General features: G+C 38.8%; 1 protein-coding gene and 1 long non-coding RNA gene across 4 annotated transcripts; both read left to right on the top strand.

The window, feature by feature from the left end:
• Positions 1-32803: 32803 nt before the first annotated feature.
• LOC131940297 (transmembrane protein 47-like) lies at positions 32804-60609 on the top strand. Of its 3 annotated transcripts, XM_059298947.1 has the most exons (5): positions 32804-32993; positions 36021-36079; positions 56621-56962; positions 58721-58864; positions 60324-60609. In XM_059298947.1, exons 3-5 carry the CDS (start codon positions 56761-56763, stop codon positions 60512-60514), a joined length of 537 nt encoding a protein of 178 aa, XP_059154930.1. In that variant the 5' UTR covers positions 32804-32993; positions 36021-36079; positions 56621-56760; the 3' UTR covers positions 60515-60609. The 3 variants fall into 3 exon arrangements, with proteins under 3 accessions (XP_059154930.1, XP_059154929.1, XP_059154928.1); XM_059298946.1 differs by lacking the exon at positions 36021-36079; XM_059298945.1 differs by lacking the exon at positions 36021-36079 and having other exon boundaries at positions 56559-56962.
• A 5848-nt stretch (positions 60610-66457) lies between these two features.
• Positions 66458-69155, top strand: LOC131940298 (uncharacterized). Its single transcript, XR_009386541.1, has 3 exons — positions 66458-66870; positions 67751-67891; positions 68467-69155. It is a non-coding gene; the product is annotated as an uncharacterized LOC131940298 (long non-coding RNA).
• Positions 69156-72089: the final 2934 nt, after the last annotated feature.

The following is a 72089-nucleotide window of genomic DNA, read 5'->3' as shown; positions in this document are numbered from 1 at the left end:
AATAATAGTCTGAATCAACTGACCCCCAACAGTCCTCACTAGTCTTCACATAACTGAATGCACATGTCTATCGTCCTTCTTAACACAATACGGCTAACCCGTTCAATAACCAACTTGATACTGCCTCACTGACTGACTGATCGAGAGAGAGAGCCGCCCCCGAGCTCAGCCGTCGCCTTCCTATATATCCCCTTCGTATTCGTAATCGTATTCGGTTCTATCATAATCGTAATCGTAATCGATTCTAATCGTTGCATCAGAATGTTAATTACGCCGCTTCTGTCGTACAGTCCGATTTAATAAGCCATCTGCATCCTGTCACATCAAAGTTGACAGACCGTATTGCGTTCTTATCGTATCGCTTCCCAAGATACTACGCCTTGGCTTTCTGATCGTTATCAGCCAACACCTGTGTTATTGCATCAGTCGTGTCAAAGTTGACAGCGCTGTACTGCGTTATGTCTCTGGTAACTTCCCCTAGTTACATCCACCCCTGCCATTTTTTGTGTGTTATCAACCACAAACAACGCTTGGCAGGTGCAGTCCTTCAAAGTCAATCGCACCACCGTAAAAAAAAATGTATTGTTCCACTCACTGTCAATGTCGTCACATTCGTATAAGATTGACAGTTATCCCTATTTCACATATCAAATGTGTCTACATCATCTTCCTCAGACACAAAACAGTTCTAGAATTCACATCCACCCTTTTTCGTTTGGTGCCTTCACCAGTTCACTTTTATGACTTTTTGAACAGTCTGTTCTCATACCAGCGCGACCATGAAAGAATTGATGGTTGCTGACAAAAAATTTCGTATTCTTTCTGTTTCTCAAACTTCTCCGCGGACCACTTATCTGATGGTCTACTGTCTCTCTGCTTCTGGGAGGAACGGGATCCTCTTCGTTGCCGTTATCCTCCACTTGTGTATCGCTGTTGTTCCGTTGATGGTGACATGGTTCCGGGATGGGTATGTGAATTTCCGTTATAGTTTCCGGTTCCCTAATTGTCTTGGGTTTCCTTGTGTGTAACTGTTCTTCTTGACTATGACAATATTTCTTTAATTGAGCAATATTCGCCCACCGATCCGGTTTGGCGTGATCGATGGGTCTTATCTTAAAGGGGCCACCTGCTACTTTAGGCATCTCCACGACTTGCCATATCTCCTGTCCCCAGAGGTCGTGGATTTTGTTTCTGCCTAACGGGTGGCTACGCAGTAATACTCTGTCGTTCAGTTTGAGTGGCGGGTCCTTTGTCTGTACCGGCGGTTCCCTTCGCCGTGCTTCATGTTCTAGTCTTTCCTGTACTACCCTGTACATTTCTCTAATTCGTCTCATATGTTCATTCACATATTCCAGTGCAGTGTATGAGCCAGTCATACTCTCCTTTTTTCCTAGGAACAAGTCAAGAGGGAGTCGAGCCTCCCGTCCGAACAGCAACATGTGTGGCGAAAAGCCGGTTGTGGCATGGGGGGTGCAGTTGTATAGATATACCAACTCTGGGAGAAAATCAGGCCAACGTTTTTTCTGTTCAGGTTCTAGAGTACGCAGCAAATCATGCATGCTGCGGTTGAACCGCTCGCACTGTCCGTTTCCTTTCGGATTAAATGTGGTTGTTCTAGATTTGTTGATCCCGTAGTGGCTGCACAGTTGGTTAATTACTTCTGACTCAAAGGCCCTTCCTTGGTCAGAGTGTAATTGTCTTGGTATGCCATATTTGATGAACCAATGTTCTATTAAGACCTTTGCCACTGTTTTGGCAGTCTGATCTCGTGTGGGCACCGCCACAGTCCATTTGGTGAATACATCAGTCATTACCAACACATGCTCCGTCCCATCCGATGATTGCTCCAACGACGTAAAGTCCATAGCCACAATCTCTAGTGGTTTTGTCGCTAGTAGGTGTCCTGATGGCTGTCTCATTTTGACAACTGGCATTTTCGCATGCTGACACCTCACACAAGCCTCACAATGGCGTTTGACCTCCATTTCCATATTGGGCCAGTAACACCTCCGTCGTAATATTTTGTGCGTCCTGTCCTGATCCTGGTGTCCTGCCCTGTCATGTGCCAACCTTAGCACTTCTTCTCGTAATTGTCCAGGCACCACCACCTGGTGTATTGTCCCATCAATTTGGTCATGAATTCTCCGCATGAGAACACCATCCTTTATACTGAGACGGTCCCACTGACTCAGTATTTTCTTTGTTTCTCGACCAAATTGTTCTCTTTCCCTTCTTCCTGGGAATTTTTGTTCCTGGACGTGTTTCAACAGCGGCTGTAAGCCACTATCCGTTCTCTGGGCATCTCTTATCTCTTTGTGATTAAGGCAATTAAAATCACTAATGTCCATATGTCCGGGCTCTGTGGATATGTGCTCCACCCCGGTCTGCCCGTTTTGCATCACTTGCACCCCGTGAGGGATATCTGTTGACGCTCTGACCTCACATATTCCTGTCAGCGTTTCTTCCTCATCGCCCGGTCTCTCGTACGGATTCCTTGATAAAGCGTCCGCATTGCCATTGGACCGCCCCGGGCGATATTTTATCTCCAGGTCAAAGAGTGCCAATTCTGCTGCCCATCGCTGTTCGATGGATCCCAACTTTGCTGTCTTTAGGTGACTCAAGGGGTTATTGTCAGTGTATACCACACACTTAGCACCTAATAGATAGTCCCTGAATTTTTCAGTCACAGCCCATTTTAATGTCAAAAGTTCTAGTTTCATGGCGCTGTAATTTGTCATGTTCTTCTCTGATTCCTTCAGAGCTCGACTGGCATACGCAATAACCCTGAAACCTTGCTTTTGTTGTTGTGATAGCACAGCTCCCAGACCTTTAGAGCTGGCGTCAATTTCTAGCCGAAATGGTTTGTCAAAGTCCGCGTATCCTAATATCGGCGTCTCTGTCAAAGCCTTTTTCAAGAGCTTAAACGAGTTCAGGCATTCATCAGTCCATAATTCACCTATCAGTTGTGTTTTACCTTTCTTTTTCTCCTTACTGTGTTTCTTTGTCATTTTGTTTACCAAGTCATGCAACGGTGCGGCAATTTTTGCAAAACCAGGTACAAATTTTCTATAATAGGAAGCAAAGCCCAAGAATGATCTGACCTCTACTGTAGTTGTTGGCTGTTTCCATTCTTTAACAGCTGCAATTTTATCTGGGTCAGTGGCGATGCCATCCGACGAAATCACATAACCCAAAAAACGTACCGATTTCAGACCGAAGCCGCATTTGTCTGGGTTCAGCTTTACTCCTATCTCCCTAAGACGGAGAAACACTTGTTCTAATCTTTTTAGATGGTCCTCCCAAGTTTTTGAGTAAACCAGTATATCATCCAAGTACACCAACATTATTTGAAATAGAAAGTCACTCATAGCACTCTGCATTACTCGCTGGAATGTAGCAGGCGCATTAGTTAGACCAAACGGCATACGGGTCCACTCGTACAGTCCCAGTGGAGAAATAAATGCAGTCTTATGTTGATCGTTGGGGTGCATGGCCACTTGGTGGTAGCCGCTAGCCAAATCCAAGGTAGAAAAAAATCTTGCTCCCCCCAACGCATCAAGACATTCATCAATACGAGGCAAGGGGAATGCATCCCTTCTTGTGATATTGTTCAATTTCCGGTAATCACAACACAGTCTTATCTCCCCCCGACTTCTTTTTTACCACTACTATCGGTGCCGCATACGGGCTAGTGCTGGTTGTAATAATTCCCTTTTTTAGTAGATCGTTCAGGTGTGCTTTCACCGCCGAGTAGTGACTTGGTGGTAATCTTCGATAAGGTTGCGCCACCGGCTTGTCTTGTAGTAAGGGTATCTGGTGTTTTATTACTTCCGTGTAACCCAAATCACCCTCGTACGAGGCAAATATATCACTGTATTTATTCAGCAATTCATTTAGTTTTGGGTCCTCAGTTTCCGGGAATGTATATGATCGGCCATCCTCTTTCTTCACCTCGGCCGTCACATTGACCGACCTAATTGTTACTTCATTACTGCTGGTATTGCTCAGTTCGATGCACTGTGCCGACCTTAGAACCTCGACGTTCTGTGGTACTCCTACCAGAGTATTAGGCGGTATAAAAATTTCCTCATCCAAAACATTTGCCACTAATCCTTGAACTAGTCCCTTCTCCGCTGATGTGTATGTCCGCAGTAACACGACGCCTGCCCTCAGTGCGGCGCCACATGGTTCTATCATCACATCACCATTCACGCTTCTATCACCAATTTGTAATGTGATTGCCTTGACCGTGTTTGCCGGGACTGATATCCTTCCTCTGGTCTTGGCAAACCTGGCCAACTTGGATCCCCGACCTGGTGTGGTCGATCCGACAATATTTGTAAGAAATTCTGGCAACTGGCCAAGAATATTCATGCCCAACAGGCAAGGTATATTTGACACATTTGTCTCTAGGTTGTGTTTCGTAACGAACACCCCAACCTGCTTCAACCTATGTCCCGCCACCACGACATCCGCCAGAAAATAACCACAGTATGGAATGGTTAGTCCATTAGCTGCCGTCAGGCGCATGCATGTGTCAGACCTCAACCTATGGTCTTTTCCTTTCATCCATTTGGTGTAAAAATTTTCCGTAATTGTCGTCACCTGGGAGCCTGTATCCACAATTGCCTTCACCGCGATGTCCCCAATCGTAATCACCATTTCGGGACAGACTCCCATCATTTTGTTTCTTGGGCCATAACCTCGCCCCTCTGTAGCCTGGCCCTGCCTTACATAAGGCGATCGTTTCCCCTGACAGTCCCGTGCCATATGTCCGGGTTGTGAACAGGACAAGCAAATTGGTCGACCGTCAGCCGTCCACCGGAGCGATGGACCGGCGGGTCGCGGCCGTCCAACCTGTCTCTGTTTTGTCCCGTTCTTTTCCTGATTCTCAGCTGTTGACCTGCTTTCTAACCTCTCCAATCGTTGGTCAACCTTATCCAGGTGGGCCAACAGTTGAGCCATCATGGTTTCCACCGTGCCGGTCCCTGTGGGTGGGAATTGTTTCTGTTCCGGCACAGAGACTTTGTCCACCGAACAGTTCGATTGGTCCTCATCCTCGGACCTGCGGATCGCTGAGTTCCTGACCTGAAGGAAGGTCAACTGCGGGTCTTTGTGGACCTCCTCTTTCAACTCTCTCCTTAAGATCGGGGTTGCTAGCCCCTCGATGAAATGGTCCCTCAGTAGGCGTACATCAATGTCAGGTATTTTGCCCTTTACCGAATCAAAGGCCCTGTTCATTCGGTGTGAATACTCCATCACACTCTCCGCCATTCTCTGCTTTAAGCCTACGAACCCCGATAGCAGTTGCGATCCCGACCGTCTCTCCCCAAAGGTCTCCATAATTAGATCCAGCACCTTATCTGGATCTGATTGGATGGTTTTATCGTGGCATTTGACCTCTGCCCTAACCGTCTCTCCTATACTGCCCATCAGCAGTCTTAATCTTTCCTCTGGTGACATGTGTCTCGAGGCCCAGGCCGCTTTGACCTCTTCACTGAACCTGTTGGTTAAAGCTGGATCACCGTCCCCGTAAAATTTGTTAATGTGGGACTCTCTGGGCAGGACCACAATATGGGTCTGCTTCTCGTCCAGAGTAGACATTTTATTCCTTGAGTAAAAAAAAAGAGTTCTTTCTTACCGTGTGTGTATGAAAAATTTTCCTCGTTCCTCAATTTTCACTGTTCCTGAATGTTCGAATTCACACACACACGAAACACAGTTATGAACAAGGTTGACTATGGGTGCCTAAAGCGGCAAGTCTAGTTGGATTCATCCTGTCCGCAGCGCCAAATGTAACGAGACTATTTGCCTGTAGTGCCAAATGTTAACGAGTTCTGCTCGACAACGCCAAATGTTACCGAGTCTAACCACTCATTCTACACAACATCGACCACAGTATAGATACTCGAAGATGCAGGTTCGCTATTGATCCTTTTATTACATGAATCAAAGAAATGCTTCACAATAATATAATGAATCAAAAGGAATGCTTCACAATAATAGTCTGAATCAACTGACCCCCAACAGTCCTCACTAGTCTTCACATAACTGAATGCACATGTCTATCGTCCTTCTTAACACAATACGGCTAACCCGTTCAATAACCAACTTGATACTGCCTCACTGACTGACTGATCGAGAGAGAGAGCCGCCCCCGAGCTCAGCCGTCGCCTTCCTATATATCCCCTTCGTATTCGTAATCGTATTCGGTTCTATCATAATCGTAATCGTAATCGATTCTAATCGTTGCATCAGAATGTTAATTACGCCGCTTCTGTCGTACAGTCCGATTTAATAAGCCATCTGCATCCTGTCACATCAAAGTTGACAGACCGTATTGCGTTCTTATCGTATCGCTTCCCAAGATACTACGCCTTGGCTTTCTGATCGTTATCAGCCAACACCTGTGTTATTGCATCAGTCGTGTCAAAGTTGACAGCGCTGTACTGCGTTATGTCTCTGGTAACTTCCCCTAGTTACATATACTTATATATATATATACTTATATATACGTATATATATATAAGGGCCTATATATATATATATATATATATATATGTTTTTGTATATATATATATATATATATATATATATATATATATATATATATATATATATATATATATATATATATAGGGAGAAACCACAGTTTACAACATTATTCTGTTTAAATTTCCAAAACCGACGAAAACCGAGGCATTTTTAAAAATTTGAACCCATTTTTCTTAATTAACGTAATCTATAGGATAGGTTAGACCTGGTAAGCTAACACAAGTCGTCATTCAGCAGAGTGACTTCTTCGACTTGCTTTAGAATTTTAGCTAGAAAATTGATATTTTCTTCAAAACAAACATTTTTCTTTTTGTAAAAAAAAACATTTAGAATTTGATACCCTCGGGCAGATGAGGCTCGTTTTAGGAGAGACAACTCCAAAATCAAAATCTGCTACCTTGTAGTTTGTTTTTGGTTGGACAAAGGCTATGGAAGCAAATCCAAAAAGAAAAGCAGGCTGAAATCGGAGTCAATGGCCTCAATGGCGCATAACCAGTTGACACGTAATCCTTAATTGTGATGGAGGCGTGGTCGAGTCGGCAAAAGCCCATGGTTGATAAATTAAAAAAAAAAGTCTGGCAGATAATTCTCGATCCCTTCCAACACTAAAAACTAAAAACGAAGAAGAAGATACCTAAACTAAAATTATTTTTATAGATTTATTTTTTCGAAACCTCGTATTCAAAATAAACGTATATACTTGTTTTTCTTTCAAAACCTTGTCCTCATAACAAACAGTTAAAAAAATGATATATTACACATTGAGACCAAAACTAAATTTCGCTGTAATAAATGTTAAAACTGTAGAAAATCTAACTGAAATATTTTTTTTAATAAGTAAGAAAAAAAACACATTCCTCTTTAACACGCCTTCTTAATCTCCTTAATCTGTAAGATAATCCACCAATCTAATAAACGACGACAATAGAAAAATGTATTTTTAACCTCACAGATGACGCATTGTTGGATTTAAATTCAAACTTACATCTGAAAATAACCCCCTGAGATTAGCATGTCCCACACATTTCACACATCCCGCACGTTCAAGTTGTGTGTGAGATCAATATACCTACATGAAGGCTCTCACGTAAGCTTTGTGGAAAAGTGAAAACATAGGCTGGTTTAGATGTACTGATGTTGTGTGGTGTAGTTGTACTGATGTTGTGTGGTGTAGTTGTACTGATGTTGTGTGGTGTAGTTGTACTGGTGTTGTGTGGTGTAGTTGTACTGGTGTTGTGTGGTGTAGTTGTACTGATTTTGTGTGGTGTAGTTGTACTGATGTTGTGTGGTGTAGTTGTACTGATGTTGTGTGGTGTAGTTGTACTGATGTTGTGTGGTGTAGTTGTACTGTTGTTGTCTGGTGTAGTTGTACTGATGTTGTCTGGTGTAGTTGTACTGATGTTGTTTGGTGAAGCTGTACTGTTGTTGTCTGGTGTAGTTGTACTGTTGTTGTTTGGTTTAGTTGTACTGATCATTTGTGGTTAAGTTTTACTGATGTACCAATGTAGTCTAGTATATTTGTGTACTGATATAGTCTTTCAATATGAAAGTTAAAACTTAAGCGAAAGCTGTGTAGCAATGAAGGATGGATACCTAATATTGACTCTAAAATTGACTATCTCTTTTTGTGACGAAATCTTGACATTGTGTCTACCTTATCGACACCTTAACTCACCCGAACGACCTTGAGTTCACTGCTTTCTTGACACTCACTCACAATTTATAATCACCTATTAAAACATATGTTACAGGTTGGCCAAGAGAGTTAAGGCCCTTATATCGACCACATTTAACACATTTTAAACATTGTAGGTTCACTTATGTCAACGATGAAAGCAGTGTCACATAGGCCTATAATCAACAAGGTCAAAGTTCACCCTGTCAGAGCATGCACTGAGCGTTCAGGTGTTAATTGACACTTTATAGTTAATTAGTAATCTTAATTGTCTACGTGATAGTTTGCAACTACTTTAAAAAAATATCCACAACCAACGATTTCTCAAAGGGGAAAAAGCTAACGTGCAACGCGCATCTTATGTGCACAGTACTCTTAAAGTATCATAGACTGATACATACGACCAAGCGTCTTTCGGGAAAACACCCGGTACCTGGATATATATATATATATATATATATATATATATATATATATATATATATATATATATATATATATAAATATATATATAAATATATTGCAAAAAGTTTGCGCGTCAAGTTAAAAATTATTATTATCTAGTGTTGCAAAGACGTATTAAAGTTATATTATCAGTAACGTGAGTATATGCTGAATTGTGATTTAAAAACTTCCAAAGAGTCCATACTGTGAATTGTACGTAAGAAATATTAAACTTCTGGCATTATACATTTTTAAAGACATATCCACATTAAAACAATGTTAAGTGAGGCTCTATTGTTCTTAACTCGGTAATTTTTTGTTATTCCTGGTCCAAAGGCGCATTTATTAATTCATTGATACACCAAAAATCTCACGAACACTACATCAAATACCACAAAAAACACAAAGCTCTACGCCAAACATTCCTCCAAACACACCACCAATCCAGAGGCGTACGACCCTTCCCGGCGCCCGGGGACAAACTTTCGATTTGCACCCCCCCCCCCTTCAAACTTTCAATTTGCACCCCCACCCACTCAAAATTTCGATTTACACCCCCCTCAAACTTTCAATTTGTTTTTCCAACCAATTTTGGCGCCCCTAAAGGTCGGCGCCCTGGGACATATGTCCCCCCCGCCCCCCTCTCTACGCCTCTGCACCAATCACTCCAAAAACACTCTCCAACACTCCACCAAACACTCCACCAGATTTGGTAACACTAACCCTTTTCTTTCAGTAGGTCACAACAGAGGCGTAGCGACCCTTCCCGGCGCCCGGGGACAAACTCTCGATTTGCACCCCCCCCTCGAACTTTCCATTTGCACCCCACCTCGAACTTTTCATTTGCACCCCCCTCAAACTTTTCATTTGCACCCCCCCCCCCTCGAACTTTTCATTTGCACCCCCCCCCTCGAACTTTTTATTTGCACCCCCCCTCAAACTTTTAATTTGCGCCCGGGGACATATGTCCCCCCCGCCCCCCCCTCGCTACGCCTCTGGGTCACACATCATCTCGGAATTTCAACCCCCCCCCCTTCACCCACTTTCTTGACCCTGAAGAGTTATAGAATTTATGTGCGTCCTTTATGTAAGTTTTAATGTAATATTATTGTTTACTATGTAGGTTTGTCTTTATAGAAAACTGATGTTATTTATGGTAGACTATTATGTAAAGTTTAAAAATAAACGAGTCGACTGTCATAACGTCTCCAATTCGTCTTCTCCGGTCCTTTGGAAAACAAAATATTGTTTAGCAGCTGTAACATTAAAAAGTACGTAGCTAAAAAGAAACAAATATTCCCTTAACAGCCGGAAATATTATTGTGACGTAAATAGACGTCAGAAGGGTGTCTCCATTTTTCTAGAAACTTCATTGGTTTAGAAGTGAATGTAGGTCAGGGCTGAGTTATACAAGTGTTAATACGTCATTGCTTTTGTTGCTTTGATAACCGAGAGAAAAGTCGGTGAATCTCTGTCTATTTTTAGAATCTCAACATCCGGAATTCCCACTGCAGGAAAACAAGCTGATGAAAAATATCTTGTCTACATCTTTTTAAAAACAACGGGCAGCATCGGGAAAGGACTCGAAGGTTCCAATAAATATTTTAAAAATCATTTGCTTTTATTAAAAAAAAAAGAAAATGGTAGAAATGTGATTGTTTGGTCTTTGTCGGACTATAATACAAATTGAAAGTATTTTATGTGTTTTTAGTATTTTCGGTAAATAAACAAATTAAAATAAAGCAGGATTAAGCTACCTATATTTATGGTATATTGATGTATAAAATTAAGTGTTGGGATGTAACTTCAAGTAGAATCGGGCTATAGAAATGGTAGGTTAATTTGTGACGAAACTGTTCGTTTCCGAGGAAAAAAAATCCTTTGATATTCTGTTTCATGACTTTTTAAAATAAAAAATTGTCAAATTCTAAAGGTTTTTAAGAAGTCGGAAATAAAGTATGGTTTCCGCTTACCAGAAAGTGAACGAGAGTTTATAACATTTACGTATAGTAAGGATCCAATACTTATATATGAAAGTTTGTCCTTCTAACTAAAACAATGAAACGATGATTAATTTATTATGTTCAGCGGAATAAGAGTAAAATAACTTCTCCGTTAGCAAAAATCGCTAAAAAGTTAACATGAGCCTAAGTATGTTTTTAATACATATCGATCTATATAAAATTGTACCACTAAACTGAAATGGTATTCATGTTATCGATATTTTAAAATACAGAAATAAAGTATCGCTTCCTAATTAAAAAAAATAAAAACAAACCTTAATACAGGCTCCTCTACTTAAATTTCGAGTTTCGTCTTCCTGACTGAAACGGTACTCAAGTTATCGTATTCACACGGAAAAAAGTAAACCCCACTTTCTTTTACCGGAAATTACTTGAAATATGACAGAAACCTGTCAAAGAGATTTATGACAGAAACCTGTCAAAGTGATTTAATAATAACAGAAAAAAAGTTCGGTTTTGAGAAAGGGGGAAAGGTAGAAATACCACATAGCCGGAAGTTGATATAAACAAATGAATTGGATGCAATATTTATAAAACAGAAACAGTACTCAAGCTATGCAAAACAGACATACATACAGACAATATTTCATAAGTACGTTTTTCCCACTCAGCAATGTGTAAAACGTCAAGGTTTGCAAAAATCGTTTTTTGCTGAATTACAATATTTCTTCTGTTGGGTATACATTGAGGCGAAGACACTTTTTCTTTTCACTTTTTTTAAAATTGAAAATCGAAATCAACATACCCTAACTAAGTCATATGATTTTTTTAAAGTTATGATAGTAGTAAAAAGGTGTTTTCAGAAAAAAACGATGCCCATTTTATTATCCCAAGTTTGAAGATAATTATAATTATATATATCTATGAAAAAAAACCTCTTTAAAAGTTAGATAGACAGACGTCAATTTGTCTACAACAAAGTACTAGCCGGAAGGGTGGGGGATTAAAAGTGCATAGTGTTGATTGATCTATGCGCTTAACGACTAGCACATGTGCGTTATGCAGGTTCAAATCCTGCCCGGGAAACAGCTGTAATAACATGACATTTGAAAAACGTCAGTTTCACGTTTTTCAGCCAATTGTCTGGAGCCCAACGCCAGCTTTGTGTGATGGCATTCAGACATTGCAGACATTTCGCAATTACCGGTAGGAGCGAGGCAATGCGGGACGCGCGCACTGTAGACAAACACATGCCGGGTCTTTCAAGAAAAAAAAAATAGGTCGAGGAAAATATTAATAAAAATATAAATAAAACGTAAGAGTTCTTTTGTTTTCCCCTAAGACAAATGTAGCCCTAAAACACACTTTTGTATACAGTTGTAATTCTTCGAAAAAAAAAAGGTATTTCGTTTGTCTCCTGACATAAGTTAAAAAATATTAAAGCTAAGGATTGTATAAGGCGCATAGACTCTCAATATAAGTCAATATAAGGGGTTATCCATTTATGACGTCCACACGGGGGGGGGGGGGGGGTGTCCGAAAAAAAAAGACTTTTGCTGACGCGTGTGGACTTTTAAAAGGGAATTAAGTAGACTGTTGTAGACGGGGATGACCCCTAATAGGCCTGAAGGTAAAACTCTGATTTACGAACAGGTTAGAAATTAAGTGTGCCTGATATCGAACACGATATAAATAAAACTACCATGTTCCCGCGTCTTGTAATTGTTATAAAGGTAATTCGCTTCATTAGTACAATTGTGAATGAACAACAACAACAATAACAATAATAATTACCCACTCTGAGATTGACTAGAGGGAAAGCCACACCACCTCATACCTACATTTTGAGTCCGAAAAACCTACAATTTTGTGCTCACCTCTTAAAATTTCTGACGGTCCATCGGGTCTGAAAGGGAACCTCACTCTATTTACATGTTACAAGATAAGCTAATCAAGCGAAGCAGATGATTTCTTTACTAAATGGAACACGATTGCGAGTATTTTAATTTGTATTGGGACTATGTTGTGTTCAGATTGCTCCGAATGCGCACCATTTTATTGCGCATTTTTCTGTTGGCGGAACATTTAGTTGCGCAACTTATTTCCACAGCGCATTTTTTCGTGCGTCTTATTCCAGTCATCGACATGATTGTCATCCTAGTCTCCATCACTTTCCGCACAGTTTCTTCCAGACATCGCTTTGTGTGTGGGGGGGGGGGGCGTAACCCCCCCCCCCCCCCCCCCCCCTCCGAACGAAATGGACTTTATATAGAAAATATATATTTTTAATAGTGTCCGTCCCACCGGGAAAATTAAGTCTGCCGATCCCCCCCCCCCCCCCAAAAAAATATCAAGTTCACTCCCCCCCCCCCCCCCCCCCCCGGGAGAAAAAAGTCAGTTTCCGCACGCAAGAACCAGAGAATCAGCCCTTGAAACAGACGTGTGACTGGTAACTTGAAAAACATCAGACATTAAGGGGAGTGGGGGTAGGGGAGGGATCTGGAGGAGGAGGAGGTTCAGAATGTCCAATCATTGAATTTTGTCAAGCGAACAAACATGGCCGGCGGCACGTGACAAAGTCAACAGCATACACGCTTGGCTGAGCGTGATGACGTCACTACCACCCAGCTCGCGAATGTTTAAAAATAATCTTTTTAAAAAAAAAAAACAAAACAAAAAAAACTAAACTGTCGTTCATTTGCATGTCGTCTGCGGGCTTTGACCCTCTCGCCTGACGACCTGGACCGGAAATGACGCTTCCCAGAGCACTTTACCAGCACCAAAGGTCTATAAAATTGAGAAACGAAATTCAATTCAATTGAAAAAAAAAACAGTAGGTCATATTTCTGTAATGCAGCAGGGAGGTTAGAAAGTATTGGCATAGGCTAATTTGATTCAAGCAAGCAGCAGTGTTTCTTTCAGGACTTTTTTTCTCCGGGTGCGGGGGGGGGGGGGGGGGGGGGGAGAGGGAGACTTGAAACTTTCGAGGAGAGGGGGGTACTCAATTTTTCGGGTGGGGGCGGGGGGCTATCCTTGTTAAAAGTATATATTTTCTATATAAATTCTGTTTCTTTCGCCCCTTCCCTCCGAAGAGATTCCTGAAAGAAACAGTGGCAAGCAGTATTACTGTGCTTTTGTATTGTTGGCTAAGTCATAATAAGATGGATATGTACTTTAGAATACAGAAAGACAGTAAATGGGTGATCAATACAGAAAGACAGTAAATGGGTGATCAATACAGAAAGACAGTAAATGGGTGATCAATACAGAAAGACAGTAAATAGGTGATCAATACAGAAAGACAGTAAATGGGTGATCAATACAGAAAGACAGTAAATGGGTGATCAATACAGAAAGACAGTAAATGGGTGATCAATACAGAAAGACAGTAAATGGGTGATCAATACAGAAAGACAGTAAATGGTTGATCAATACAGAAAGACAGTAAATGGGTGATCAATACAGAAAGACAGTAAATGGGTGATCAATACAGAAAGACAGTAAATGGGTGATCAGTGCTTGAAGTGTTGGCTAGCTGGGTGCCAATAAGAGCTAACACGTACAGGCAGAGTTGGCCATTACATACAGAAGTGGCCATTACATACAGAAGTGGCCATGACACACAGAAGTGGCCATTTTATACAGAAGTGGCCATAAAATTCAGAAATGACAATTATCTTCAAAAGTGTTCATTACCTACAGAAATGGTCTTTACGTACACAAGTGATCATTACTCGTGTGTGGTCGATACTTTCAGAAGTCACCATTACTTAATAAATGGCAATAGCCTATAGCAAAAGTTAAAAGCCATTACCTACAGAAGTGACCATTGCTTACAGAAGTGGTCATTACATCCAGAAGTGGCTAATACTTAAGAAAGGGCCATATTCTAAAGAAGTGGTCGTACCTATAGAAGTGTCATACACCTACATCAGGGGTCTCCAAACTACGGCCCGCGGGCCGGATGCGGCCCGCGAGGTCATCTCTTCCGGCCCGCGGAGATCTTTTTGTCCATGGAAAAAAAAATGTTTGTTGGTGGTGGCTGAGGAACTTTGCCCAGAAAATTAATAACAATTTTGAAAATCTAGCTTTGGGTACAACTACCGTTGCCTACCGTGTTGCAGAGATTGGTGAAAACATAGTGACTCAAATAGCGAAAAATGCAAGCAAGTTTCGCAATTTTTTAATTGCAATTGATTAGTCGCTGGACAGCTGTTCCACCTCTCAATTGCTTGTGTTTATTAGAGGTGTGGATGAAGACATAAACATAACACAAGAGCTGGCTTTTATGACACTGTTAACGGAGAGGATACATTCAATGAGTTAAAAAAAAACATTTGCTGATTATAACTTGGACTGGACTAACCTCAGTTACCTGACTGTTGGTGGAGGAAAGTGGCATAAAGAAAGGTTTGGTTGGACAGGCAGAGCAGATGTGTAATGAGAAAGAGATGCCTGGAAAAAACTCTGGCCCCCGGACTGATTTTTGATAGTTAATGCGGCCCTCGGGCTGAAAAGTTTGGAGACCCCTGACCTACATAAATGGGCTTTACCTACAGAAAGGGTCATTATCTAAGGAAGTAGCTGCCCTCACAGAAGTGACCAGTCCATACAAAGGTAGACAGAACATACATTCAGAAAAAAAACATCTTACACGAACGCACTAAAAACACTTTCGCTTTGACGCCTCCCCCCCCCCTTTCCCCACATCCATTACATCTCAGACTGAAGAGCCAAAATTGCGCAATGGCCATTTCCTTGATCTTCGCAGGCCTGCGTGAGTACTCCAAGGATGTGAGACACCTGACTACTCACGTACACGTGCATGTTGATGCGGGAATGGTGCCATTAAAGACGTGCATGATGATGTGGGATGGTGCCATTAAAGACGTGCATGATGGTGTGGGGATGGTGCCATTAAAGACGTGCATGATGGTGTGGGGATGGTGCCATTAAAGACGTGCAAGCTTTGATGGCATCACAGAGAGAAATACAAAACAATAAGCAACAGACGGGATGGGGAATATTGAGAATATATTGAATAGACATTGAAAGACAATAGGTGCTGAATGGTACAATGGTGTTAAAACCGAAAGTAGAGACCAGATTACAACAGAATCAAACATGTTGTATACACGACTTGACCAAGCTATAGCTATAAACTAAAAAACTAGTACTAGAGCGGCAAACCACACACTAGCTGTCATCGTAGCACTAATTAACTCTAAGTTGTAACCAAAACCCGAGAACTAACCTTAACGCTAGCACAAAAAATAACATTAACCATAAACCTTCACATATTACTATTTAGCGCAACGTATAACGTAAGTCAAAACCACAATCGCTAGCCCCACCTCAATGCCTATCGCTAGCATAAACTGGAACTCTACAAGCAAGAACAGACTTTCATTCGAAGTATAGGGGGAAGTACCGTGCCAATCAGGATTTTAACACTCATAAAAACCTAGTTTTGCATTCTTGTCTGTTTGTAAGTGTGTTTGTCTGTACGTGCCGGCATGAGTTAACAAGATCACTAACATACTTCTCAGATAGATGGACGAAATTTCACACGTAACTATTATATCCCATACTTAGGTTTCTATCAACTTTTAATCGACTTCTTGTAAAATGAAGAAGTACCTTATTCATTTTTAGTTTCCCAAAAAAATCTTCAGAATTTGATAATTAATAATCTTTTTTTCTGATTTAGAGCAGCAATTTCGCCATTATGTGTTTTCTCGAAAAATGAGTGGTTTTGTCACAAACATATTTGACATGACTGTATATAGGCAGATTCCAATGACAGAGATATCCACTATCCCAAGTCTTATTGTTGTATAGGCCAATACGAGAGAGTTTACGGGAGTCCGCGCCCACATTATGTACTTAAAAATCATGTGCATTCCTCTTCAACTTAGTACATGTATTATGTCATTGGAGACACATGGTTATACTTATAGTCAGTGATACGACATAGCTATAGGAATTAATTCTTGTATAGTTCTTCCATAGTTATAAACAGAACTGCGTGGTCGAATAGTAGAGCGGTTAGCCAGAAGTTCTCGAGTTCGGATCTCGGTTTCTAACTTGTGACAGTAGGACTTCCATGAGTTCACCCAGCTCTGATTGGTACCTGACTGACTTTTGGGGAAAGTAAAGGCGCATAGAGCTGGCCACACCATCCTTTAATATTCCGAGGTCATGAAACATGAACTCTACTTCAGCTGCCTAAATGGATAGCTAGGTCTAAAGAGCAATCTTTTTTACTTTAATTTTACTAATATTAACGGTTCTAACGCCAACCTAATAGTTAGTGTTACTTAAAATAGTTTTCCCAATGTTAAACGCAATGATTTAAAAACAACTCAACGTAAGCACCTAATCGTAAGGCATACCAACAAGATACACAATTTCCGTCTTCACCAAACTATGCCTCTGTACTTTGTCTTATTATGGTCTTGAAATTACATTTATAGGTACATTTTATGGTACTTTCCAAAGTGACAAAGTATAATCAGTTAAAAAAAAAAACCTACAACTACTTTAAAAATAAGTTGACAGTCAGAAATTGTTCGCTATTTAAATACTGATAAGAAATTTAAAGTTATTAGATAATTAAAGTTACATAATTATGTAAGATGTTTGCTTAATATATGGGAGCACCAGTGCTAAAATAGTTAATTCATGTAAATAATCTAAAAGAAATCTAATTTTAAGAAATAAATAGCAATTAAAAATTTGAACTAATTACCTCCCTGTTGATCGCCTGTTTATTAGCCAAGGGAAGCAACTTTAAATACTTTAATTTGAACAAACTGTGAATAAAACTAAAGTATAAATTATGGAAAAAGGATACTGATTGTTCAGTTATAAACACACCTGCAAATGATATTCTTTATAAGTGTGTTGTTATTTATCAAATTTTCAAAGCTACGCATTAATTTCATTTATAGTTTAACATGTAAACCTTAGCTTTTTAACACACTTATTTCAGACTTTCGGGAACACTTCTTAGTCAATTCTATACTTTAAAAAGTGAATTTAATAAAAATTTTGGATCCCCTTTAATTAAGGGACACTTTCGCTAACATAACCAATATGGCTCATATGTGACTCAATTTAGTAAAACTGGTTCCAGAGTCATTAGTGAAATTATTATACCAGCCTCTTCGTAAATGCCATTATACCAAGCAAAAACCTCAAGAACAAGATTGCTGGGTTTGTTACACATCTGATGAAGAGGATCCAGAAAGGCCCAGTTTGCAACATCTCCATTAAACTTCAAGAAGAAGAAAGAGAGAGAATAGATAATTATGTCCCTGTGTATCAGCCCTGAGACTTGATATAATTTAGATTGATCCAGATACAAAGGAGATGTTGAAGGCTCTTGACTTTGCTAACCTCCCTCATGTGCAAGTGACACAGCCAACTGCTACCCCTGCTGGTAGGGCACCACTTAGAGCACCACCTAGAGCACCGCCTGCCGTAATGAAGTAAATAAATGATCGAATTCTTTAAAAAAATCAATTAAGGGATATATATATATATATATATATATATATATATATATATATATATATATATATATATATATATATATATACACACACTAAAATTATCAAGATCAGAATTATGCGACGAAGACAGTGAGTGTAATATATCGAAATTTAGGCATAATCTTGATTTCGACTTTTTGCACGATTACAATGTCTATGTAAGTGCACCTCACGTATATACGTGAACGTTCAGGGGAGTTCACTCTATTTTTATTTTTTTAAAAGTGTCAGCTTCATGAAACAACAAGAATTCCTACGCCGTTTGGCTAATTTGCATGACGTGATGATGCTATTTTTAGATGTCTACGTAGCGAATCTGACGTCGCATAATTTACACTGCCTGTCGCAGAGAATGACACGCTGTTGTAAAACATATCTCACCAGCCGACCCGCGGCGTATCATACGCCGCTATTTAGTTGTTTTATTTTCTACTTTCAGTAATTCATAATTTGTGAATTCGACGGTACCAATGCTGCCACTGAAAATATTTGCTTTAAAATACTACCCCCTTTTCCCCTAACCCCGCCCCTGCCCCCCCCCCTCCCACCGTGAAAGCAGCCTCCTCTTAGTTACCTCTTGTAAGTTTAAAATCGTTTCAAACTAAATTATCTGCCCCTAATAGCCGTCACTAAACCCGGCTCTACGATTTGTAAACATTTAGTTTGACTACAGCTCACCAGACCATGTGGTGGTGGGGTGGGGGTGGTAGTGATAGTGATATTGAGAAAAAAAAGGGGACTTAAGGCGCGCTTTGCAGCTTGTTTTCTAGCGTCTCCCAGAAGAGAATTATGTATATAGATAATGGCTTCCTTCGCCGTTTTAATCAATGCCATCACGGTAGACGTTTGATGGGCTTAGTGGCATTTGAGAAATCTAAATCGAAAGTTGGGTTGGATAGGTTAAGAACTAAAGATCCCATATATAACACTAGCACTTTACGATACGATTGTGATTAAGTGCTAAGCCAGGTGTGTAAGCTGTTATGTGTGTCGTGTGTAAGCTAAGTCAGGTGTGTAAGTTAAGCCAGGTGTGTCAGATATGTAAGGTGTATAAGCTAATTCAGGTGTGCCAGGTGTAAGCTGTCAGGTGAGTCAGATGTGCCAGGTGTAAGCTGTCAGGTGTGCCAGGTGTGTCATGTGTGTCAGGTGTGTAAGCTAAGCCAAGGGTATAAGCTAAGTCAGGTGTGCCAGGTGTGCCAGGTGTGCCAGGTGTGTAAGCTAAGCCAAGTGTATAAGCTAAGTCAGGTGTGCCAGGTGTGTCAGGTGTAAGCTAAGTCAGGTGTGCCAGGTGTGTCAGGTGTAAGCTAAGTCAGGTGTGCCAGGTGTGTCAGGTGTAAGCTAAGTCAGGTGTGCCAGGTGTGTCAGGTGTAAGCTAAGTCAGGTGTGCCAGGTGTGTCAGGTGTTCCAGGTGTGTCAGGTGTGTAAGCTAAGCCAAGTGTATAAGCTAAGTCAGGTGTGCCAGGTGTGTCAGGTGTGTAAGCTAAGCCAAGTGTATAAGCTAAGTCAGGTGTGCCAGGTGTGTCAGGTGTAAGCTAAGTCAGGTGTGCCAGGTGTGTCAGGTGTTCCAGGTGTGTCAGGTGTAAGCTAATCGGGTGTGTCAGGTGTGCCAGGTGTGTCAGGTGTGTAAGCTAAGCCAAGTGTATAAGCTAAGTCAGGTGTGTCAGGTGTGTCAGGTGTGCCAGGTGTGTAAGCTAAGCCAAGTGTATAAGCTAAGTCAGGTGTGTCAGGTGTGTCAGGTGTGTCAGGTGTGCCAGGTGTGCCAGGTGTGTAAGCTAAGCCAAGTGTATAAGCTAAGTCAGGTGTGTCAGGTGTGTCAGGTGTGCCAGGTGTGTAAGCTAAGCCAAGTGTATAAGCTAAGTCAGGTGTGTCAGGTGTGTCAGGTGTGCCAGGTGTGCCAGGTGTGTAAGCTAAGCCAAGTGTATAAGCTAAGTCAGGTGTGTCAGGTGTGTCAGGTGTGTCAGGTGTGTCAGGTGTGTCAGGTGTGTCAGGTGTGCCAGGTGTGCCAGGTGTGTAAGCTAAGCCAAGTGTATAAGCTAAGTCAGGTGTGTCAGGTGTGTCAGGTGTGTCAGGTGTGTCAGGTGTGCCAGGTGTGTCAGGTGTGCCAGGTGTGTCAGGTGTAAGCTAATCGGGTGTGTCAGGTGTGCCAGGTGTGTCAGGTGTAAGCTAAGTCAGGTGTGCCAGGTGTGTCAGGTGTTCCAGGTGTGTCAGGTGTAAGCTAATCGGGTGTGTCAGGTGTGCCAGGTGTGTAAGCTAAGCCAAGTGTATAAGCTAAGTCAGGTGTGTCAGGTGTGTCAGGTGTGTCAGGTGTGCCAGGTGTGCCAGGTGTGTAAGCTAAGCCAAGTGTATAAGCTAAGTCAGGTGTGTCAGGTGTGTCAGGTGTGCCAGGTGTGTAAGCTAAGCCAAGTGTATAAGCTAAGTCAGGTGTGTCAGGTGTGTCAGGTGTGCCAGGTGTGCCAGGTGTGTAAGCTAAGCCAAGTGTATAAGCTAAGTCAGGTGTGTCAGGTGTGTCAGGTGTGTCAGGTGTGTCAGGTGTGTCAGGTGTGTCAGGTGTGCCAGGTGTGCCAGGTGTGTAAGCTAAGCCAAGTGTATAAGCTAAGTCAGGTGTGTCAGGTGTGTCAGGTGTGTCAGGTGTGTCAGGTGTGTCAGGTGTGCCAGGTGTGCCAGGTGTGTAAGCTAAGCCAAGTGTATAAGCTAAGTCAGGTGTGTCAGGTGTGTCAGGTGTGTCAGGTGTGTCAGGTGTGCCAGGTGTGTCAGGTGTGCCAGGTGTGTCAGGTGTGCCAGGTGTGTAAGCTAAGCCAAGTGTATAAGCTAAGTCAGGTGTGTCAGGTGTGTCAGGTGTGCCAGGTGTGTAAGCTAAGCCAAGTGTATAAGCTAAGTCAGGTGTGTCAGGTGTGTCAGGTGTGTCAGGTGTGTCAGGTGTGTCAGGTGTGCCAGGTGTGCCAGGTGTGTCAGGTGTGTCAGGTGTGTCAGGTGTGCCAGGTGTGCCAGGTGTGTCAGGTGTGCCAGGTGTGTAAGCTAAGCCAAGTGTATAAGCTAAGTCAGGTGTGTCAGGTGTGTCAGGTGTGTCAGGTGTGTCAGGTGTGTCAGGTGTGCCAGGTGTGCCAGGTGTGTCAGGTGTGTCAGGTGTGTCAGGTGTGCCAGGTGTGCCAGGTGTGTCAGGTGTGCCAGGTGTGTAAGCTAAGCCAAGTGTATAAGCTAAGTCAGGTGTGTCAGGTGTGCCAGGTGTGCCAGGTGTGCCAGGTGTGCCAGGTGTGTAAGCTAAGCCAAGTGTATAAGCTAAGTCAGGTGTGTCAGGTGTGTCAGGTGTGCCAGGTGTGCCAGGTGTGTAAGCTAAGCCAAGTGTATAAGCTAAGTCAGGTGTGTCAGGTGTGTCAGGTGTGTCAGGTGTGCCAGGTGTGCGAGGTGTGTCAGGTGTAAGCTAAGCCAGGTGTATAAGCTGAGTCAGGTGTGTCATGTGTGTTAGATGTGTCAAATGTGTCAGGTTTGTCAGGTGTACCATGTGTGTCAGGTGTGCCAGGTATGTAAGCTAAGCCAAGTGTATAAGCTAAGTCAGGTGTGTCAGGTGTGTCAGGTGTACCATGTGTGTCAGGTGTGCAAAGTGTGTAAGCTAAGCCATGTGTATAAGCTTAGTCAGGTGTTCCATGTGTGTCAGGTGTGCCAGGTATGTAAGCTAAGCCAAGTCAAATGTGTCAGATCTGCCAACTTTGTCTGTTGTGTCAGGTAGCACAAGTTTGCAATGCATGTCTGATTTGCATTTTGCCACCACGAGTGTCAAAGCGATTGTTACCCCACTGACCTGTTCAGGAATGGTCACACATATCACGTGGTCTTCCCAACGACACAGCTGTCATGTAATATTCGTACCCCCCTCACCCCCCCACACACACTCCCCTCCCTCCCCACGGGCATCCGGACATACGTCCCTGTCACCTTACCCCCACGTCTGCCATTACACTGCCACATCGCGCTCATGTATTCCCCAAGGTCACGGCCAAGGTCACAATGACACAACGTGACAGGACCCACACGTTAGGCCTAACGCCCTTGGCCAAAATCTTCCCAATTTTTTTTTTTCAACGGTTTGAGCGAGAGAAAAAAAAACTTCCATTTATTTACACAAGGAAATGTAGGTCAGTTGGTCACCAGACAAGTCGAACTGTAGTAGGGCAAGATGGAGCAGACTAAAAGATACGCGTACGCACCAACGTACGCACCAGGTCGATTCGGTGCGTAGTTTTCCATTAGCTTCGTGTTGAGTTTTGCGTCCCAAAAAATAAAGAAAACCCGTAGTCTTACGGAAAGTAAACAATAGCTTGTTTGTCTTTCCTTTGTGTTGTGTTGTTTTTCTTCGTAATGTTTTTAAAAGTAAGCGGAAAAAGTTGTATATCCATATTCTTAAGCTTTTGTTATTTAACTATCATTTTGGGGATTAGATGCGTAAAATGTGGTAATTTTAACAAACACTTAAACAAAACACAAAAAATGTTTCAGTCTTACGTCTTCATTAGAGTCAGAGGCAGTGTTTCTTCCAGACTTTTTTCTCCGGGGGGGGGGGGGCACTTGAAATCTTCGGGGGGGGGGGGGGGGTGGTAAACTTTCTTCGAGGGGGCGGACACTGTTAAAAGTATATATTTTCTATATAAATTATATAAATTTCATTTCGTCGGGGGGGGGGGGGCTTCGCCCCCCCCGAAGAGATGCCTCGAAGAAACACTGGTTAGAGGCGTAGGGAGGGGGGGGGATGCGGACCGCACCGGGAGACACCATTTAGAGGGGTGACACCAAGGCAAAAAATAGCAAAATATATAGAGAAAAATGAAAATTCCACTTCATTAAGTGATTAATTCGAGTGTTAAATAGTCTTTTAAGATTTTAGGAGGTTCAGATCGGAAGTTTAAAGGGGGGGGGGGGGGGGGGGTGCGAATCGAAAATTGAAAGAGGGTCGCTACGCTACTGATTAGAGTTAACAGTTTAAGAAAAAAAAAGATAAATTAGCTTATATCATAACTTACCCATGATTCAAACTAATTTATCTTCTTTTAAATAATTAGAAAATATAGAATGAGTACGCTTGTAAGTATCAGTTTGTAAGTAAGTTTGAAGTGGTCCATATTTTGTAGAAATAACATGAAACAGGCTGGACTCTCAAATGACATGTTTAAAAATAAAATATGGTTATAAAAATCTGAGTGTTTGATCTTCGTTTGACTTTACTAAGATTGGATGAATTTGATGTATTTGTACTTTCCGTAACTAAACACAATTTAAAAAGTAAAAAAAAAACAACAAAAAACAATTTGGTTGTTTACATTTTATCCCAGAAATTTAAATAAAATGGGAACACTAGGTCATCTGATCAGAGGCGTAGCGACCCTTCCTGGCGCCCGGGGACAAACTTTCAATTTGGCGCCCCCCTCGGGAGCAAATTTTCAATTGGCACCCCTTCCACCCCTCAAACTTTCGATTTGCACCCCCCTTCAACTTTTGATTTGCACCCCCCTCCCCTTCAAACTGCAAGAATGCAGCTAAAATGACATTTTAATTTGTTTTTACAACCCATTTTGGCGCCCCCTAAGGTCGGCGCCCGGGGACAAATTTTACCATCGCCTTGAGTACAAAAACTTAAACAAGTAATTTAAAAAAGTCTAGTGACAATTTTAGCGCAATTTCCTTATGTTATCTAAAAATAGCTCTGTCGTAGCGTAAATCAAGAGCAGGGTTAGTAAAACCATTGGTTAGTTATTAAAACGTTTTTTATTAATTTTTTTTCAGTATTTTACATGTTTTATTTACAATAGAGTAACATGACTAAAAACCATTGCGCGCCTAGCTACCGAACTTGATGTCGCAGCCATTAAACGTGATGTCGCAGCCATTGAACGTGATGACGCGTGTGGTGTGGTTGGATAAAATGCCTACTAATTCGGTCCAAATTTTAATTAATTAAAAATTTTTTTTTGTGACCGAACGAAAGGATATTTTTGAAAACGTTCTTCGGCAATATTGTTCTAAATTATGGCAGGAATCGATTGGTACATGTTTCAAGTCGCTAAGTGGTCTGGTTGCCGAGATATGGGCAAAAAAACTGCATTTTTTCGAGTTTTTTTGGCTTTTCCGGGAAATCCATGAAAGAAACCCGTAATTTTTATGGCCTATGTTCATCCTGGTAACTTGCTTAACATAATTGCTTTTGGGACTAGTCATCGATATTGTTTCGTTGAGGAGGAGATACGACTTAAAGCCCGGACACACATTCCCAGAAAAGACGAGTTAATAAACGCAATTCTTCAGAATGGAAATTGCGCTAAAAAACACATTAAAAAAAAAATCCATGTCAACAATAATGACGGTAGGATTCTCGACAATTCGGTAATATCCATTGTATGGTTTTAGGTGAATAAAATTTTGGTATCTAATAAAAACTAAAACTAAAATACCCAAAGCAATGTAGTTGCCGTTGGGTTACGATAATATAAACAAAGCAAGTTGTGGGAATTACCGAAAATGTGCGCAAACGTATTGGTTCTATCTGAATTTGAATGTTAACACAGGAAAGCTCTAGAAACTTAAAACAAACTCTTTCAAAGCCACGAAAAAATTACCTGAAAAATATAACTTCAACTGGATGAGTGTCTGGATCATATAGCCATTCAAAGTGTCTATTTCAAAGAAGATGTGAGAAAATGTCAAATTGTAGTCGGATTTTCAAATGTGTATAAAAAATAAAGCCTCAAAGTACAAGTGTTATTTTCGTATATTGCGAGTTATATACATTCTCAAAATATTATAGAACTGAATTTTCAGGCTTTAATTTAATAGTTTTGATATGAATTAATTTTTCATGCTTTAATTTAATAGTTTTGATATGAATTAATTTTTCATGCTTTAATTTAATAGTTTTGATATGAATTAATTTTTCATGCTTTAATTTAATAGTTTTGATATGAATTAATTTTTCAGGCTTTAATTGAATATGTTTGATATATTAAAAAGAGCAAGGCTACTCAAATAACGAAATGTGAAACAGCAACACACACCAAAACAACAACAAAATTTAACGTGTTTTTTTTCATGTCGACAACAATGATCGGTTCCCTTTCACCAAACACAACAGATGAGGGTTAAAAACTTGAATGTTTGCGGTGAGCGCGGATTGTTCAAACTCTTGATATTTCGAACTAAAAGAAACAGATGAACTCTGCTTCCTCTTCTCTGTATGTTTCAAGTAACAACTGATGTACGTTTCTTTAGCATCTGATGATTTGATTTTTTTCTTCAAAGAGAGATAACCCAAATAAAGTTAAACATGCACGCGTTTTTATAAATTGCGTCCCTTGCATTACGACTAAATATTTCAATACAGAGTAGCGCTGGTATAAGTTTCTGATTTCGATTAGTTTAAGAAAAATAATCATTAAAAAAGTTTTAAAAAACCCACGTTTTCTGATTGAACTAAAAAGTAGAAAATAAATGCTATAGGCCCTACATCACAATAATGCAAGCGATCACTCTACTATAAGCGATGAAAAACGTGGGGCGCCGAAGTAAAAGTTATATTACTATTGATTAGATAATACTATTGACTTTTATTAGGGAGCTTGTAGAGAGTCAACAGTATTAGAAACTGTAAGAAAATCACGGCGCCCCACGTTTTTGCTCGCTTATAGTAGAGTGATCGCTTGCATTATTGTGATGTAGGGCCTATAGCATTTATTTTCTACTTTTTAGTTCAATCAGAAAACGTGGGTTTTTTAAAACTTTTTTAATGATTATTATTTTCTACTTTTTAGTCTTTGTCTGTTTGTTTGCATTAAAATCTTGCTATCGATTTTATCTTTTCACTTTTTTTGGGTAAACGAAGACAACTCGTAAAAAGACAACTCGTAAAAAGACAACTCGTAAAAAGACAACTCGTAAAAAGACAACTCGTAAAAAACACGTTGTTTGAATACGTTAATGACTAGAACACATAGATTTGAACCCGTGTCGAGTGGGATAGCAATCGTGTGCCCAACCTCTCGACCATATCGTCTCCCCCAAACTGGCCTACCTCCTGTAAGTTTAAACTCGGTTCAAGCTAAATTCTCTGCCCCTAAGCCTGTGGCGACATGTGATCGTTCGCTTCACTGCGCGCGAGGTCCGCGTCGCTGGTTTTTTTTCTAATGGCTAGCAGAGGAGAATTATATATATAGATTATATAGCGGTCTAAAATGCTCAATAAAATGTTTCCATTGATCAATTTAGTAATAATAACAATTGAATATTCAATGGTCATCCAAAAGAAAGCTTCCCTGAAAATTTCAGCGCGCTAGCTAACTGGGAAGTGCCAGAAATTTCGATCGCAAGATTTGATTGGAAAGACAAACAAATAAACACACAGAGAAAGCAAGTAGAAAACGTGGGAAAAATCAGAATTCCATACTGGTCCGTGATGGTTAAAAAAGGCAGGTGAGGTAGAGAGAACCATTCAGTCCCGGGCTTTATCCAATCAACTTCCGTTTTTTTCTGTCTCTCAACCACCTTCATTGTGACCTAAGGGGAAACAAATTAACTTTAAATAGTTTCCATAAGGGCTCTGTTTGATGTAAAATATGGAGGTAATTACATAAATTAATGATACATTATTTAGATTATCCCACAGCTTTGAAAAATAAATTCTGAACCCTGGAGTCCACAAAAAGTTTCAGAACTTTTTGGTGATAATAAGAAAAAAACAACAACCCAAAAACAACTGGATAGTTAAACAAAAATGAGAATTATAAATACCCCATAGAGTAAACAATGAGAAATATAAAATCCATATAGCAGTTAAATAATTAGATATATTCTAAAAATGGAAAGCAGTAAAATATTGAACATTATGAACACCACAAAAAAAAATATAAAAATAAAAAAATAAAATAAAAATAAAAACCCAATATAATAATTACAGAAAGGCGGGTCATTCTTTAAAAAAACAATTATTTCAAAAAGATAAAATAGCATACGAAAGAGACATTTTCTGTTGTAAAATTTTAATTAACAGAAGTGCAACACCCTTTTCAGATAAGGCTCGACAGCTCGGGACAGCAACTCATCTAGGAGAGATGTTGTTTGCAGCAGTTGTCTCTCCTAGAAGAGGGGCTGTCCCCAGCTAACGAGCCTCATCTGCCCGAGGGTTCGAACTCGAGACCTTTCGGTTTAGCAACCATGAGCTTAACCGACTCAACCACGCCGACCCGTATAACCTCTCCGATTATTTAACTCTTCTATTAACCCCCCCCCCCCCCCCCCCACTTCTCTACAACAACAAGAATTTAGAAAGAAATTGTGAATCACTTTTGAAACTGTCGTAAAGTATTATTTTTGTTAAAAATAAACATTCTCTAAACTAGTCTAAACTAATATAGAAAGAAAACATTTATTAAATACGAGCCGGCCCGCGGCATAACATACGCCGCTATTTAGTTGTTTCTAATTTTCAATAATTCATAATTTGTGAATTCGACAGTACCAACGCTGACACTGAAAATATTTCTTTAAAACACTATAAGTAGCTCGTTAAGGACCATACCCCCCCCCCCCTTCCTTCAAATCAGTGTTAAATAACCTTGTTTATAGTATATACCCCAACTATTAACCACACCCTTTAAAAAAATGAAATATGACTAAACCGTATTCCATACTAAGCAAACTTGATCCTATGAAATTTTTTCCTTTCATCTTCCATCCAGTGCTGGATCTATGCGCAACATTTTCTGTCGTGAGTTAAAAATAGATTAGCTTTTCTTAGCTCTGCCGGTTATATTTTGATGACCGATTGTTGGATCCGTATATTACGTATATTGTTTACAGCGGGGGTAGGGGGTGGGGGGTGTGTAAATGGTGGAGGTTGGTGAGTCGCAAGTGTAAAGAATGGGTAAGTAGCTTTACATTGATGGGGAGGGGGTGGGGGTTGGCATTGAATTTCGGTGATGTAAGTTATGTGATCCACATAATTATCTAGAGGAAGTGGGGAGGAGGGTATAGGTTGAGGGGGGGGGGGGGGGTGACTGGCTTCGGGTGGGGTCGGTAACATCACCCACATTGTGTAGGTTGATGGGGAGGGGGGTGTAGGTTGTGTGGGAGGGGGAAGTGGCTGTGGCTATGGCTTTGGGTGGGGTCAGTAACGTCACCCACATTGTACGTTGCCATTCCTAAGCCTTTCTAAAATTCGTATACTCTGCTAATCAGAGTTTCTTTCAGGCTTTAGCAAAAAGTAATTTAAGAGCAAAATAATCTGGATGAATTTTTTTCTAAATTATTCTAATTAAATTTGTACTAAAATAAATAAGAACAAAATGTACTTGTCGAAATTAAAAAAAAAATGGATGTTTGCGTAGGCACTAGGGGGGGGGGGGACGACTCGGTACCCCCCCCCCCCCCCTTAGTTCTTGGTACTCCAGTCTGTGTACTATGGTCTGGTTCCCTGCTTTGATTAGGGCACTTAGTCCAGACTAGCCATCGGCTCAACTTATTATAAGCCGTTGCTAGGGCAACAAGTCCCATAACCCCAGAAGACTTATCTCCACTTGGTTTCTATTTCTGCTCATTAGCGTGTAGAGACGTACCCACTTGTCCAGTTCTGTTTATGTGGAGGGGTTTACTGGGCAAACTAGGGGCTAACCAGTGGTAAACCAGGGGCTAATCATAAGCAAGCTAGGGGCTAACTAGGAACAAACTAGTGGCTAATTAAAAGGCAAACGAGGGACAAACAAGGGGCAAATCAGGGGCAAACTAGGGGCAAACTAGGGGCTAATTAATGGGCAAACTAGGGACAAACAAGGGGCAAACTAGAGACTAACCAGTTATAAACCAGGGGCTAATCATAAGCAAGCTAGGGGCAAATTAGGTGCAAACTAGGGGCTAACTAGTGGCTAATTAAAGGGCAAACTAGGGACAAACAAGGGGCAAATCAGGGGCAAACTAGGGGCAAACTAGGGGCTAATTAAAGGGTAAACTAGGGGCTAATTAAAGGGCAAACTATGGGCAAACTAGAGGCGAACCAGAGGTAGGGGAAGATCAAGCTTACGTGGAGCTTTTTGGTTTAATCCTAGCAGAGGCCCTAGGATAAAACTGAGGGGCCCTTGGCTGAAGCTAAACAGAGACCCCGTTCTTAAAAACTACCAGGGGCCCCTCGTTTGGCTATTATTTATATCACACGTGATGTGCTATCTTTTTGTTTTACTGCTATAAGAAGATTAGAAGGCAGTAGTAGACATTCGCATATGCACACATTTACACTAAAATATACAAACACATACACGCACATAAACACTTATACATTAAAACACAAACACACTCTTAAACTCTTAAGCACATATTAGCATATACATATATATGCAGAAACCCTCTTACACACGTACACACGCATTTACCCACAATCACGTACACACATATAGAAGCACACATACACACACACACTAGATACACACACACAGGGAATACACATTTTCACGAATCGCCAACACTGCATTTAAACGGGCAAACATTATTTTCTATTGAAATTTCGACCTTGAAAGATCCCAAGCCCGACGCCAGACAAAGTGCCAGACCCAGTTCCAGGCGCATGGATGTCCAGCATAGGCGCCAGTTGATGGAAAAATCGAAGGACAGTAGAGTGAGAGGGGGGGGGGGGAGGGGGGAGGATTTATGGATTAACGACGTAGATGGATATTTCCTTTTAGATTTGGTTAGTGCTGTGAATATAAAAGAGAAAGTCTTACATCTTACTTTTAAAATATGTTAAAATATGGACAGGGAATGTGGTGTATGAAGTATTTTACACGTATCGCTGTAAGTAGTATGAATAGGGTTAGGATTAGGGTTAGTTTCAGTGATAGTGTTAGAGATAAAGTTACGGTAAAGTGTATATCAAAAACTAAAAAAATAAAACTAAAAAAAAAAAATAATAATTAACCAGCATTGTATACGTCTTGCTATTGTTTAGTTACGTACAGTTGATAGTGCTGGTGTTTTTAGAGTCGAATCAACGGCTTTTTTTTAGTCAACGTGATGGTGTGGTCGACTGTTACCCCGAAGGTCTCGAGTTCAGATCTTAGTTTAGACTCGTGACTACAAAAAGTCCCCCCCCCCCTGCCTATCTGATGGGTAACTGACTTGCTTTACGGAAACAAAAGGGGCTGGGCATAGTGTCGACTATACTATCACTGTATGTACTGAGGTCGTTGAAACAGATGAACTCTGCTTCATCTGCCCCATATGTTTTGGGAAACAGGAACGGGAAAAGATTATAATGACTCAGTAAAAGTAAACTAAAGGAAGAAGAAAACATAGGTTTTTGTATGAGTGATATAAATGGTAATTGGAATAGGTGGTAATCGGTATAGGTGGTAAATAGTATAAGTATGGCAGTAAGGACTAACATAGGTTTGTATCCGGCACAAATAATGCCACCAACTATAATAAACATTACCTTAATTACTGATTTGTTATCATGAAACACCTGTTGCATCATGTTGATTAATTTCATTTTAACTAATTATTTTTGCTTAATCATAACTGACTGTTGAGATTGACAATTAAAATATTTTGACTTCCTCGGGCAAAACACGGAAATATATTTTTGATGGGTGAATCTCTTGATGTTCAATTAAAATTTAAAGAGAAGAGATCAAACGATGAAAATTTTGCTTTAGACATATGTTACATGCGGCGGGTTTTTAAAATTTTTAATTAAAAGTTCGGCAGAGATTTTTCCTTTTTGTAGCAGCAACACTGGATTAAGACAAAAGGAAAAAAAATCATTTATATTGTTTTCTAAAAGCGTTTGATTAAGATAATGGAAAATTCTCGTCTACATTTTTTCTGGTAGCATTAGATTATTGACAATGGAAATATTTCGTTTAGATTTTTAAACGGCGCTAACTAGTATTGAAAAGTTGACTTAGAACTTGACTTAAATTAATTTACTTTGTTATTATTTTATCGGAGACGCTTAGACCAATAATTTTTGTTAATTAATTGCGTCTCACTGAAGACATACCGATGCAGAAATCAGGAGATATTTCATTTTAAGATTTAACTATTTGATGGGGACGTGTAGGTGTGTTATAGTAAGTAAAACTATCTTTTATGAGCATAGACCAGGTGAAGTAGAGTTCATCTGTTTCTCTAAGCCCAAAAAATGAAATGAAGAGGTCAGGTACAGATCAGACAGTTAGACTAAGGAACGCGCACATTACTGACTCGGGGACCCATGTGTGATGGTTGCACAAAAGAACGGCAACCCTACTGACTCGAGACAACCAGAGACGTTGCTAAGGGAGAGTGGGTGGAGTGGCCGCCCCGGGCGCCGAAATAGGTCGCTACGCCTCTGGAGACTACACTTTAAGCTTGAATGGATTTCGACGCAATGTCAAATCAAACTCTATATCCGCATTGGTTAATTTTGGGTGAGTAAATAAGTACTGTACCTGGTCGCTAATTATAGTGTAGACCTTAAGCCTTCATGATACTGTCGGACTTGTTTAGTAGTTTTATAAAATGAAGATAATTAATTATCTTTTAATAAGGGGTCATCCATAAATGACGTCAATCTTTTTTTTTGACAATTTTTACCCCCCGCCCCCTCACCTCCTTCACACATCGTCACAAAAAGCTTAGAACGATGTCACACCTCAGTCCACACCCCCCCCCCCCCTCCCCTCAAAATTACAGATGCATTTTTCTTAAAACATCGATATTTTTTCCAAAATCATGTCTGAACTCTGCCAACATAGAATATTTTAATCAATTTCTATTACAATTTATTAAAACAGTTTTCTAAAACGCTAAAATTCGTTTTCTAACATAGCTCTTTTATAATGCAACAGTGTGACGTCACATCATCTGAACACCCCTCCTCCCCCTCATCACACACCGTCACAAAATTACGACCCCCCCTATGAGTGTGACGTCATTTATGGACGACCCATAATCATATTTTTTTAAAAAAGAAATAAAATTAAAAATAATATTTAAAAATCACTTATTTTTATTATAATGGCGACACCTCTCACAAACTGAAACTCCCTCGAAAAATGAGCTTCAATGTTTGAGCATCATAACGATGGAAAAAAATAAAACCTTCGACAAAGAGCTGCGATTAAAGTGTCGAGTCGTCCGCTCTAGCCTAGCGTGAACGGAGATTGGCGAAGTAAACATCCGCTTTTAACTGCCGGAGAGCTATAAATAATTTATCGGAGTTTCCCGAACCGATGCGTAAAGACAAAATTCGTTGTAGCTAGTAAATATTGAAAAAAAATTCTATTTTTATGGTGTGGGTTAAATTATATGATGTAAAAATAATTTAAAAACAGACATTTGTTTTACTGTTAGTGGTATTAGACAAAACGCCGTTCCGAATTATTGATTTTTTACTTTTAAGCAACGGGCAGTCAAATTTGGGCCATTTAGCTTTCGTGAGGGGGGAAAAAAAATCCGCCTTCCACCGATAACCAAGAATTGTCGGCCCTTGGCAAAACACAGAATCTAGGTGAGCGGTGCTGTTGGAGGCAGGGAAGGGGGGGGGGGTGGGGATGGAGTGAGTCTGCGAGCGGTATGGCGTGCTCACACGTTTGAACGTGCCTGTATTTGTGGGTAGCCTACGTTACCTCCCTTAGGTTTCCCGCGAGCGGCGTGTACCTAGCGTTGAGTACACGGCGTGTAGTCGTCCGGTGTCTTGGCGTGAGTGTGTGTGCGCGCGCTAACACTGCAGCGGCCCGCGTGCTATTTTTAGATTGTGTTGTGATTTCTTCAAACCCTTGGATAAAATCTAAAGTTAGTATTGTGTTATAATGTTATAGGTAGTGGTATTGTATATTTTGAATATGTGGTGTTGGAGTTGTTTCAAATTTCGCCAACTGACAAGTTCGCTAATTCAGCTAAAAATAAATTTAAACCACATCGGAGTTATCTGCCCGTCAGTGTTGTATGATTTAAGTGAGCAGGGGTTCCCTAGTATTTAGCCACTACCACAACACTACACACCCCACTGATATTTTACCAAATTTCATCGCTATTTTTGTATGATGTTCGAGTGTTACATAAAAGTCATATATATTATTGGGGTTTTCTTTCAACCAGTCTAAAATAGACTCAAAATATGTGTGTTGGTACTTTTGTTACCTCAAGTTTAATGTTAGGGCTAGATTTAGGGTAAGAGCTACGGGGGGAACAGGTTAAATGTTGGGTTAGCATTGAGGATAACAGGTAATATTAGTTATAAATTGACTACAAATAACTAAAAATTCCATTGATTTTTAAAGCAAAGATAAATACCATCACTACCGTGTTATGGAACACATTATAATTTCTTCACATCAGAGGCGTAGCGAAGGGGGGGGGTGCGGACCGCACCTGGTGACACCATTTAGAGGGGTGACACCAAGGCAAAAAATAGCAAAATATATAGAGAAAAATGATAATTCCACTTAATTAAGTGATTAATTCGAGTGTTAAATAGTCTTTTCAGAGGTGCAAATCGAAAGTTTGAGGGAGGGGGGGGGGGGGGGGGGTTACAAATCGAAAGTTTGAGAGGGGTGCAAATCGAAAGTTTGAGGGGGGGGGGGTGCAAATCGAAAATTGAAAGTTTGTCCCCGGGAAGGGTCGCTACGCCTCTTGGGGGTGACACCATTAAGTGCTGCACCGGGTGACACCCGACCTCGCTACGCCACTGCTTCACATTGTTTACAGTATTGGTTGTAAACAAAACTGTTAAGTAGGCTCATATAACCATTCGGGCCGGTTAATGGGTGTGGGGGAGGGTGGTTAGACATTTGTAACAATATTCTTTGTGAGAGACTTTTGGGTTCAATATTTTTTTATATAACTGTAGCATTTGCATTTTTAAAAGAAAAAAAAAAACTTGACAAAAATGTGAAGATTAATTGAAGATTAAAATTATTTCATGTTGGGGTTAAGGTGAAACTGTAAGAAGACATCGTTCCATGTGTTTGTGTGCGGGTGTGTGTGTGTGTGTTGTGTGTGTGTGCGAGGGGGGGGGGAGGGGTGTTTAGCTTTTTTCAACGGGTGTTGACTGTATAGACAATTCCACCCTCCCGAGTGGTATTTCATTATTTCATCGTATTACATTTTTTTTAAAAATGGCTAACATGAAAAAAAAGGCCTCAGTGCCTACTGTTGTTAAAGTTACTGAATAAATTTCCATTAAGTTGAATATTATATCTTTGAGAACTACTGTTTACAAAAATAAAAATAAAACATTTGTGGCTAGAGTTTATTCTATTTGTGATAGCAATGATATACGTGATATGAAATCATAAACTCCGAGCAAACATGCACTGGCATGCATGGCGCAGACGCCTAAGTCTGGCGTTGTTTAGCTGACCAGAATGTTCTGGCTCTACCTGCATAAGTGTCAACACTTGGTCTGTTTCACGTCCAGTGGCGTAGCTACGGTGTTTTGTCTGGGGGGTGGGGGGTGGGGGTGGAAGGGGGGCACATGAAATCACAACAATGTTGCTTAGGGACTTTGTTGAAATATAGTAACTAGTAGGGGCCTGGTGCTAGTTTGAAGGGCTTGGTGCTATTTTGTAAGGGGCTTGGTGTTATTTTGAAAGGGGCTTGGTGTTATTTTGTAAGGGGTTTGTGCTATTTTGTAAGGGGCTTGGTGCTATTTTGTAAGGGCTTGGTGCTATTTTGTAAGGGCTTGGTGATAATTTGTAGGGGCTTAGTGCCAATTTGCTATGGAGTTGGTGCTAGCCATTGCGGCAACGGGTCGACCAGGTTGGTCCGAAACTTAGTCTACTTTCTAGATGGTGGGGTCCAAGTGAGGGATTGAGAGGTGTAGAGACGGAGAGATAGTGAGATAGAGAAAGATCGAGAGACAGAAATATAGAGAGACAGAGAGAACGAGAGATAATAGGACGGAGAGATAGAGGGACAGATAGAAAGAGAGATAGAGAGGCAGAGAGTCGGCAAGACAGAAATACATAGAGACAGAGAGATAGAGAGACGGAGAGACATACAGACGGAGAGATAGAGGGACAGAGAGATAGATAAACAGAGAGACGGAGAGACAGAGAGACAGAAACAGAGAGATAGAGAGACATATATAATGAGAGATAGATAGACGGAGAGACAGAGAGACAAAGAGATAAAGAGACACAGAGCGATAGAGAGCGAGCTATTGGTAGACAACCTAGAGAGTGAGGGAGATAAGAAGGAAAGTGAGTGCAGAAAGATCACGTTGATTTTGTAATATTGAGGATATTTGGGAGCCTGGGATAATTAGAATAATGATAGCATGTAACATGAGGATATTTGAGAGACTGTGATAATAAGGATATTTGGTGGCAATTGTAAGAAAAAGTTCTGCTAAATATGCAGAAATGCTGAGAGAGTAAATAGTTATGTTGAGAAAAAGTATTTTTTGTTTAAATGTTGAATTACCATAAGCGATATCTGCAGAAATGTTGACCAGCCATACAGCCATAGTTTTAGTTAATTTAAAATCCTGTAAGTCATGGCTGCAGAAATGTTGCATGTTTAGAAAGTTGTTATTCACTGGTTTGTGGAGTTTAGCTTGTTTCTACGTGGTGTAGAAAAATTAGCCGTTGTGAGTCGGTGTAGAAAGTTTAGTTGTTGAAAAGTGGTTGTAGAAAGTTTAGTTCTAAGTTGGTGTAGGAAATTTAGTTGTTGTAAGTTGGTGTAGGAGGTTTAGTTGTAAGTTGGTATAAAAGTTTAGTTGTTGTAAGTTGGTATAAAAAGTGTAGTTGTTCTGACTTGGTATAGAAAGTTTAGCAGTTGTAACGTGATGTAGAAAGTTTAGCTTTTGTAACGTAGCGTAGAAAGTTTAGCTGTGTTAATGTTGCATCTCGGGATCGACACGAGACAACACTACGGTGAGTAAAAAATCATTCATCTTTCGCCTATTTTAATAAATTCTTTTTTTTTACTGTTAATCAGAAACTATTTCCTCTATTTATTTGTCTCCTATACTGTAAAAAAAAAACCGACATGTCTTAACCGTCATTTCTCACAAACATCATTTGCTACCAATGTTAAATTTTTAATTTTCCACCTAATTTAAAAATGCATTTATTATTTCTTTATCCACACTTTGCCTTGTTAATAATTGCTACTTTCCACCCTTTTTATGCTAAATACCACCTCTTTTTATCTTTAATTTACCACACACATATTTTTGTCTGTAGTATGTGAACATATTATCTGTTACCAAAGTTCTATCGTTACCTCCAACCAACTCCTTAATGACTTAAGTCCCTTGACAAATGAAATGACCAAATTACAGCAAAGGGGAATAATTCAACACACTATTGTAAATAAGTTTTGGTGACCCCCTTCTCATTAACCCGGCCCACGTGACTCCATTACAGCAGGTCAACGACTCGCGCCTAATTAACCCGTTTATCATTAAGCCAGCACACAAAATGCATGGGTTGTTTATTTAATTTCCTAACACAATAGGGCAGTGTTTGATCCTTTAGAATAACAGACACACTTTTGATACATTCCTTAGCACAGAAGGGCATTGTTGTTATATTATCAGGCATAGAAAGGCATTATTTTATATGTACCATTTTTATAGAAGACATTTAATAATATATTCCTTGGTATAACAGGATATTGTTTTTTGTTTTCCTTAGTATGGAAGGGCATAGGTTAATATATTTATTAGTAAAAAGGGCATTATTTTATAAATTCCTTAGTAAAGAAGGGCATTGTTTAATACATTCCTTAGCATAAAGGGGCATTGCTTTTTTTAAATTCCTTAGTATAGAAGGCATTATTTTGAAAACATTATTATATAAAAGGGCATTCCTTAGTAAAGAAGAACATTGTTTTTAGCATTCCTTTCTATTTAGTGGGCATTGTTGATACACTGAAAGTATATAATTGCATTTTTTATATTCTCAATTATTAACACAAATTAGTGTTTAGTTGATACATTGAAATAATACCCAGTGTATAAGTAAAGTGTTGATTCAAATCAAACACTACGGCATTCAGGTCATGGAATTGTTCGGATAACATATGGGATTACACAGTGGCGTAGCCAGGATCGTCTCAAGGGGGGGGGGGGGGGGGTTCCAATTTTTACTCGGGGACAAACTTTCGATTTGCACCCCCTCAAACTTTCGATTTGCACCCCCCTCATACTTTTTATATATATACCGAGGGGTCTATGGGGGGGGGGGTTATGACCCCACCCCTAACCCCCCCCCCTGACTACGCCACTGGGATTACATATGTTGGATTTACATCTCCCAAACAGTGAAATCTGGCAATCTGAGCACATATTCATCGATATTTAGTTAACCTTGACACAGGGTTTTTTTGTTCACTATATTTGAGATGAGACTATCACTACTTTAACCATAGAGGTTTCATTAATTGTGCTTTATCACTTCTCTAACTTTGATAATCGTACCATAAATAAAGTTTAAACCTTTAGCACTTTATGATCAAAAGAGAGTATATTCACACATTTTATAATCGAACCCCACCCAACCCCATTCTTACAAGACACCAGATACCCTCCACCCCCTCTAAGGTAAATGACTTTTTAAAGTTTCTTTCCATCTTAAGATAACCCCATAACTTTAACATCAAGTAACTCACTATTCTTCTTCTTAGCCGCCTTTACTTTCTCTAACCTGAGTCAGGTACCCATGAGAGCTGAGTGGACTCAAGGACGTCTTACACACTTGAACCCATAATCCGAACTCTAGGCTATCTGGTTTATAGACGTGAATTCGTCATAATTTACAAAATAATATTTACATCATACCTAGCTTTTAATCTACCACCTTGCAAAGGAAAATGAGTTAATCTAATCCTAATTTTACTTTTAACACCATAATTATTTGTTGCAAGCCCACACATCATCCTCATCATCCCCCACCCAAATAATTGATTAACGTGATCCCAATTAACACCACCCATATTTCATTTATAACCTGCCACCCCCACAAACCAAAAATGGACTAACCTAATCGCCACCAACACTTAATTCAACCCACCAGCGATCGACGTCAATTGTTGTATAACAAATCACTCAACAATTTGTTCCCTGCACGTTCGCGCTTTGATACGACACATTTTACTGTAAACACCCAGATTACACACTCCGCACACTGAGGTGCTGGGGTGCGTGTCCTACTTCCTTCTGAGCAAACTGTTTACAGTTTACAGCGAAATAAGCTACGATAACAGTACAGCCCGGGACCGTAAAGGGCAGGGGTGTAATTTCACACACATGCTAAACATAGTAGAATACCCGAAGCGTTGAAAATTACAGTATTATATTATTTATTTTTTTGCTTTAGTTAACATTTTGATACAGACAGGAAAATTACAGCTACAGAAGTTGTTTTTATGATCGAAGTCAGAGTTTCTGAGTGATTGTCAGATGGAATTTTTGCCCAATTCGCACCAAGTCATGGAATTCTGGGTTATTTTGATTTCCCCTTTTGTATGCTAATAAAACCTGTCACACATATTTAATCGATGTTTGTATATTTCCTTATTCTAATACAAACAGCAGCTGGAATAAATAGATTTATTTACGATGGTGTAATGATCTTAGCAATAACTTGAGTGGTTTTTGTCCGGACTCCTATTTCAGTGCATCATTTACCTAAATCCTATAACAACAACAACAACAAAAATCTCCCTGAACAATATGTGTGATCGTATAACATTGAATTTTTTTTATGTTTGTCATATAGGGTATTCTTGAACATTCTATGAGAAATTATCTATTGACTTCAAACAACCATCTAATCATTCATGTTTACGCTAGGATTATATATATATATATATATATATATATATATATATATATATATATATATATATATATATATGTTTATACGAAAGCATTTAAAAGCGATAGTTTTCTTCACTTCAGCTAATAGCTCGCCATATTAAGCCAATTAATTGGCAAGCAGTCTAATTACGTTGGTTGTTTGCCAAACGTTGAGACAAAAATACACAACTTTTAAAGGAAAAAAATAGCAAACCACTGCTCGCATTGCTGTGTATAGGCAGTCTTAGCAACAATAACTTTAAAAAAAATTAGTAATAGAGTTTGACCTCACATTTTTAGGTAGGCTACTTCATTTTTTTATTAACCTTTTAGAGAAAAGAAAACTTACATCTTAGATAACTATTAAACAATTACTTAATTCAATTGTCGGGCAATAAAAACTGTTTTTTTAATTGTTTTTAACTCTTAAATTTTTTTAATTAGAATTGAATCAAGTAGAAAAAAAAGAATTGATCATCAAAACTAACGTAAACATGTGTGTATATTCTAGTGGAAAATAAGTAGTTTATACACGAAACATTAATTTAAGAAAGTTAATTAAACATCTTATTAATTCATATTTTATGTCGCAGTGCATTGTAACCGTGTCTTTTTCTACGAGAAAAGTTTGATAACAATTGGTCCAGTAGAAGTGATATATATGAGAAATCGGAAATACCGTAAAGTACTACTACTGGTAATCGGAAATTACTCAAAATTTGATAGAATCAAGAGAATAAGATCTTATACAAATGTATGAAATTTCGTTCACCTAAATGAAAGGGTACTTACTTTATTGATGTTTTAGAAACTTGAAATAGAGTAATGTACTACCTCTGAATATTAAAGGTTACTAAAATGTGTGTATCATCCACACGAAATTTCTACTACCTAACTGAAAAAGTACTCAAGTTATCGTTTCCAAGGAGATTGATTACAGTACCACTTCCGTTTATTAGAAATCGTTCAAAATTTGTCAGAAACCTTCGCATAGAGTAAAATACTTATATTTGAAATTTCGTCCACCTAACTTAAAAGGTACTCAAGATATTGGCTTTTGAGAAGCCGGAAGTGGAGTAAAAACCACTTTTAGTTACCGGAAATCGCTCAAAAGTCGATAGAAAACTACACATTTGATATAATACTTATAGAGTTGTTACATTTCGTCAACCTCAGAGGCGTCGCGACCCTTCCCGGCGCCCGGGGACATACTTTCAATTTGGGCGCCCCCCTCGGGAGCAAATTTTCGATTTGCACCCCCCCCCCGTCGAACTTTTTATTTTTACCCCCCCCCCCCCCCTCAAACTTTCGATTTGCACCCCACCCTCGAACTAACTTTTCATTAGCAACCCCCCCCCTAAAACTTTCGATTTGCACCCCCACCCTCGAACTTTTCATTGGCACCCCCCCTCAAACTTTCAATTTGGCTCCCCCCTAAGGTCAGCGCCCGGGGACATATGTCCCCCCCCCCGCCCCCCCCCCCCCCCTCGCTACGCCTCTGGTCAACTTACTGAAACAGTACTCAATGCATCGTGTTCACATACACAGAGACAGTCGGACAGGATTGATAAGCTAAGTTTTCCGACTTCGGAAGGTTTAAAAAAAAAACGTCAAAATGTATCAAAGTCTCGATTTGTATTTGCACGATTACTATGCATCCTTTATATTCCTTGCACGATAACGTAAGGAGGTGTAAAACGGTGAAAACTGACAAAAATATCTGTCTATTATTCAGCCCAGTTACAATACTTCCTCTATACTCTGTAACGAGTAAGTACAACAACAAAAAAAAACAACCCACTATTTGTTCGTAATTATCGTGCTGCAGAGGTGGTGAGGGATCGTCTGCAGTTGCTGTCCAAACTAACAGCCTCGTTTTGAATAGGGAATGTGACAATGACGTATCACATTTCTAATTCATGCACGTATTCCACTGGGTGGGTCAGTGTCTGCATTTTGAGAACGCCTGAAGTCTTATGTGACAGGGGAGATAACAGGTGATATGTGGTAAGGGAGATAACAGGTGATATTGTGGTAAGGGAGATAACAGGTGATATTGTGGTAAGGGAGATAACAGGTGATATTGTGGTAAGGGAGATAACAGGTGATATTGTGGTAAGGGGAGATAACGGTTGATGTTTTAGCAGGGGAGATAACAGGTGATGTTTTAGCAGGGGAGATAAAAAGTTGATTTTAGCAGAGGATATAATTAGCTGATTTTAGAACGGGAGATAATAAGCTGATTCTAGAAGGGGAGATAAAAGCCGATTTAAGCAGGGGATTTAAAAATCTAACTTTAGCATGTAAGATGAAAATCCGATTTTAGAAAGGGAGATGAAAATCTGATTTTAGCATAGGAGATAAAAAGCTGATGTTTTATCAGGGGGATACAAGTTGATGTTTTAGCTGTCGATGTAACAATTTAAGCAAGCGAGGCTACAGCTGATGTTATTATAAGGGAGGTAACAGTTGAATAGGGGAGTTTACAGATAGTGTTGTGTTTAGGGGGGGGGGGGAGAGATAACATTATATAAAGTATCAAAGGAGCTAACATTTCATGTATTTTCACAGTGGAGAGGTTCGATTCTAGGGCACTATTAATGTTAGAGTGATATTTATATAATAGAGTGACTTAAAAGCAACAACTAAGGGAGGCAACTTGCGATATTGATATTGTAATAGGGCAGTGAACTGGTATCACTTGCGATATAACAAGGGACTGAACTGGTGATACTAATTTTGTAATAAGTAATACAAAGTTGACGGGGTGATATTTCTGTAGCAACAAGCCGAGTTCTTTGTGTTTCCTTTTTTTTTTGACTTGGAAAAAATGGCAAAAAAAAATTATCTTCCATTTTTGTTAAGAAACTACATCAGACACAAAGCAGGGGCTGTTCGTTAATAAAATAATCAATAACAAGCAATTATATTATATATTGATACCATGTGTAACGTTTCATTGTAATATAGCCTCGTTTTGCAGACATACGTAATCGAATCCAGCACATAGCCATAATTCTACACATATTCGTAGATGGCATGGTCGCCCACCCATTCTTAGTGCCGCGCACCCCTTCAACACTCCCCCCCCCTCCCGCCCCCCCCCCCCCCACATACACACGATCCCAATAACGATTCTTATTTAAATTGATAATTTCCTCCGCTTTATTTGAATACCCCCCCCCCCCCCCCCCTCTGCCAGTATACAACCTGATGCAATTATTATTTTCCTGGCTGTGTTTGATTACCCCCCCCCCCCCCCACACACACACCACACTGAATCCACGAACAAACAAACAACCGGTCTACGCCGAATATCCACACGACCACAACGGGCGAGTTATCGTCTGGCTCTTGTAGTGCCAGCCTCACGGGTATCACGTGATTGATCTATTATGGGATGTTATTCCTGTCCAGGATGGTTCACGCTATCGATCGGGAAATTTGTTCTTCCTCAATAGAATCTGTTCACTTGAGCGTGCGCATGCGCAGCGGGGGAATTAATTTGAAACTTTATTCCTGGCTTTTCTTGCTGATTTGCAACTTTAATTTTCGGCTACCAAAGTGATCGATGAGGACAAACATTAACGGTTTGGACAAAAGGTTGTCCGTGTGATTAGACAAGGGGTGGACTAACCCGCCACTAGTAGCGTAGCGATGGTGGGGGGGGGGACCGGGGGGGGGGGGAGACACATGTCCCCGGGCGCCGACCTTAGGGGGCGCCAAAATGGGTTGGAAAATAAATTGAAATGTTGATGGGGTGCAAATCGAATGTTTGAGAGGGGGGGAGTGCAAATCAAAAGTTTGAGGGGGGGGGGGGGGGGTTGCAAATCGAAAAGTTTGTCCCCGAGCGCCGGGAAGGGTAGCTACGCCTCTGTCCGCCACCTACCCGGGGAAAATTCCGGTGGGCACCTTAAAGATAAGGCGCTATCTATCTCCAACTGCTGACCCACGCTTCAGTGGTCATCTGACCGTCTCACGTGACCTGTCATCTCCTGTAATTCTATTGGTCTACCTGACTAACTGACTACTCTGTTTCTGCTCATCTTCTACTTCTGCTTGACCTCTATGACGTATAATTTGCGTCATCGCCGCCTCCAAGAACGGTGATGTAATAGCATTATTAATGTTTTGATTTAAAAAAAATTGTTGATATGTCTCCATTGTACCATTTTCATTCATCCATATCAAGGCGTACTATCTAGGCTTTGTTGTAGAAAGAAATGCACAACGAAAACAAAATGCAATTTTCTAAAGCCTGTTGGACACAGTCTTACTATGAAGTTTGTTCAAACACATTATAATGGATTACATCCTCAAGCCACAGTCTGGAAAATCTCAATGGACTGAATTTATTAGGTAAAGCCGGATTATCGAACTTGCTGTAAATTTATGCCCATGTTTAAAAGGCAGACATGATCTTGATAAAGTAGTTATAATTAAAAAAAAACAAAAAAAAAAAAACAACAAACAACATCTAACGCTTTTGATTTCGTTGATTTGTTTTTAACATTAACGAACATTTTATAAAAAAAGAATTTTATTGTTTCTTTTCTATTTGATTTGATTACTCAATTTAATCTAAAGTAAATTAGTCTTATTAGTTTATTAACAGAGCTGTATCATGTATTAAATACTCAGCTTAATTTACAGTGAATTGCATTTACTAGTTTATTAAAACAACTGTACCTATAATTTACTGATCAATCAGATTAATTAAAAGTGAATTGATTGATTAATTTATAAAAAACTGTTTAATCATATGACTGATAAATAAGTCTAAATAAAGTAAATTATATTTATTAAGTTATTAAAACCATCGAATAATGTATTGATATGATTGCACAGTTTAACTTAAAAAAAAAGTTAACTTAAACAGCTGTATGACGCATCGATTACTCAGTTTAACTTAAAATGAATGGTATATATTAGTTTAATAGTTAACGTTTCGATTACTCAGTCTAACTTAAAATAAATGGTATATATTAGTTTAATTGTTAACGTTTCGATTACCCAGTTTAACTTAAAATAAATGGATATATTAGTTTAAAAAGTTTTATAGTATGACGTTTCGATTACTCAGTTAGCACTAGCCTCACCCTATTCAAAAGCTCACATCACCTGATATGAGTCAAACTTCATTCCCAGAAAGAATTTATTTCTCCATTCCCTCCTCCCTACCCACACAATTGTCGACCGCGGGGCCATACTAGCTGCAGCCATAAATGTCTAAACCCCCCCCCCCTCCTTGTAGGATGAGGTTATAAAGATTAGGACCCCCCCCCCCCCACACATTTTCAGAGAACTTAAACATCACAAAACATTACGTCATAAAACCAAGCTGAATAGCCAAGTCTGGTTGGCTATAAAGGGACTTAAGCCTCGCTAAGGGAGATAAGTCTTGTGGGCAAGAGAGATTTAAGTCCCGTTATTAAAAAGACATTCGGCTACTTAAAATAAACCAAATAAACCCCGCGTACAAATAAATAGAAGTTTCGAGACTTTAGGCCCAGTCAACTATTGTTAAAGTAAGGGTTTTGCATCCGTGTTTTTTGTGTGTGGCCCATTATTAAGTTATAAATAACAATTGGTTTTTGTGGAATATATAACTGATGAAATATTTTTATCACTAAGAATACTGAACTTAACTAACCATTAAAATACATTATAAATAATCTTCAAAAATGTGGACTCATTATTTCAAAACCAAGATTTCAAGGGATATAATTATACTTTAAAAAAATTGAATCTTTCGGTATGCAATTGCAATGTGTGCTTTTTATTATACGACCTGTACAACTTATTTTTAAAGCTAATTTTTAACACACCAGTACATTAGCAAATGTAACAAAAGCACCAACAAATCAATACACTACCACCACCAACAAATACATCATTACACCAACATCACTAACAACAAATGCATCAACGACAAAAATCAACAAACAAATATGCCACGTACTGAACCTTCAGGCCAAAACCGTCACCCGCAACAGCCCCCACCCCCACCCCATGTTTCCCCACCCCCACCCCACATATCATCCCCCACCCCATATATCCCCCCAAATATCCCCTCCCACACCCCACCCCCACCCCATATATCCCCCCACCCCATATACCCCCTCCCCAACTCAATATATCCCCACCCCCACCCCTTATACCAGGGGTCGGCAACCTCCGGCTCGCGAGCCGCATGCGGCTCTTTTAATATCAAGATGCGGCTCTCCAGCTCCTTGCACAAATACTTATAATCTTAATAAAAAAAAAATATTTGAAATAAAAAAATGTTAGTGGCTCTTTAAAACCAGGGAAATTTTAAAAATTGTAAATTTCGTCTCTTCCGCTTCAAAAGGTTGCCGACCCCTGCCTTATACCCCCACCTATTCAGCTGTTGACACCCCGCCAGATTAACGACAACCTTGTGGTGAAGAAAAAAATGCCAAGAACGATTACTCTGCTACGGCCTACCAAGGTGATACACAAACACAGTGCATCAAGTTGTTGCCCTTTATTTGATGTGTTCTTCATAAGCCGCCAGTCGTATTCACAACTCACGTACATGTAGTAAAAAGAAATAAAAACAGGGCATCAATAAATTAAGTCACCCAATCGTCACCAGTGTCCAAATACCACTTCCATAAAATGACGTCATAAAATTCCAGCGTCTAAAAGTAAAAGATTTTCTTCAGAAAATTATCATTCATCTTCGTTTTTATAACAATGATAGACAAAATATATGCAATGTGACAATTGTAAGGCCTCATTCTACATTTTTTTGAATAGCTGAATATCACAAAAATCTGACACACTTCATCGTTTTTCATTTCCGATGTGCGTGATGTGATTTATACAAGACATGTACACAAAACAAACGAACAAATGCCACTTCTGTTTAAAATTGTATGCTCTTAATAAAATAACGTAAGTTATACGCAAATTTTAATTGCGACTTAGAAAAATTGCAGTTTTCTGGAGCCAGTGTGTTACAGTTTATGATGTCAGGAATCTCTCAGGCACCAGGGCGTGCCTGCAGGTGAGTGCCATTTCCAGCTCACCTTAGTTTACCTGACGTAAGGAGTGAGCACGGTGCTACAGTAACGGGTTAGGTGTAACCGCGGTGCCAGAATGTATTAGCTGGCTCGGTGAGTTCAGAGAGAATAGAGGGAGAGGGGTGGAGGGGGTGAGGTGTGGACAGATTGACTGAGGATAGAGAGTGGTGATGTGGAGGAGTGGGGGAGGGGGAGAGAGGGTGTGGGCAGAATGACAGAGGACAGAGAGAGGTCGAGAGGAGGAGGGAATGAAGGGGAGAGATGGGTGGAGGAGAGGGAGGTGTTGCGGTGAGGGGAGGTGAGGGGAGGGGAGAGAAGGCTATAGGAGAGAGATAGTTAGAGGGGAGAGACGAGTGGAGGAGTGGAGTTGATAGAGGGGGGTGTAGAGAAAGGTGGATGGAAGAGAGGGGTTTTGTATGACAATGGATGTTTACTATTATTGGAGTAAATCGATGACATAATGTTCTACACACATGCGCATGTTTTGGTTGGTTTAGTGTGTATCAACATAGACTATGTAGTTGTGTTGTGATTGGAGGTTTAGGGGCATAATCTTTGGGATTTTTCTGTTAGTCGTAACGAGTACAACGTATGCATGCATGTGATGAACGGGTTTGTAGAAGAATGATGCTTACGTGTGCGCAGGTTGTTTTTTAATTGTAGTTGGATTGTGTGTGTGTGTATGTATGTGTGTGTGTGTGTGTTTGCGAGTACGTATTTCGGTGACTTTGGGGGTAGGGTAGGAGCTGAGAGGGATAGGCCTACCACGTTCATCGCTTGTTTTTGTTGTTGTTGTTGCTGATGAGATGGAATGTATATCGTTTTTGCGTGGATTGAGTCTGCATTTTTTTTTGGTGCCGTGTTAAATTAATTAAATTATTTTTTTCTCCACCAGAACCAATTATTTAAAAAAAAATCACGACAGATTAGTTTTGTTGACCTGTACCTAATATACACACAGCTATCTTAGGATATTATGAATTCAAACTTTATTGGGCTTAAAATATAATACTTTTTTAACTGTGAAAATCCTAAGAATAGGTTTTTTTTTTAAGATGGCCGCCGTTGTCATAGTTGCCAAGATTCTGCTACTAATTTTTTTAAGTAAACACACAGATTGATTTTTTTCAAAATGTGTAGAGAAATAATAGTTTTTAGTAAAGTATAAAATAATATCTTTCCCCGGAGCCTACCCTCTTACAACTACCCGAAAACTGCTGCGATTTTACAAAATATTTTTTTATCCACACATTTACTTTGAGAGCTGCATTAGCCACAAACAGGTAGACTGTCGATACAGGTAGTTCTTACACAAAGGATGCAAGCCTTGCCTCTGTTTGTGTGAATGTTTCAGCTTTCTGCATTCTTACGTTCACACAAACAAGGGAAGCAATGCGCTATCAATGGGGGATAACTAGCTGAGTAATCATACCGAGAATCTATAAACACACACATACACATACACACATACACACACACACACACATATATATATATATATATATATATATATATATATATATATATATATATATATATATATATATATATAATTGCAATTACACTTATATAAACATATATAAGGCCTACATATATATGTATATACAAATACATAATATTTATAATCATATATACACATATGTTATATATATATATATATATATATATATATATATATATATATATATATATATATATATATATATATATATATATATATATATATATATACTAGCCGTCCCGGCCAGGCCCTGCTCTGGCTTCTGTGAAAAACCTTTCTGTTAAAGACCATTACCTGTGTGTTTAGTAATCATCATAAACCCGGCATTGCCCACCCAAACTACAACCAACCAAAACCAAAACAACAAAACGCAAACATAACGCTAACACAATTACAAATACAAACGAAAACAAAAACTTAACAACAAACACAACCACACCCACAAACACCAATACAAACCCAAAGAAAAAACAAACAAAAAAGCAAACGAAAACAAAAACCTAACAACAAACCCAACCACAAACACCAATACCAACAAAAAAAAAAATCAACGAAAAAAGCAAACGAAAACAAACCAAATCCAAACGCAAAACCAACCAAAAACACAAATACAAACCCAAACAAAAAAAAAACAAACAAAAACGAAAAAAGAAAGAACAAAAACGAACCAAATTAAAACGCAACCACTAACGCAAACCCACCTAAACACAAAGAAAACACTAACGCGAACATAAACGCCCGGGGCGGAATCACCTGTTTTAGCTTAATGAACGACTATAGTACCCCAACTTATTCACAGTCTTTTGCACTCACTTAAACGAACGCGCCTGTTTCAATTTAACAAACAATTTTAATACTCCAAGCTTATCCGTAAAATACCTACAACATTTGCACTTGATCAATCCCCGCTAATTATGTAATTATTTTTTTTCCCAACACCAAAACAAAGTAATTAAAAAGTACATTATTTTCACGGAATGCAATGGTTTTATAAAGGGAAGTAATTGTGTTTTTCCTAATTTATCAAAGGGAAGTAAGTGCTATAGGACTAAATAAAGACATAATTAGAATTTTTGTAAAAGATGATATTTTTTTTAAAACTTGTGTTTAATGAACATGCCGACAATTATTACTATAATTTGAAAAATGAAAATTATTTCCCAACACTTTCAATAGTAATTTTTTAGCTCATAAATTTAGACAAATGCGCACGATAATTTTCTAACTTTTAAATTCGTACAATTTCAACGACATACAAATGCATTACATACAGAACTGAGCTTTATATATATATATATATATGACCTATAATAGATTTCCATATTACAAAAGGAAGCTAGAAATATAATTACAATATAGCATTAACAATAAAAGTAAAATGCCGTGCTGTGTTATTAATTAATAATAAAAACCGTTTTAACTAAATAGTGTAATTATAAAATCCGTATTCTAATTGCTTTTAGTTTTGCTTAATTCTGCCTCAATCGTAAAGGAAGCAGATTGACACATTTGGTCGGTGCTAGGCTGTTTCATCTAATTAGAAAAATAAAAAGGAATTACTGGGAATTAGTTAAGAGGTACGAACCTATAGTTAAAATGCTCTAGTAAGGAATGATAAAATCTATAGTTTTTTTTTAAAGTTTTACACAATCATTTTTAGCGTGTTATACATTGTTTTGATATACTAAACAACAAATGTAATTCTACTCGATATGATGTTATACAATACACAACATTCACAACATGCAGATGTCGATATAAGAAAACGATTGCTCGGGGAAAAAACAAAATAATTATAATGCTAATAATATTAGCATTAAAAACTAAAAAAAAAATCAGGTAACATTAGTGATTTTGAAATTCCCGTTTCTATAAATATCTTTGAGGTAGATGACTAAGCTCAAAATTAAATTACCGAACAACGGAAAAAAGAAACGAAAAAAACAACAACGAAAAACAACAACGCTGGCAAATAAAATAAAGTATGCTGTTTTGAAAATTCTCGTTTCTATAAATAGCCCTGTGATGGATGTTACACTTTAAACTCACAGTTTAAAAGAAATTTAATTATTGAAAAGCAGGCATACAAAACGAGTGTAAATTAGCATAAAGATAATTTTTATTATTTTTATTAAAACATTTTTGAGTTATTAGATGTATATTGACGTCCCTGAGTTTACCCAGCTCTGAAGGGTACCCAACTCACATCAGGGAAACAGGCGGCAAGGCATAGTGCTGACCACACTATCTCTTCAAATGCCGAGGTCTCTTAAGCAGTTGAATTCTACTTCATCTGCCCCATGTATATTGGGCACCAACGGGAAATGATGATGATGAGATGTATATTAAATAGAAGCTAACTTATCATAAACATAGCATTATATTGATTTTTAAAATTTGATTAGTATTGTCTTATTAAATTAATTTTGAGCTTATTTGATGAAGTTTTTACACTTTTTTTACTTTCTCGTATATACGTAGTATAGAGAAAGTATTGTAATCGTGCAAAAAAAAAAATCGAGATTTTGTCGACGTTTTACACCTCACTGATACGGAAAAACATAATTTTGCAATCTTGTCCGTATGTCTGTGTGTGTGTGTGTCTGTGTGTGTGTCTGTCCGTGTGTAAACACGATAACTTGAGTACCGTTACAGCTAGGTTGATGAAATTTCATATATAAGTATTTTATCAATACCTGGGAAGGGTCTCTATGCCTCTGGGGGGGGGGGGGGGGGTGACACCATTAAGTGCCGCACCGGGTGACACCCGACCTCGCTACGCCACTGACTACAACTACTACTATTATTTAGCCTAATTATAAATTATTATTATTATTATTATTATTATTATTATTATTAATATTATTATTATTATTATTACTATTATTATTATTATTATTATTATTATTATTATTACTACTACTATTATTATTATTATTACTACTATTATTATTATCATTATTATTATTCTTATTATTATTTTTATTAATTATTAAAACCTATCCATTAAAAAAATAATAAAGTCTAACTTATAAAGCTAAGGTTTAAACATTACTTCACTAGAAGTGCGCTAGTGAAGAGCTTGCCCTAAACGTTGTGTCGGGGTTGGGCGTGTGCAGCATATAATAAGGACACGTCCGGTTGAAGCGCGCACGTTTTTTAACAAGTCTAAGCACTGTGCTCGAGCTAGGCAAGCATACCCGTTCACGGCAAGGTTTCAAGAAGACGAATACCGTAAACATAAGGTTTACAGTAATGCTTCGAGAACACGAATACCATAAACTGAAGGTTTTGACCCCCAGGGTTCAGATAGGACGTCCCATATCTGGGCCGCTGGAATTTCACCACACTCGCCTCAACTACGTGCCTTCTGAAGTTGCGTTTATACAGTACCGTTAACACCAAAAATTCTACACGCTTGGCCGCGGCGCGATTATAAACAAGCCTACAAGACAAAACAAGTGGCCGACATATATCCGGCCAGCGACGAGGCGGAGTACTAATTGGTATATGCTCGGACCAAATGTAGTACCGATTCTATGCGCGGGACCCCATAGACGGTAGCTATCATACGGGGCACGGACGTCGGACCCTATTTGAAAGGTCCAACGATTGATGATGTTCGGCTATACATATTTATAAATCCACGCGTGCCTCAAAGAGAGCATGTGAAATTCTAGATTAGAAATGTGTATGGAAAATTTGAACACACCAGGCTCGACTGGAGAAATCCGGTTTAAATGTGTGTAAAAATAATCGAATAACCAGGATCGTAGTTGATCTTTCTTGAAGTCTGCAAATACTCAACATATTTAAAAGTTAAAAAATGGCACAACACTATAGCTTATATTTCGAGGCAATTAAGTGTAAAATATACACGTCTCAGGTTTAGCAGTATTGGTATTAACCGTAAGCTATTTATAACTTTCCCACTCATCCGTATTAAATGTATTTTGTAACGATGAAGCCAAAAGACTTTGTTTTGTGTCATTGCTACATCGTTGCGAAAATAGATCCAAAGACATTTGTGGGAATTACCGCAGAAGGCACGCAAAAGTATTCATTCCAATACATTTTAAATTCGACATTGTAAATAATTATTGCTAATCATCAAAACAAACTCAAATACTACGAATCAAAATACTTGCCTGGAGATTATAATAGCGCAACTTTAAGGTTATTCAGAATAAAGCAGGAGTAGTCTCCACTAACCTATTTTCGTATAGCAGTAAGCGGGATGGCAATTTCTTGCAATTCGGATATATATTCTAGAAATGATTTTATTTAATTTTTGCTTTCTCGTATATAGATCTACGAAGTATAGAGAAAGTATTGTAATCGTGCAAAAAAAAAAATCGAGATTTTTACAAATCTCGACGTTTTACATCTCACTGATACGGAAAAACATAATTTTGCAATCTTGTCCGTATGTCTGTGTGTCTGTCTGTGTGTCTGTCTCTCTGTGTGTGTGTGTGTAAACACGGTAACTTGAGTACCGTTACAGCTAGGTTCATGAAATTTCATATATAAGTATTTTATCAAAATCGTAGATCCGTATCAACTTTTGAGCGATTTCCGATAACCGGAAGTGGTACTTTTCCTACTTTGAATTTTTTAAAAGCCTATAACTTGAGTACTATTTCAGATAGATAAATGAAATTTCACATGTAAGTAAAAGATCTAATTCTCTACCTTCTGTTAAATTTTGAGTAATTTCCGTTGACTGGAAGTAGTAATTTACGCTACTTCCGATTTCTCAAAAAACTAATGTAAATTTTTAAAGTACTAATAATATTGCGCACTATTATGCGCTTTTTTTTATTTGCGTTCACTTGGTGTGCAATTAATTTGTCTACGAGATTTTATTCTATTTTTAAAACTTTAAGTATTTAAAATGGATTAAAAATCATGTCTATAGCCCGAGTTTCCATCCCCTGTTATTTTATATAAGAATATTCGAGAAAGTTTAGGGGAGATCACTCCCGGTTTATTCTTTATACAAAATGTGTATTGCATTCATCTCGCTGGAGTATTTCTGTATTACACTCAGCTGTCATTACGAGGTTTTTACGGTAGAGTCAGTCGGCGTCATAATTCGGAGTCAGTTCGACTCAGATTTTAAGTTATGGACACTGTGACAGAAGATGGAACACTATGGCTCTAAATAATACAGCTGTGCTGATACAAAGTGAAACAAGTCCATTCTTCGTGATTGGGACACTAGAACACTTGAGTTTTCAGCCCAAATTTAGCAGTGGTCTAAATATACACGGTAGATACAGGTTCGATATTTGCTCTCTACAATTCGGCCTAACTTAACGTCTCACCTAATTAACCAATTTCCCAATTAAACGGAATCGAGGTTGCATTGTTAACACTTGTTATGTTTGACCATACCTATACTTTGCTTAACCTAACCTATGCCCTAACCCACATAAGACATCTGACTTATCCTAATCGTAACCCATACATCAATAATTGTTAAATACCCAGCAGTTTTGTTTACAAGAACATAATAAAAAAAAAAAACAACCCTGACTATACCTTACTTTTATACTTACTATTGAAATATACCACCTTTAATAATTATATTATTATTAGGTTTCCTTATATTTTATTCATGAAACATTAATTAAAAATATATTTTTATAAATAACTATAAACGGTCGTTCAATCCCCAGAAAGGAATAATAGTAATGTTGGGCAAATTAATTAAAAATATATTTTTATAAATAACTATAAACAGTCGTTCAATCCACAAAAAGGAATAATAGAAATGTTGGCCAAATGTTTTTCATACCCGTTTGGTGTAAAATGTTCAAACGGTGTACCATACATTCCCCAAAGCATTAACAAAACCACCTATCAGTACAGTTAAAAAAAAAAAAAACTTCCTTTGCCGGGCCAAGATGAGCGATTATCGGCTACACGAGAAGGGAGGTAATCTTCACTCAGGAAATCAAGGGCGGTTACCCAGTAACTTTAGGACATTTATGTTTATTTTTAACCGCTCTTTTATGTTGGGAGTTAAGTTGTAGTACACTTCTGCCTATCGTCCAACCGGTGCTGGCACTAAATACAAATAGATGATGTGTGTGGTGGGTGTGGGGTGTGGGGGTGGGGGTAAAGGGAGGTCTAGCTAATACGTGGGGGTGGGGGGGGGGGGGGGGCATTCAAGGAAAGAAGAGTTACGAAGCACCAACAGATACCTTTACTGCCCAACCAGGGACTTTATGGTAATTAAAAAACAGACACCTCCCCCTTACTTATTTAACTAATTACTTAAAACTACTTTAATCAGTGCACGAATTTAACTGAATACACACTGACCCATTTTTTAAAAAAAAAAGGAGGAAAAAAAAATAGACCACCAACTCCTGTTAGACCAATTTTTAAATCAATATTACGTTCAATGCCAATATAAACAAAAGTTAAATAGCACCTACTTATGTTTTATGACTAACAATTTTTTTCTGTTTAATTATAATTCAAGTCAGACAACCCCCCCCCCCCCTAATCAAAGAGCGCTACATGATACAGAATACCGAACTTGAGACCTTCTGGTTTCTAATGCTAGGTTCTGCTACTCGACCACACCATCCTAAAATAGTGCTTTTTTTATAACTCCGTTTATTATTACTCTTTGTCCGCTTGTCCCCCTCTGTGGTTAGTTACTCTCTTACCTCTGTATCATTCTGCCAGTTCAGTGACTCCAATTGTGTTGGTCTTTAACGTTTCTGACTCCACATTTTATATTTCTTCGCATTTTGTGACTCCACAATTCTATATTTCTTCACATTTTGTGTCTCCAATTTTTCATCTTTCTTCACGTTTTGTGACTCCACATTTCTATATTTCTTCGCATTTTGTGACTCCACATTTCTATATTTCTTCATATTTTGTGACTCCAATTTTCCATCTTTCTTCACGTTTTGTGACTCCACATTTCTATATTTCTTCACATTTTGTGACTCCAATTTTCCATCTTTCTTCACATTTTGTGACTCCAATTTTCCATCTTTCTTCACATTTTGTGACTCCAATTTTCCATCTTTCTTCACATTTTGTGACTCCAATTTTCCATCTTTCTTCACATTTTGTGACTCCAATTTTCCATCTTTCTTCACATTTTGTGACTCCAATTTTTCATCTTTCTTCACGTTTTGTGACTCCTTATTTCTATATTTCTTCGCATTTTGTGACTCCACATTTCTATATTCCTTCGCATTTTGTGACTCCACATTTCTATATTTCTTCACATTTTGTGACACCAATTTTCCATCTTTCTCCACCTTTTGTGGCTCCAATTGACTATTTTTCTTCACGTTTTGTGACTCCACATCCACATTTCAATCTTTCTCCACCTTTTGTGACTCCATATTTCTACACTCCCCTGCATCTGTCTCCGAGCTATGTGACTCCACATTTCTATTCGTCCGACTTCGAACTCTTTGACTCACCAATTCTCTGCACACTATGTCTAGAAAATTTATTTCGCTTTCACCACCCTCCCCTCCTCCTCCGGTATGTTCATCTCATGTCACCGTGACCTGCTGGAACGAGCCCCGTAAACAAATTTAGTTTAGTCCCACCACTTTCCTCCCCCTCAACAACCACTCGACTGGTTTTAAAATCAAAGAGCAAACAACTCTGAAATGTCAAACATAATTTGTGCCATTGACGCAATACTCAACGTCAAGATAGTTGGAAACATCGGTGTTTTAATTTTTTTTAATAATACAACTATTAACTGTTTATGAAGTTATAAAGAAAAATATAACAACAGAGGTTACAAGTTCACATAGAATAAAATAGTTCTAGAGTTGACAGGATACACATGAATGTATTGTTACAATGAGAAATTCGGCGGTCTGTTGGGCGCTTAGACATGGTGGGGGGGGGGGGGGGGAGATCTAACAATCAGTGTTCTTCTCTCCCTCCAATCTCTCTCTCTCTAAATATATATATATATATATATATATATATATATATATATATTTTAAACTTCTAACCCGAAAGTCTCGAGTTCGAATCCGGGTTCAGGTCACTAGAACGTCCCCGAGTCTACCCAGTTGTGATGAGTACTTAACTCACGTTAGGAAACGTAAAAGCGGTTGAGTAAAGTGCTGACTACATGTCTTTTCTTAAACCGAGTTCATAGAAACAGGTGTACTCTACTTCACTTGCCCCACTGACCGCCAAGTTTCTAAAAGTGAACTTAAACAATTATCAAACGCCCACAAACCCCATTTTTTTCCCTCCAGCAACTCATTCAATCTACAATGAACAGATTGAAAACGCATCTCATCATTTTTTTAGTAATACTAATTTTTTTGTAGTTTTTACAGTTTCAAGACATGAAGATACAATTTTAAATAATAATTAAATGTCAGAATCAAATTGAAACAGCTTAAATAAGTGAATATGAAATATAAGAAATTAATGCATACTGGAATTTAATGGAAAATATTCAACATATTTTTATAGTGAAATGCACTTCCTCTTACTATGTTTAAAAATAGACCTTAAGAAAAACGTACATTCTATTGAAATAAATGATCAATGAACATTTTAATCTAGTAGAGGTCAATGTAAATTACAACAAGCTTGAAATATACACCACAGGTTATGGTGTTTTCTTTTCAGTAGCGTGGCTAATCCTTTTTACTTCCCCTTGTGCACGTCCTAACAATCACCTGAGACAGTTGGGTCCCCTGACGAATAGTGGCCATTTAATGATGTCTTTTCCATTTTGTTGTGGCTAAGTTACAATTGTATTGTCTGTTTATTTCTATTTTCTTCGCTTTTTTTCAGATCACGAGTGAATTTCTAAATTTGTAAAAAGTTGGAATATTTGCTTGAAAGTTTATTTCTACGAGATAAAAAAAAACAACAACAAAGGACGATATTTTTTTTAGAAAAGTGTATTTTCACGTGTTTAATGAAGTGTTTAATTTTTAAAAAATCTTTTAATGAGTATTTTTTTAATTTCTGTTAAGAAAATCAATTTAAAAAGAAACCATAGTCGTTATATGATTGTTTTTTTTAATTCTTAAAAAAGGATACTAAAACAATTTGAACCGCAATTTTTCAAAAGAGACAAACGTTCCAAAGTGTCTGACGTCACGAAACATCTCCGTACGTCATCGTTGCATCCTTCTATCCGGATTACGTACCCTCTCTAAATAACATCTGGTAACCATGACAACGTACTGCTCCGTCATCGGCCTGGTGTTTCTGGTGCTAACCAACCTGGCCATCATCATCACCTACGCCACGCCCTACTGGCTGGAGCACAGGATGGGCTGGAACCACGGCCTGTGGGCCCGTTGCCGCTCGGACTCCTGCACCTGGCTCTTCCAGGAGAACTACAAGATCATGACAAACTCCAATGTCGAATCAGGTGAGTTACTTCCCTTTTCATAGGTTGTTTCCCTTTTCAACGGTTGTTTCCCTTTGCATTGGTTGTTTCCCCTGTCATTAATTTTTTTCGTGTTTTTTTTATTTTTTATTTTTAGTTAGCTTTTCTTTACATCTGTAGTTTTCTTTTACATTTTTTTATTCCTTTTTAACTGATAATCCCCATTAATTTATTATTTCCATTTTCATTTATTTGTTTCCTTTTTTTTTCAAATGTTATCTATTTTAATCTATTGTTTGTCTTTTCATCTACTTTTTCTCTTGTAATCTATTTTTTCGTCTATTGTTTACCTTTATTTCTTAAGTTCTATTGTATTCCATTATTTGTATTATTTCCCTTGCATTGATAATTCCCTGTACATTTATTATTTCACTTGCATCTACTATTACACTTTTTATCTACTACTTCCCTTGTGATCTATTATTTTTTTCCTTTTCATTTTTTGTTTCTCTCTAAAACCATAGTTTTTTTACATTTAATTTTTCCCTTTTCGTTTTTTTCTTTCTCTCTAAAATTATTGTTCAGCTTAAATCTGCTTTTTTCTTCTTTTTTACCTTTATCATTTTCCTTTTTTATTTGATAATTTCTTGTTAGGGTTTGTGCAAGTGATATATAGTTGTGTAACAGCAGGTAAGAAGCTGGAATTTAACGCTGCCTTTATTTTGCCTTTATTTAACTTAAATCAAATTTCTGCTATTTTAAGAAGTTGAAGGAATAAGTCCACTCTCCAATACAGCTAGGACTCAAACGGGACCAGAGTTTCTTCCAGGCATCTATTCGCCCCCCCCCCCGGGGAAAGTCTACCGCCTCCCCCAAACGAAATGGAATTTACATAGACAATATTTACTTTTGACAGTGTCCGCCCCCCCCCCCCCAAAATTGTTGTCCGCCCCCCCCCCCTTCCCCCCCCCCCCCACCCCCAGAAAATTTCAAGTGCATCCCCGGAGAAAAAAGTCTGGAAGAAACACTGAACGGGACTTAACATTTGTTGTACTAAACATATGCAATTAAAGATTGTTTTAAATTATTAGTTCAAAAATATTTTCTATAAAAATTATATTGTGCAAAAGGTTAGGTGAAAATATCATTTTTTTTTATAAAAATAACTTTGCAGGATCCCTAATCTCTCGTTTTTGTACGCTACTATCGATGTTTTGTTTTTATACTATTTCCCTAGCGTCTGTTATTATTTTATCGAGTTTTTATATTTCTCTTTATTATTTTGAATACTATTTTATAAATTTCGTATTTTTTTTGCTCTTGCTATATATATATATATATATATATATATATATATATATATATATATATATATATATATATATATATATATTACTGTTTTTGAAATGTGTTAGACATGAACATCGCATCTGTTTTTACTAAGAAGAAACTGGACCTTCACGAAAGGCCATGTAATGAATTCAAGACGAATGTTAACATTTTGGGTTAAATTGTTTAAGCTCGTGAATTTCGTCGTCGTTATTTTCATGTGAAACCACGATAGCAAATGCTAGTGGTACTAGAGTCCAAGTTAAGCGATAATCGATTATGTTCTTTAAACTACTTTGCTAATCGATTAAGTTCCTTAAGCTACTTCTTAGATTCTATTCTATTCAGCAACTGACTTGGATAATCCATTCTGTCCTTTAAACGGCATGGATAATAAATAAAAAAAAAAGCAAATTTTTTTTTTTATTCAATCACCAACTAACTTTTTAAAATTCCCCCCTCCCTCCTCAGAATGGTGGATCGCCACCATAGCTCTGACGTCACTGGGCCTGATCTTCGCCCTCTTCTCCTTGCTACTGGCCACCATCGCGTTGTGCTGTGAGTGTCGCAGGTGTAACCCAAGTGTCGTCATCGGCGTCCTGCTCTTCATGGCCTGTAAGTTTTGTCAATTTGAGACGTCATGTGTGTAAGTTTTGTCAATTTGAGACGTCCTGTGTGTAAGTTTTGTCAATTTGAGACGTCCTGCTCTTTATGGCCTGTAAGTCTTGTCAATTTGTGACGTCCTGCCTGTAGGTCTTGTCAATTTGTGACGTCCTACCTGTAAGTTTTGTCAATTTGTGACGTTCTGCTCTTCATTATCAGTAAGATTTGTCTTACTATTTGTGAACATCATTATATTTGCCACATGATGTTAACATCATTATATTTGCCACATGATGTGAACATCATTATATTTGCCACATGATGTGAACATCAATATATTTGCCACATGATGTGAACATCATTATATTTGCCACATGATGTGAACATCATTATATTTGCCACATGATGTAAACATCATTATATTTGCTACAAGTAGTCATCATAAATATGTTCTTTACTTTCTATGAACATCGACAATTGTTGCCACAAGTTGATACACCGTTTCGCATCTTTGTCGTTTTGTAAATAAATAAATTATTTAATTAATTGATAAACCGGGAGTGATCTCCCCTAAACTTTCTCGAATATTCTTATATAAAATAACAAGGGATGGCAACTCGGGATATAGACATGATTTTTAATCCATTTTAAATAATTAAAGTTTTAAAAATAGAATAAAATCTCGTAGACAAATTAATTGCACACCAAGTGAACGCCAAATCAAAAAGCGCATAATAGTGCGCAATATTATTAGTACTTTTAAAATTTGCATTAGTTTTTTGAGAAATCGGAAGTAGCGTAAATTACTACTTCCGGTCAACGGAAATTACTCAAAATTTAACAGAAGGTAGAGAATTAGATCTTTTACTTACATGTGAAATTTCATTTATCTATCTGAAATAGTACTCAAGTTATAGGCTTTTGAAAAATTAAAAGTAGGAAAAGTACCACCTCCGGTTATCGGAAATCGCTCAAAAGTTGATACGGATCTACGATTTTGATAAAATACTTATATATGACATTTCATCAACCTAGCTGTAACGGTACTCAAGTTATCGTGTTTACACACGGACAGACAGACAGACAGACAGACAGACACACAGACATATGGACAAGATTGCAAAATTATGTTTTTCCGTATCAGTGAGGTGTAAAACGTCGAGATTTGTAAAAATCTCGATTTTTTTTTGCACGATTACAAGACTTTCTCTATACTTCGTATATACGAGAAAGTAAAAAAACAACAAAAAAACTTGCTATTTTTATACCTTTGTAATTCAGATCTTTTACTATGAATGACCATTACCTTTTTCACTTATTCAACTAAAATATTAAGTTACCCCCCCCCCTCCAAAAAATTAATAAAATAAAAAAATAAAAGAATAAATGACATTTCTTTTATAAACTTGGGAAATATCGACAAACAATGACCTTGATCTTCCTCCGCTAAAATGACCTTGACCTTCCACAGTTCTATGCCTGTCCGTGGCGGCGGTCGTGTTCGGCGTCTGCTCCAACAAGTACGACAACGCCGGCATCCACTACACCATCAGCAGCGGCGTCCGCTTCGGCTGGTCTTTCTGGTTGGACGTGGCGGCGGCGGGGCTGGCCCTTCTGACGTCACTCATCTACTGCCTTGTAGGCCGCGGGAAGTCAGCTTAAGGGATCTTCTCACATGAGCATCACACTATCTTAAATCATCTACAAACAACTATTATATATATATATATATATATATATATATATATATATATATATATATATATATATATATATATATATATATATATATATATATAAAACTTTATTATAAAAATTAGATAGATTACTTTTCAAAAGGGATATTGATATTCTATAACATTTTGTGTTGATTTGCCTCTTATATATATTTCTGGATTTAAAAACAAAATACATTTAAAAACAAAATACACAGACTAATCCAGTCCATTATTTCTAAACCACGTGTTTTAAAATTCATTTAAAAAATAATATATATATATATATAAATACCTATACGCAGTGAATCTTTTTATAGCTCCAAGATTAGATACTTACATTTCAAATTCATGCCTATATTGTTTTATTTTTTTTCTTGCTAAATGGTGAAGAAATTCATCAAAGTACTACAATTGTTCAAATGTGCTACAAAGTAAGATGTTTATGTTTAAACTGTTACAATATATTTTTATGTTTATGTTGATTCAAGCCCCTTATTTTGATGCAGTCTGTAGATAATTTTTTTGTTACTTCTCTCCCCTTTCAATTGGTTCTCTGCCCTTTGTACATATAAGTTTGTTGGTTAGACGCTAAGACATAAACATACATGGTGAGTGAGTGTGGATATGTGTGTTGTGTGTGAGCCTTTCAGATGGATGTGTATTGACTGTGTGTGTTTGTGTGAGTATTGTTCACCATGAAGTGTATGTGTGTTAGTGTGTGCTTGATATATATGGTTTTTTTCTCCACGATGTGATTGTGCAGAGAGTGTATGTGTGTTGGTGTGTGTATGTAAATTTGGGATTGTTCTTAAAGACATGGGTTGCATGTGTGTGTCGGTGTGTGTATAATTTGTGATTGGTTTAAACGGCAAGTGTTGAATGTGTGTGTGTGTGTGTGTGTAATGTTAGGATCTTCAGTTTTATGTATATTGAATGTGTCTGATAAATTATGTGAAGTTTTAGTTCATTCGTCTAGACAACAGGTGTTTATTATTACGGGGGTTAGGTTATAAGTCTAGACTGCAGGTGTTACATTTTCAGGGGGTTAGGCTATTAGTCTAGACTGCAGGTGTTACATTTTCAGGGGGTTAGGCTATTAGTCTAGACTGCAGGTGTTACATTTTCAGGGGGTTAGACTATTAGTCTAGACTGCAGGTGTTACATTTTCAGGGGGTTAGACTATTAGTCTAGACCGCATGTTTACAATTTCCGGAGTTAGGCTATTAGTCTAGACTGCAGGTGTTACAATTTCCGAGGGTTAGGCTATTAGTCTACACTACAAGTGATACATTTTTTGGGGGTTAGGTTAATAATAGACTAGACAACAGGTGGTTATTAAACAAAGTATCCAACAATTTTCATTGGTGCGTTTCAACTATGCTAGAAGCTAAGAGCGCGTATATTTTCAAATGCTTGTAACATTGACAGATCGTTGTGAATGATATTCTGGTTGCAAATCAAACTTTGCTAAATGTTACTGTAAAACTGAGTGAAATTTATGTATTTTTGACTTTCTAAAATTGTTTACCTTCTTAAAGTTCTGTAAAAAAATTGCCTACTTATAGAGTAAAAACAGTGGTGGTGTAATGTGCAGTTAGTTTGATTTTACATCTTTTAACATTTTGTTTACATTTTATTTGAATTGTTTTAAGAAGAGAGATATATCGTTTTTTCTATTGATTTTTGGCGTCGTTTAGAGTATTGTTTTTTTACTTTTTCAACTAAGTTTATTATATTTGTTGTGCAAAGAAGAGTAACTCTGTTGTTTACTTTGAGCAAAGTTATGTAACATTTAAAAAAAAATGTATTTTTGGAAATATGAATCAGTCTCTTTTTGGTTGTGCAAAACTCTTGCATTTTACATAAAATTGTGAAAATAATGTGTAGATTTAACTATACATTTAATATTTGAAATCACTATAATTAAATAAATCCGTTAAAGAAGATCTCGTTCTATCCAGCTGAGGTTTGGTTTGTTACGAGATTTCAATTTTTTTTTCCAATTCTCAATGACCTCTAAATATATTTATTTCAGTTTTCGCGAATTGTCGGGAAAAAGATCTAAGATCAATCTCTTAACAGAACTATTGGTACGCAATAAAGAAAATCTTACTAAAGCAGTTTGACCGATTGTTTGAACATTATTAGCAATTAATAAAAAAATATTTTATGATTACGTTACATATTTATTACTGTAAACTTCTAAAAAAAAACACTAAATTATTTAAAAAAAAAATGGTTATAGAATTGTATAAGCCTTGTAGTAAATTAATTTTATGTACTGCACATATTTTTGTGCACATAATTTGTAGTGACGCATGCATTATAATCACCAAGACCTAACCTCAAAACCTTAAATTTCAATTAATATCATTAATTTAATATATTTAAAAATATATTTCTCATTTTCAATCATTTTTTTTTCCATAATGTAGTATATCTTTGAATGCTAATATGTTCCATTTGACATTTTAGTTTTTAATCTAGAGTGACGCTTGCTCCATACACAATTCATTTTTATACCAATTTAAAAAAAAAATATTTTTTCTTGAAGTTAAAAAATAATATTTGAGTATGTTGAGAAAGCACAGCTATATTACCAAGCACCGCTAATATGTTTGAATAGTTCACTAAGTAGACCTGGTTATCCTTCTTTGGAGAGCTATTCCTAGTTATCTTTCCTTGGAGAGCTGATCCTTAGATATCATTCTTTGGAGAAAACAGTCTTAGCAGTTAATTTTCAAAATTTGACTGCTTTTAAAAATATACCCATATTTTTTTTAAACATGTGACGTAATTAATGACGTGTAAACAATGAAAGGGTTTACAGTTTTGGTGTGTAGTTTTGACTGAAACAACAGTTAGATGAAATATGCATATACAAAATTACAGCATTAACGAGACATCTAGACAATGGGAAGGTTTACAGTATTAACTTGGTGTGTAGTTTCTGACTGTGTGACAACAATGGGAAGGTTTACAGTAATAGCTGGGTGTGTAGTTCCTGACTGTGTAACGACACATTTAGACAATGGTAAGCTTTACAGCATTAGCCGGGTGTGTGGTTCCTGACTGTGTAACAACACATCTAGACAAAAATCTTGTGTTCTCTGCACCATACGCCACCATGTTGAGTAGTGATCTGCATGCTTTACGTGAAATATATTACAGTACATCTGCTATTTTTTGGTGTTTTTTATTTTTAAATGTGTATTGTCCTTTGTGTGTCAACTGTCGTGAGTTCACGCTTCATTTGGTGGGTGTGGTTCAAGGTGAGTAGTTCTTCTGCGTGCTCTAACGGCTGAGGTATTCAGGGGCATATGCCTCAACCAGCCAGGGGCATATGCCTCAACCAGCCAGGGGCATATGCCTCAACCAGCCAGGGGCATATGCCTCAACCAACCAGGGGAATATACTTCGGGTATTAGGGGTATATGTCTCAAGTAATCATGCTATATGCTTCAGGTAAAAGTTTCCCTTTCAAACCTGACGGTCTATGGTGCAAGTGAAGTATAGATCACTCACTTGTTTCTGTGCCCTCGGCATATAAAGATATAGTGTAGTCAGCACTATGCCCAGCCGCCTTTACTCTCCCTAACGTGAGTTAGGTACCCATCAGAGTTGGGTGTGCTCAAGGACGGTCTACTGAGAACCCGGATTCGAACTCGAGACTTACGGGTTAGCAGGCCAGCTCTCTATCGCTAGACCTCTCCGCCCCACATATGCTTCGGGTATTAAGGGTATATTCATCAAATATTCGGGGCATATGCCTCGAGTAATCAATGGTACATGCTTTGGATATTAGGGGGATATGCTCCAGGTTTTAGGGGCATATGTCTCCAGTAATCAACGGCATAAGTCTCAGGTATTCAATGACATGTCTCAGATAATGATTCTATAGGTCAACTTGCTTGTAATACAATAAAAAGATGCACCTATCGCCGTCACATTTAACCTCAATCCCCCATCACCTATCAGGTTTTAAACCACAGCCACAAAGCCGCGGCTGAGAGCTGTGTATTGGCTGACTAAACAATTGATCACCCTCAGTGTGTGGGCGGCGGTGTGTATGTGTGTGTGTGTGTGGGGGGGGGGGGGATTGTGTGGAGACTGGCGAGGGGTCGTGTGGCCTGATCGTGCTGGTTAACCCGACACGTACTTCAAGTTTTTTTTTTTAACAACAGGAAAAATAGAACTCATACAAGACTAGTGGGTTGAGTGGCCTCTTGAGAAACATCATGTAACTAATCGAGTGAGCTAACAGGATATATATACTTATATACATAAACATTTATATATATATATATATATATATATATATATATATATATATATATATATATATATATATATATATATATATATATGTATATATATATATATATATATATATATATATATATATATATATATATATATATACACATACGCACACGTAATATTTACATAACTTATGTTGCTGAGATTTCCCAAAATAATAAAAAGTGAGGGTGAGGAATTTGAGCTAGTCATAGAAAAGAGTGCTAGAACACATTCCTTAGTTTATCCAACCTCTAATTACTACATCATCGGGAAAACATACTACCACCCCATCGGGCGTTTGTCGGGTCTGAGTGAGTAGCTATTTAGGTAAAAGTTTGGCTCCCACCCCCCTCAACCAAACTAGATTCAACCACACCCACACAGCATTACCCCCCCATCTAACCAGTACCACACACACTACCCCATCTAACTAGTACCACCCACACCCCACTATCCAACCAGTACCACCCAGAACCCCACCATCTAACCAGTATCACCCACACCCCACCATCCAACCAGTACCACCCAGAACCCCACCATCTAACCAGTATCACCCACACCCCACCATCTAACCAGTACCACCCACACCACCCCATCTAACAAGTACCACCCACACCCCACCATCTAACCAGTACCACACACCCCCCACCATCTAACCAGTACCACCCACACCATCTCATCTAACCAGTACCACACACACCACCATCTAACCAGTACCACACACACCACACCATCTAACCAGTACTACCCACACCATCTCATCTAACCAGTACCACACACACCACCATCTAACCAGTACCACACACACCACACCATCTAACCAGTACCACCCACACCCCACCATCAAACCAGTACCACACACACCCCACCATCTAACCAGTACCACCCACACCCCACCATCAAACCAGTACCACACACACCCCACCATCTAACCAGTACCACACACACCCAACCATCTAACCAGTACCACACACACCCCACCATCTAACCAGTACCACACAACCCAATATCTAACCAATATCACCCACACCACCACATCTAAGAAGTACCCGACATACCCCACCATCTAACCAGTACCACACACACCCACATCATCTAACCAGTACCACCACCCCCATGTAACCAGTACCACCCGCACTAAACGAACTAGCCAGTACCACACACCCCACCCTCCCAAAGCCCCTCCTTTACAGCTATAACAGTTACTGTCGACACTCACAATTTATTTAATCACAATTAGTATCTACACCATATTGATCTAGCAACTCACTTTAAGGTACTCGGGAATTCATTTCCTTGTGTGGGGATAATTAACTGCATCTAAAACATGTGGAATCTGTCAGATTGTTACACGTTTTCGCTCTTAATTAGAACCACAGTTAATTTCAGCAAATATTGTGTTTTTATAGTTTTAGAAAAATTTTATAGTTTAATTTGTAGAATTCGTATTAGGTTTTGTTATTTAAATACACGATGTTTATATTGTAAATTTTGTTGTCATTTGTAACGTGGAGTTTCTTGGTAAAATTATTCAATTTTCAAACGCATTTATTAGGAAAAGGATTTTTTTCCCCAGCAGTAATATTATTAAGACTGTTCCGCTGAAGGAATTGTGTTCAAAATTTACTTTTACTGTGTAAAATTTGTTTAATGTTTAAACTAAAAACTCAACTTTTTCAAGTTATTAACAACATAAATTAATTAAAAGCTAAGACACATTTACTTTCATAACGCAAGGTTATAGTTTGTTGATAAACATAAAAGGAGGATAATTCAATAAATTGTTTTGTAGGCTAAGGCTGGAAGAGTTACCCGCCATGGCTTCACGTTGTTTAAAAATATGCTATTCGTTTGTTTTGGCGACCCTAGCCTTACACGTTTACTCATTGGTCAGTCCTATCTGGGTCACTGGGCCAGCGCTATTTTTAGTATTCGGAAACGAGGTGTGCTGGCCTTTTACTGACGGCTGTCAAGATGACCTCAATGTTGTCAGTGAAGGTAACGTATTCTTCTCTAACAGACGACAACTGACACAATTGACATAACACAATTGACGTGGCACAAGACAGTTGGCATCTCATGTTTTGACATGGAGCAGTTGACATCGCTAAACACGACATCACACAACCTTTTTGAAGAACAAAATAATCGAGAAACCAATGACTTTACCTACATCGGAATGTACTGAGATCAGTTGAGCAAGAAGTATAGAAACTGTGTTTACACGAACAATAATCGATAACGTTAATATCGATGACTGTAAGGCAATAACGATGGCAGTTACCAATTATAAATTGACCTCTGTCACGGGCACAACTGAGTTTCTTTAAAAGTTTGATATATTTTGCATATTCAATGATAAACAGAAAAGTATTAAAGTATATAGTATACTTATATCAGGGGCGTAGCGAGGGGGGGGGGGTGCGGACCGCACCGGGTGACACCATTTAGGGGGGTGACACCAAGGCAAAAAATAGCAAAATAATTAGAGAGAAACTTGAGAGGGGGGTGCAAATCGAAAGTTTGAGAAGGGGGGGGGGGGTTGCAAATCGAAAACTTGAGGGGGGGGGGGGGTTGTAAATTGAAAGTTTGAGGGGGGCTGTGCAAATCGAAAACTTGAAAGCTTGTCCACGGGAAGGGTCGCTACGCCTCTGGGGGGTGACACCATTAAGTGCCGCACCGGGTCACACCCGACCTCGCTACGCCACTGCTTAATATATATATTAAAGTATATATAAATAAAGTATTAAAGTATTAAACTAAAAAATATAATTTAAAAAAAAACAAGGTAGACAACTGTATTAACATTTTGCATGTTTATTTTTCTTGTTATTTCCCTTAGATTACAAATTAAAAAAAAAAAAACTCTCTTTCTTAGGGTGGTTTATTGCTAGTCAAGGCTTGGAACTAATTGCATTGGGGATAATCTTAATTTCATTAACCCTCTCCACGGTCGACTTGTGTAGCTTCAAGGACTGGGGCTGTAGCTATGTCGTTGGAGGGTTAATGATTATGGCAGGTCGGTTCTAGCTTTAAATAAACCTTCCTGTCATAGGTGCTTATAACCCCTTCAGAAGTGAAAAGGTTACCTCCATTAGAAAATATTCCATTCCGAACACACATTAATAAGTCCCACGCTTTTAAAAATTTCTACTACTAGAAACAGGATAAAAATCCCTTTTCTGACCATAGTAGAGTTAAGTAAAGTTCAAGCGTTTCTTGACCTCGGCATGTGAAGAGAAGGTGTTGTCAGTACTTTGCCCAGACGCCTTTACTTTCTCTAATTAGAATCATGTTTTAACAGAGTTAAGTGTACTCGTACAGATTTAGCCGAGATCCGAACTCGAGACTTCCGGGTTAGCAGTCGTGCGCTTTACAATCCGACCATGGCTTGAACCCCTTATAAAAATCTATGTATGTATATATGTATGAGTGTAAATAAAGTTAGGGCACACCTATACCATAAGTTACGCTGGGTCTGAAACACAATTTTTGTGTAGTTTGAATTTAAATAATGAATCCAGTTATTAATTATTTAAAACGTGTTTTGGATTCTATAAATAGTAACAAAACAAAAATACATTTTGTTTCCAGCTGTCAACATTGGGGTCGCCGCTGCTATCATTCACGTCTGCTCCGTAGAGTTTCTCAACCAGCTACTCTACGATCCCAGAACACCTTTCTTCTGGGTCAACGTGACGTCAGCCGTTCTAGCTCTGATGACGGGCGGTGGCTATCTGGGTCAAGGCTGTCGAGATGTTGTTTAACTTGTTTTTAAATTATTCACTTCCGTGCAGGGGTAGTAGAGTTGATCTGGAGCGTGGGGGTGTAAGAGCGAGCAGTGTTGATGGAATGAGAGAGAAGACAGAGTGAAGGAAATACCTGGAGCTCAATCATAACAATTGTCTTGTAGGACCGGTCGGTTCGGTGAAAAAATGCGCAATCGGAAAAATGCGCAATCGGAAAAATGCGCAATGGAAAACTATGCAAACAGGAAAATGCGGAAACACAAACTAATCATACTAATACACTTTAATTTTGTCATCTTTTGTGGAAATAAGTTTCATTATGCTAAAGTGTACCTGTAGTCACTCTTCCTTAATTTCTATAAATGACGGATTCTTAAAGTTTTCCATGGCGCATCTTTCAGGTAACCAGGGCGGTCCATAAATGACGTCACTCAATAAATATTTTTCATTAACTTTTTTTTTAAAATGACGAAAAGCAAGTGAATGTTTGCTAGGATTACGGTTTGTTTTAACGTTATTAGTGTGTAGATGAGTTCTAGTCAAAAGCGAAGGAATAGACATTTTTTTAGGGGGGGGGGGGGGAGGGTGTAAAAATTATACGGATAATAATGTGTTGTCTTGTGTGGACCGGCTCGTATTGCCAGTAAATAAAATTTTATGATACAAAGTTTACATTTCTTGTTGTCGTTTTTTTTGTTGTTGTTGTTGTTAGCAGGTAAATACAATTCTAGTACATTTAATGAAGAATTGCAACTTACCTGTTTCAAGTTTGGCTCTAGAAATACAAATTAAAATAAAAGCTTAAGAGAAAGAGAATTCTGTTTTACTAAATGAGTCTAAACATAAAACACTTAGAGAAAAGAACAATCGGCATCTCAGGCAGATGAGGCTCGTTAGCTGGGGACAGCCACTCTTCTAGGAGAGACAACTCCAAAATCAAACAACTGCTGCCTTGTAGTTTGTTCTTGGTTGGACAAAGGCTATGGAAGCAAATCCCAAAAGAAAAGCTGGCTGAAATCGGAGTCATTGGCCTCAATGGCGCATAACCAGTTGACACGTAATCCTTAGTTGTGATGGAAGCATGATCGAGTCGGCCATAACGAAATGAGAGATTGTGTGTGAGAGTGGCCTCTCATTGAATTTGGTGTGCGACCGTGGAAAACAAATGTGTGAACGCCAGAGTATGTAAGCAGGGTGGTGTTGTGTCAACACAGTGTATCTAGTCGTCAGTTTTTTCTTGTGTTAATGTTTCTTCTTGTAGTTGATGCAAATTATACTTCACTATCGCAAATTCAATTTGTGGATTGTGTTCTTTATTAGTGTTACACCTGGTACCAAACGAGCCAAAAAATAATAAGAAAACTGAGTGTAACACACTCCTATACAGTCAGTACCACCCACACCCCCTCATAGTCAGTACCACCCCCATCTAGATAGAACCATCCCCATCTCAGCAGTACCACCCCCATCTAGTCAGTACCACCCCCATCTAGTCAGTACCACCCCCATCTAGTTAGTACCACCCCCATCTAGTCAGTACCACCCTCATCTAGTCAGTACCACCCCCATCTAGTCAGTACCACCCCCATCTAGTCAGTACCACCCCCATCTATACAGTACCACCCCCATCTAGTCAGTACCACCCCCATCTGGTCAGTACCACCCCCAACTAGTCAATACCATCCACACCCCCACATAGTCAGTACCACCCCCATCTAGTCAGTACCACCCCCACAGAGTCAGTACCACCCCCATCTAGTCAGTACCACCCCCATCTAGTCAGTACCACCCCCATCTAGTCAGTACCACCCCCATCTAGTCAGTACCACCCCCATCTAGTCAGTACCACCCCCATCTAGTCAGTACCACCCCCAACTAGTCAATACCATCCACACCCCCATCTAGTCAGTACCATCCACACCCCCCTCTAGTCAGTACCACCCCCATCTAGTCAGTACCACCCCCATCTAGTCAATACCATCCACACCCCCATCTAGTCAGTACCATCCACACCCCCCTCTAGTCAGTACCACCCCCATCTAGTCAGTACCACCCCCATCTAGTCAGTACCACCCCCATCTAGTCAGTACCATCCACACCCCCATCTAGTCAGTACCACCCCCATCTAGTAAGTACCACCCCCATCTAGTCAATACCATCCACACCCCCATCTAGTCAGTACCATCCACACCCCCATCTAGTCAGTACCACCCCCATCTAGTCAGTACCACCCCCATCTAGTCAGTACCACCCCCATCTAGTCAGTACCATACACACCCCCATCTAGTCAGTACCACCCCCATCTAGTCAGTACCACCCCCATCTAGTCAGTACCATCCACACCCCCATCTAGTCAGTACCACCCCCATCTAGTAAGTACCACCCCCATCTAGTCAATACCATCCACACCCCCATCTAGTCAGTACCATCCACACCCCCATCTAGTCAGTACCACCCCCATCTAGTCAGTACCACCCCCATCTAGTCAGTACCATCCACACCCCCATCTAGTCAGTACCACCCCCATCTAGTAAGTACCACCCCCATCTAGTCAATACCATCCACACCCCCATCTAGTCAGTACCACCCCTATCTAATCAGTACCACCCCCATCTAGTCAGTACCACCCCCATCTAGTAAGTACCATCCACACCCCCATCTAGTCAGTACCACCCCTATCTAGTCAGTACCACCCCCATGTAGTCAGTACCACCCCCATCTAGTAAGTACCATCCACACCCCCATCTAGTCAGTACCACCCCTATCTAGTCAGTACCACCCCCATCTAGTCAGTACCACCCCCTTCTAGTCAGTACCACCCCCATCTAGTCAGTACCACCCATCTAGTCAGTACCACCCCCCATCTAGCCAGTACCACCTCCATCTAGTCAGTACCACCCCCATCTAGTCAGTACCACCCCCATCTAGTCAGTACCACCCCCATCTAGTCAGTACCATCCCCATCTAGTCAGTACCATCCCCATCTAGCCAGTACCACCCCTGTCTAGTCAGTACCACCCACGCCCCACTATCAAGGCAGAACCACCCCATCTAGCGTGTAGCTATCACAACCCCTCCCCCATGAACATAATTATTATTAATTAGATGTAACATTTTTGTGATGTGATAGTGTGTGTTTTATAAAAAACGAGCCGGCCCGCGGCATAACATACGCCGCTATTTAGTTGTTTCTAATTTTCAATAATTCATAATTTGTGACTTCGACAGTACCAACGCTGACACTGAAAATATTTCTTTAAAACACTATAAGTAGCTCGTTAAGGACCATAACCCCCCCCCCCTTCCTTCCCTCCCCCCTCCTTCCCCCCCCCCCCCCCCCTACGTTTAAAATCGTTGGCTCTGCTTGTAAACATTTAGAGTGAACACAGCTCACTAAAACCATGTAGGGGTGGGGAGGTAGGGAGAGCGTTTGCAGCTTGTTTTCTAACGGCTCGAAGAAGAGAATTA

Source organism: Physella acuta, unplaced genomic scaffold, assembly GCF_028476545.2.
Source record: "Physella acuta isolate Inbredline_101_S28 unplaced genomic scaffold, ASM2847654v3 ptg000315l, whole genome shotgun sequence".
In the NCBI taxonomy this organism is placed as follows: Eukaryota; Metazoa; Mollusca; class Gastropoda; family Physidae; genus Physella; species Physella acuta.
Note: the sequence above shows the minus strand (reverse complement) of the source record. Positions and strands in the feature narration are given on the sequence as shown.

Excerpts from the sequence above, each read along its gene's own strand:
- LOC131940297 (XM_059298946.1), top strand. The coding sequence starts at position 56,761 with ATGACAACGTACTGCTCCGTCATCGGCCTGGTGTTTCTGGTGCTAACC. Across the intron at positions 56,963-58,720 it reads AAACTCCAATGTCGAATCAG|AATGGTGGATCGCCACCATA; the intron begins GTGAGTTACTTC and ends CTCCCTCCTCAG. Across the intron at positions 58,865-60,323 it reads CGTCCTGCTCTTCATGGCCT|TTCTATGCCTGTCCGTGGCG; the intron begins GTAAGTTTTGTC and ends GACCTTCCACAG.